The 71,315-nt window shown below is 51.1% G+C and overlaps 1 protein-coding gene across 2 annotated transcripts; it reads right to left on the bottom strand.

Annotated features, from left to right (window-relative positions):
* Nucleotides 1-28,810: 28,810 nt before the first annotated feature.
* On the bottom strand, nucleotides 28,811-70,507 carry TENT4A (terminal nucleotidyltransferase 4A). Of its 2 annotated transcripts, none has more exons than XM_012744233.3 (13): nucleotides 69,317-70,507; nucleotides 48,998-49,121; nucleotides 47,902-47,948; nucleotides 46,605-46,725; nucleotides 43,592-43,699; nucleotides 42,515-42,643; nucleotides 39,510-39,723; nucleotides 37,373-37,499; nucleotides 36,222-36,322; nucleotides 35,423-35,595; nucleotides 34,774-34,932; nucleotides 32,517-32,681; nucleotides 28,811-31,089 (listed from the first exon to the last, which is right to left on the bottom strand). In XM_012744233.3, exons 1-13 carry the CDS (start codon nucleotides 70,021-70,023, stop codon nucleotides 30,895-30,897), a joined length of 2,370 nt encoding a protein of 789 aa, XP_012599687.3. In that variant the 5' UTR covers nucleotides 70,024-70,507; the 3' UTR covers nucleotides 28,811-30,894. The 2 variants fall into 2 exon arrangements, with proteins under 2 accessions (XP_012599687.3, XP_075864042.1); XM_076007927.1 differs by having other exon boundaries at nucleotides 28,811-31,086.
* Between the last annotated feature and the right edge of the window lie 808 nt (nucleotides 70,508-71,315).

Here is a 71,315-nt window from a genome sequence, read left to right as displayed (position 1 = left end):
GCTTAATCCCAACACATCAAACTTGCAAGCCATTTGCTAACACTTCACCGTCTAGAGACCAAAGCTCAGCCCCACTGAGAAACGACACAGAAGGTGAGGGACAGCATCTGGGTTGGACTCAGATCTCTTGAATTATAGAGACCATGCGTTTTCTTGACGACTCTGCTGCTTTCTGTTTAGTCTTTCATTAGAACCTTAAGAGATTTAAGACTAAACAAAATACTGCTTTATCCAACACGTTCCCTCCTCCCTTTGTTCGACCAGCTTTCAAAGAGCACTCCACCACGCGTGGAGGACTAAGTTGCTGGGGGCTGTGAGACAGTAAAAATATCCCCTTGCACCCAGCCAGTTTGGGACGAGTGGAGAGAGGCGCTGGAGTCGGGCTGACAAGGATGAAGAACAGAACTGCAGCTCTGGGTCGGCCAGGTGACAGCGGTGGCCCGAGCAGGAGAGCCAGAGGAGCTTGCCGACCCTTCTCTTAAGCTGAGCTGGCCCTCAAATCTGCAAATCCGCAAGCCTGCCTCCTGGGGAAGCATCTACTTTACCTTGCGGAAGAGGGCGAGGACGAGCACATGCCTTCTCTGCGGAGCCCACGTGCCTGGAATATCTAGCAGGGGCTGAGAGTAGATCAGAGGCTCCCAGGGGTTGGGGGGGGGGGGGACAGGGAGTTGTTGCTTAATGAGTACAGGGCTTCTGTTTGGGATGATTAAAAGGTTTTGATAATAATGTTGATGAGTGCATTATATTGTGAATGTACTTAATGCCACTGAATTTGTACACCTAAAAATAGTTAAAATGGCAAATTTTATTTTATATGTATTTTCCCACAATAAAAAAAAAAAAAAATTCAGGCCCAGTGCAGTGGCTCACGCCTGTAATCCCAGCACTTTGAGAGGCCGAGGTGGGAGGACGGCTTGAGGTCAGGAGGTCCAGACCAGCCTGAGCAAGAATGAGACCCCATGTGTACAAAAAACAGAAAAATTAGCCAGGCATGGTGGTGCACATCTATAGTCCCAGCTACTCAGGAGGCTGAGGCAGGAGGATCCCTTGAGCCCAGGAGTTAGAGGTAACAGTGAACTATGATGAGGCCATTGCAGGTCCAGCCAGGGTGACAGAGTGAGACCTGGTCTCAAAAATAACAATAATTTCAAAGCAATCCTCTGTTGATAACCTCTTCTCTCCTTCAGAAATTATATAAAATCATCTTAAATATCTCCTTTTAAAAGTGTTGTCAACTTTTGCTGTGTGAAATTGGTTCCTCCCCTCCACATTTTTTTTTTTTTGGAACCAAATCCAAGCAGCCTTTTACCCCTGCAACTGCACCCACCTGGAGCAGGGCCGGGGCTCCAAAGAGACCAGGCAGGGCTGGGGGGTGGGCACGAGCTATCTACCTACCCTCTGCTGCCGGGGCGGCAGGAAGCACGAGCAGGAGCTAAGCGGGGGTGCAGGGTCCCAGAAAGCCCATGGGGTTCGCAATAAAAGGCATCACAGCAAGTGTCTGTGCCCCTGGGAACGTTCCAGAAGGCAGGGGCTGAATGATGCCGTGGGGACGTGAAGACCAGCTGCAGGTGAGGGCAGTGCTTCCCGTCCAGGCGGGGGGGGGGGGGCTGAGGCCCCACACAGGAGGCTGGTCACTTGACGAGTCACGGATTCTGACCATCCCGCAATCTGTGCAAGGAGGTCACCGCAGGGAGAGGGAGGGACGGGGCTGTGGAGTGCAGGGGAGACTGGGAACGGCCACGGCTGGGGACAAGGGAGCAAGAGGGCCACCCGAAGAAGAGGACATCAGGCACGCCGAAGGCCCGGCAGGAGACGGTCGCGGGTTGAGGATGCAGTGTCGGGATGCAGTCAGAACCTACGTAAGCAACTAACAAAGTATAACACGACAAGTGCCTATTCGAGGGATTATATCGGCTCCCTAGAGCTGCTGCAACAGATGGCCACAGACTGGGCGGCTTGAGCCACATTTATCCTCTCACCATTCTGGAGGCCATGAGTTCAGAACCAAGGCATCAGCAGGGTGGGTTCCTGTCATTCGAGCCCTGAGGGAGACTGTCCCCAGCCCCCTCCAGCGTCTGGGGCTGCCAACTCTCCTTGGCGTCCCCTGGCCTGGAGACGCATCACTCCCACCTGTGCACGGAGCTCTCCTCTGTGTCCCGGAGTCACCGTGCCACCGTCACATGCCTTCTCGGGGGGTCACCAGTCCCTGGAGGGGGGCCCAGCCTGATTCTAGCCCAGCGTCATCTCCACTTGGTGAGACGTGCCAAGACCCTGCTTTCAAGGTCAACCCACAGTTCTGGGGTGACGACTTCAACGTGTCTTTCTATAGAGCACAATCTAACGCATGGAGAGGACAAAGATGACATGTCGTGAGAGTTCGAAGGACACACGCAGAATTATTTCCAGCTAGGGCATCAAAGAAACCTAAGAGGAGCTCGGAAGAGGAGGTGAGTTTGGACGTGCCAGCACAGTTTATCACACACCGGCGAGTGTCACTCACGAGTGCCAGTTAAAGGGACAGATAAGCAAATAGGGTCTGGGAGGGACGAACTGTCCTGTGTGCTTCCATCCCTAGTTTCCCTCTTGCTGTCGATGTGACTCTGGCCGGCCACGTGACCTCCCAGAGCTCCGTGTCCTCGTGGGTAGAACAGGCGCGAGGCATTAGAGGAAGATCTCCCCGGGCGGACTCCATAATGAGCCTACTGTCAGCTCCGAGACCTGTGTCACGCAGCTCCGTGTTGGCCGGCAGATGGCTTGGCACGCGGTTCGTTGCCGACGCGCCGTCCTAATAGGACAGACTGCTCACAGCGTAAGAAATGCGGCGTCTTCCTGGGCAGGGGCCCCGGGATGACCTGGAAAACCAGCGCCCGTTTTCACCGCTGTGGACTCTACAAGCTGCCTCCGGTGTGTGCAGAGAGAACAGAGACACCCCTTGAATCACAAGTGTCACGTGTGCCCCGAGTCTGAGCCAGGAGCCTGGGAAAGTGAGGGTGGCGGTCACGCGTGGAAACAGTCCCCCCGGGAAGAGCGGCGTGTTGCCGGGGAAATCCTGCCCGTGTTCCACTGGGATGTCCTGTCACCAAGGGAGGGTGACACCCCTGCGTTAGACAGCCACGTCGATCACTACCTACCCCAAAAACATTCTATCTTGATCCGTTTGTGCTGCTGAGACAAAGCACATGAGCTGGGTGCTTACAGGGAATGGGAATTGTCACTCATGGTTCTACAGGCTGAGGGGCTGCTCCGCCCGGGTCTGTCCTCACCTGGCAGAGGCACGGAGCAGAGAGAACGACTCCCGAGACCCTTTTGTAAGGGCTCTAATCCCGCCCCTGAGGGCTCTGTCCTCCTGACTTGGTCACCTCCCAAGGGCCCCACCGCTTAATGCTATGACACTGGCAATCAAGTTCTAGCATACGGATTTTAGAGGGACACATTCAAACCGCAGCACGTGTGTCCACCTCCTTCTTCAGCACCTGCACCCTGGTTCGGCTCGTCCACCTGACGGGGGTCCCCTGAAGGCAGCGAAGGGTCGGGACATCCCTGGACGCGGCAGAAACAGGGGAGCGGTTCCAGCCAAGGAGCCCCGAGGGAAGTCTTTGGGGGAAAACGTCTCTGAAAGCATCTTTTCCTCGTGATACATGAGCCTGTCGAGAGAAACCCTTCCCTGACCAGGTGACTGTCATTCGCTCCTTTTTCTGTGGTCCGATTTCAGGGACACCGTTGACGTGATTGTCAGGTTGATTCAAGAATCGCAATATCAACCTGAAACACAGGAGTCTGTGAGACAGAGAGGGAAACGCCTGCTTATTCAAGAACCAGGGAAGCCGGAGAGAAAGCGGTGTGCTCTTGACCTGGACCCGAGGGTGGGATGAAGGAGAGATGAGGTTGGGGGGTGAGGGGACTCCAGACTTCTGCCCCCAGGGGTCTCCTCCCAGTTGACCTCCCAAACGCACCCCAGCCCTGACCCCAGGTCACTATCTCCTGCCCCTCCCCAGCCTCCCTCTAGACACCCTGTGGCCACTCTCAGCCTCACCTCCCCCTGGGACGCTCCTCCAAGGCTCGCCTGAGCCAGCATGGCCAGATGGGGCTGATTAGCGATTCGGTGTCTATCCCAGCCAGCCAGCGGGGGCTCCTGCCTCACCCACGCCGGGTCCCTGGGGATAGCCTTTGCCACAACACCATCAAGGTCCAGGGATCAGAACCCAGTCATGCAGGCTGGGACCACCCCAGGGGAGACCGGCACGGCCCAGACCCCCGTCTGCACCTCCCCACCCCACTGGAGCGATGAAGGACCCTTCACCTGTGATTCACCTGCAGCGCTCGTCTGCTCCATCTGCGAGGCCAGAAACATTTTAGGGACACCCTCCAGTGACTAAGTCTCACCCCACCGGAGACACTGCTCTCCAAGCAGCACTCAGGGCTCCCCACTCTCCATGGCGGGCAGAGGGCGGGAAGGGAGAGCTCTGCGGGTACCAGCAAAGCAGCCGGGCAGCGCAGAGGCTGTGCTGGAGGGGCGGGTGTTTACGTGCAGTTAAAACGTCCTCCGTTTCCTGTCGCCGCACTTGCCCCTTTCATCATTTCCGCTTAGGATGAAGTTAGCCGAAGCTGATACGCTCAGTTTGGTTCACAAAGTTTTTGGTCACTTCAGGTTTAAAAACAGCCTCATGTGAGATAAATACTCACTCAAATGCGAATGGTGCCTCTACCTTGCCCACGGTTCACAGCAGGGAGCAGAGACCTGGAAGAGCTGCCCGGTCCACTCCACGCTCACCCCAAACTGTGGGGTGGGGTGGGCAGGCACGTCTCTGCCATCTCTCTGAGGTCCCCAGGGAACCAAGGCTCGGGTGGTTCTCCCTGTCCTGGTCCAGCGAACCCCGTCGTGTGTGAGTCCATCAGAAACGTCCCGCCTGCTGGCTGAGGATGAATGTCAGAAAAGGGCTCTCCTTGGTGAAATCAAAGGTAATCACCACCTCAAGGATGTTCTGCAAAACCCCCTGCCACCCCCACCCCCACCCCCACCCCACTGTTTCCCCATCTCCCATCCCCCTGCAACCCTTTCCATCGGCAGGGACCTGTGACCCCCACATTCCTCTTCTCAACAAGAGACATCCCTGGGACCACTCTCCTTAGCTGGGATGGGGCTGGGAGTGATAAATAAAAAATGATTAAACTGATAAATAAAAAAATTTAGGCCGGGCGCTGTGGCTCACGCCTGTAATCCTAGCTCTTGGGAGGCCGAGGCGGGCGGATTGCTCAAGGTCAGGAGTTCAAAACCAGCCTGAGCAAGAGCGAGACCCCATCTCTACTATAAATAGAAAGAAATTAATTGGCCAACTGATATATATATAAAAAAAAAAAGATTAGCCGGGCATGGTGGCGCATGCCTGTAGTCCCAGCTACCCGGGAGGCTGAGGCAGAAGGATCACTCGAGCCCAGGAGTTTGAGGTTGCGGTGAGCTAGGCTGACGCCACGGCACTCACTCTAGCCTGGACAAAGCGAGACTCTGTCTCAAAAAAAAAAAAAAAATTTAAAATGCTATTCTTGCAACACTTGAGCTAAGAAAAAAATGATTACACTGTTAAAAATTACACAACTACCTGATACAGTGGCCCTAAATTACAAGTATCCAAAATACTGGCATCTATTCTAGTTAATTAAAAACAGAAGGACATTTTTCATTAAGTTCTAAACTAAGGTATTTGCTGTGCCTTTTTGAAAGTGAGCATTTACTACCTGAACTTTCAGCTACTTAGTACATGCAACTCTTTAAGCCAACCTGCATATGAAAACACAAATTCACACAAAATTGGGTTGTAGTTATTGACTTTGTAAAATAATTCATATTATGAGTTCTTTCCCTAGGGTTTGTGATTCCTTATGGCAATTAAAAATACAGATTTTATTTATATGCATATTGAGGCAACACAGCCTATCCATGAGTTGATGAGTAATACCACATTAAAATTTCTCACATATATTAAGCAATACATCTTTATTCAAAAAAAGCTCTATAAATCACGGATAAGACTATACTCAGGTTTATGTTTAAGTGATAGAAATAAAGACTTTCCTGCAACCAATGCTACCAAATTGGATACTTTTTATATTACAGGAGTGAATTTGGCAATTCGATGGAAGAGCTCTTTCAGGGGTGGATTCTTGTCCATTTGAGTGCAAAACTGTTACCTCATTTTCTTAATTCCATGCAACACCCATTACCTTTGGGCACGCGCCAGCTCTCCCTGCCCATCTCCCACCGTTTCTGTGCTTCTGTGCCCGGGGTGTGAGCACGGGAGTTGGCAGCTACCTGCCAACTTTCAAAGCCGGCGTCCCCTTCGCACCCTGGGCTCAGCTGTCTTCTCTGCAGCACTTGTCACTGCCGGGGGGCACCCACACACACACCAAGGGGTGCGGGACTCCTGTCCACCTCCTCTCTCACCCTCCTCCTCCTGCCCAAGCACGGCTCCCCACGCCGCACCCCCTGGGCCATCTGTGCTCTTCCTGCTTCCCTCTGAACATTCGGCCTCATCCTGCCGCGGCTCCCACCACTGCCAAGGAGGCTGCGGCCCCACCTCCACACCAGCCCAGACCACGCTCCGCACTCCCCCGATACCCACCCGGTCCTCCCACACTCAGCACGGCCAAACCAGCCAGGGCGGCCCCGGAAAACCTGAAACCTGTTCTTCCTAGAGACGCCTTACCGAATCTGTTAACTTGATGGTCTATCTCATGTGCAGCCACACACACACACACACACACACACAATTCACAACACGCAGCCCACATACACACACAACTCACCACCCTCGCTCAGCCCTGCACAGGGAGCCCACACCCTCCCTGGCCTGAGTTGGGGGTGGGCCGCAAAGGAAGAAAGAAGTCCCAGCTCATGGTGACACCTGGCCTCCTTACCCACTCCCGTCCGTCTCTCTGAGTATTTAAATCGCCCTATTTTGAGTCCATTCACTTTACGTGACTGCTACTTAAGCAAATGATACACCGATTGCATCCTGGCTTCATCTACGCCAAACGCCGCACACCCTGGCTGCTTTCTTTCATCATCACCCTGTCACTGTGACCACGGTTCAGAGTAGCCACGCAGCAATTCTTTGGGAGAGAAGAGTTTCCATGGATAATGGATAATGTGCCACACCTGTCCCGACTTTCAATTTTAACATGTTAATGTAAGAATCTGCTTCTAAATTGTCAACGATAATACAAATCAAACCAGCGTTTCTTAGAGTGTCCTCCTCAGCATTACTTGGGACGCGTGTTAAAAACAAACAGCTCTGAGCTTCACTCCCAGACCACAGAAGCAGAATCTCTGGGACCAACAGAACAAAACTGAATTTTCAGAAAACGCTCTGGGGGATTCCTAATACCCACAGAAGGATGAGAAGCACAGCCCTAACCCTTTGCACTCAGATGTCGAGTGTGACTCGACACAGTTAGCAAAAATTATAGAGATTAAAAATACTCTTTGAATGTGTCAATAATTTGAAATATTAAAAAAATCCAAATAAATTTGTATGAAAAGAAACTCCAGTTTTTTATTCTACTGCCGCACTTTGTAAAATCTGGGGTATTTAAAAAATTAAATCGCAAGTAGAATAAAGGAATCACTTCGACTTGGATGATACTGTCCGCGGCGTGTGCTGCGGGTAGAGGGCGTGGTGTGGGGACTCGGGACTCAGGTGTCCTGGAGCTCGTCCCCCGTCTCTTTTCGAAAGATCAGAATATGTTATGGCGTTTACTATATTCACAAATAAAAACATGCAGCACTGCAGGCTTCAATGAAACTAAGCAAGCGGAGCCTAAGAGTACTATGGAAGAGTAAATATGTAAAAATAGTCAGAATTTTTAAAGAAAACGATGAAGGAGGGTTGCTGTACCCTCCATCAAGCCCTCCTGTAAAGTTGCAGCTGCAGAGCGAGGTGCTCACTCGGGAAGAGGTGAGAGACCATCAGTGGAGCAGATAAAGCCCCAGAAACTCATTTATTCATTCAAGAATAAATAACAATTTGGAAACCTATCAGCTGCTATGGTTTTGGCATTGGAAATTTGGCACTGGAAAGTTAAATCCCAACACTGTAACATTCACCAAAAAATATCTTTCACATTGATTAAAGTCCTAAATATATATATATAAAAAAACTATGCAAAGAAGAGAAAACTGTAAAAGAGTATAGATAGGTTTCAGGTGTTGGGGTAGAAACTAAATTATATAAAGAAGTAGAAGACAGCCCAATCTGTCCACTTTAAAATTTAAATAACAAACAAAACTTAAAGACAAGTGATTAATCAGAGAGAATATGTGTGCAATTCACAGGCAAGTAGCTAATTTCCATAGTGAATAAAGAACAGCAACAAATCAACATGGCAGACACTCCTTCGCTGCGCCCCAGGACTCCTGTGTTGATTGTAAACAGCTGGTGTCCCTCCTACTGGGGCAGGTGTTGGAGCATTTGAAGATCCAATGCCTTGGTAGTCATCAACTATTTCAGATTTCTATCTGAACATTGATAAGAAAATGAATAGAAAAATAGACAAGCACCTGAACAAGCAACTCACAGTAAAAGAAATTCAAATGATCAATAAATATAGGAAGATGTTTAGGTAATAATAAAAAAAAATAAAATTAAAACAAAATAAGATTCCATGTTTCAGCCATCAGTATGGCCAATAACAAGTATGGTGAAGACATGGAAAATATCTATTCTCATACATTGCTTCTGAGAGTGCGAATGTGCCCAGCATCTATATTACAGTCACCAACATGCATTTGCTTAGTCTGTTTTCTGTTGCTTATAAGAGAATACCTGAAACTGGATAATGTATAAGAAAAGAAATTTATTAGTTATGGAGGCTGAGAAGTCCAAGGGGCCACATCTGGTGAGGGACTTCTTTTATTTTTTAGAGACAGAGTCTTTCTTTGTTGCCCAGACATGAGTGCAGTGGCATGATCATAGCTCACTGCAACTTCACACTCCTGGGCTCAAGTGTCTTGCTGCTTTAGCCTCCCAAGTAGCCAGGACTATAGGTGTGCACCACCACACCCAGCTAATTTTTCTATTTTTAGTAGGGATGGTGGCTCACTATGTTGCTCAGGCTGGTCTTGAACTCCTGGCCTCAAGTGATCCTCCTGCCTCAGCCTCCCAAAATGCTAGGATTGCAGGTGTGAGCCACCAGGCCTAGGTGGCACAAGGCATCATATGGTGAGTCAGCTGACTGTACTAGTTCAGGTCTCTCTTCTCCTTTTGTAAAGCCACCAGTACCACTCCCATGATAATCAATGGATTAATCCATCTCTTAAAGGCCCCACCTCTCAATACTGGCACATTGGGGATGAAATTTCAACTTGAGTTTTGGAGGGAACAAGTATTCAAACCACAGCACTCATTGACTCATAAACTGTACTCCCCTATCCCAGAGGTTCTCAATGGAGGGACAACAAATTTTCCCCCCAGAGGCTATTTGGCAATGTCTGGAGACATTTTTGGTTGTGATAACCAAATGCGTGATAATGAGTAGAAGCCAGGGCAGCTGCTAAACGTCCTACAATGCACAGGACAGCCCACACACAAAAGAATTATCTGGGCCAAAATATCAATAGTGCCAAAGCTGAAAGCCCAGATCTGGAAGAATCCTCCTATGTGCACAAGGAGCTGCAACTGCAGATGGTCACTGAGCATTGTTTGTGACAGTGAAAACTGGAAACAACCCAAATGGCCACTGGCAAAGGAAGAAGGAGCTACAGAAATGGAAACCTGCACACCGTGGAACTGCGGTCCCCAAACCCCAGGCTGCAGACCGGTGCCGGTCGTGGCCTGCTAGGAACTGGCCACACAGCAGGAGGTGAGCAGCGGGTGAGCAAGCCAAGCTTCATCCGTGTTTACAGCCGCCCCCATCTCTCCCATCACCGCCTGAGCTCGGCCTGGCGCAGTCAGATCAGTGACTGTAGTAGATTCTGCATTATGGTGAGTTGCATGATTATTTCATTATATATTACCATGTAGCAATAACAGAAATAAAGTGCACAATGAACATAATGTGCTTGGATCATCCTGAAACCTTCCACCTTCCCCCAAGTCTGTGGAAAATTCTCTTTTCCTCCTCTCTCTTGAAAAGTGTATTAATACTATTAACAATATACATCATTCAACTTTTCAGTCTTTATGACATTTTTGTTTTAAAGATTCAATTTATTTCAAAAGTCTTCATGTAAACCAATCAGACATGAATAAAGCTTTTTATAATGAATTTCTCAAATAAATTCTCTTAATGTCTTTTTTCTTGGGATGACAATAGTATGACTATGATAGTATTAAGTTTCCATATTTTTATTAAAATTAGCTCTTTTTAAGATTGTTACCAGCAAATCTTGATTTTTATTAGTGTCCTAAGGCCACATAGAAACATGATACTTTAAAATTATGTTTTAATTTCCTGTGAACTATTTTATAGTAAAAAACTATTCTGCATTAAGTGTTCATATGCTCAGATTCTAAAAGTGATCTTCAGTCTCCAACTGAACTCTGTACTCCAAGACTTTTTAAGCTTTAATTACATTTACATAATAAATATAATTTTAATCACTAAGTTCTTCCTCATCATTTAAATATGTGCTTTTCTTTATCCTGGGGCGTCCTGAATCACCTGACGCTGAGGCCCCTGAACTGGGTGTCCGTCTCTGGTCCGTCCTCAGCTGGGACGGCCGGGCTGGGCCGTCAAGAGTGGACCCTCCCCTCCATCTTTACTTGCTGCTGCTTCCTCAGTTTCTCCCTCCGGTTCAGGAATTTTCTTCTTTTTCTCTTTTTCTTTCTTCTTTGGAGGTTCACATTCTCCAAGCGTGCTTTTAGGACGGACATAACGGAAGTGACCACTCTCCTCCCTGGCCTCTGCCCCAGCGCCTGCGAACAGGGTCCTCAGCCAGATCCCTAACCCAGAGTTCCCAAAAGCAACCCTCTCTTGGGCCTTGGAGGGGGAGCCTCAGACCTGGTTATTAAAGGCTGTGTTCGTTTCCAAAGACTCCTCTTAAAAAAAAAAAAAAAAATACCATGCACCAAGTGGCCAGGCTCCCTGCACATAAGTATGGGAAGCTAATCATCTCGGATGAGGACAGAATCCCTGATGGAGTCTCTTAGGTTATCATGGGGGCAGGACCGGTCCCATAGTTGGGAATCTGACCTAACGTGATCTTGGGTAGTTACGAATCCAGGCAACCATGTGGCTCTTTCTGCAGGGAGCCCCCGTGACCAGCTGCTGGAACTCTCCCCGCCTACACCCGCGGGAGGCTTCACGCAGTGCATATTATGAGCGACACCCTTCAGCGTCTGGGGCAGGGATTTAGGGCAGCTTCACTGTATTGGGGCCACCACCATGAGGTCGAAGGCATCTTCCCGCTAGTTACAGTATTTGGTCTGAAATAGTGTTAAGTTGCACACCTTTTCCCAAATGGCAGGGTGGAGAAATTTAGTGAATAAAAGTCACGTTGAGATTCCTTCCCTCTGGCGTGTTTTCGCTCTGTCATGCTAGGAAAGGCCAGCACCATTCCTCGAGTGCCATTTAAGGTGGCAGTGCCCCTCGTGTGGACGAGCACGGGCTGGGGAAGGCACACGTGCACCCCATCCTCGCCGGGAAGCAGGCGGGTGGGGGGCTCAGGACGGATTTCATCCTTCCAACCCCAGATCAGACCAAGCCAGGAGTCTGTGTCACGTTTCAAATTGCTCCGGCTTGTCTGTGTGAGAATCACTTCGGCAAGTGGCACAGATTTTTATCTCCTGATTTTAAAAGCACCTAAAGAATGGTTTGGATGTATTCTTTCCCACAGAACCTCGAGCAACCCGAGGAGCAACTCTGTCCGCTGAACCCCCGCCCCTCACTCTGCGCACTGGGCCTTCTCCGCTTCCTGGGGAGGATGAGATTTTGCATCCAGAGCAGCGGAGAGCTCTGTCCACGTCCCACCTCGGAGAGCTAAGCACGGAAAGCACCTGGCTGTGCCACGGGAGAGAGAACAAACGTCCCTGTCACCCCGGCACTGCCGCCAGGTGCCTCGTGTGTACAGTGAGGCGCAGCCTCTCGGCACTGAGGATCAGCAGAGGCTGACGGCTCTGCCGGCTTCGTGGATGCTCTCCTGCCGCCTCTGTCTCCAGGGTTGGTGTTTCCTACCCACCCGTAGGCACCTCCCACCATCTCGGAAACACACGAGAGCATCAACGCTCGCCGCAGTGCCAACGGGCACTGTCACCACGGATGGGCGCTACCGTTCAACACCGGGACATGGTGCACCACCCAGGCCACCAACACTGCCCCGAATCCAAAGACATGTACTCAGGAGCCTCCAGCCTCCAGGGTCTGTTCTCAAAGGAAGAAGCTGGGGCAGAGGGTAAATAAAGGGTGCGGTGAGTGGTTAATCATCCCGTCCTCTGAACTGCCTGTGAGTGAGAACAGCAACAGCAGGAGCTGAGCTGAGGTGTAGGGGCCCCAAGCTCAGGGAGCCCCACCGTAAGGGGGGCCAGGCCCCTCTCCATAACCGTGGGAAGCCAGTTGTCTTGGGTGAGGACAAAGTCTTGCAACTCCTGATGGGAGGAGTTCCAGGTGGGGTTTCTGAGGTGCCACGGGGCCGGGATTACTCCAAAGTTGGGAATCTGACTTAACTCAGCCATGTGGATTGAGGAATCCCCTAAGAAACGACACAGTCAGAAACACAGGTGGCCATCTGGACTTCGAACAGGCCCTCTCGTGGGCGGTCAGCACTCCTGCCGTTTCTCCACCTCTGCCTCAAAGCCAGTACATGACCTCGTAAGACATCGGTTCTTGTGAGAGTTTCAGCTAGGGTTTAAAAGAAATGTTCTTGATGTTAATATCCACAATATATAATGAACCCAAACAACTCAATAACAAGAAATCAGCTCCATTAAAAACTGGGCGCAGGATCTGTGCAGACATTTCTCAGAAGAAGACATCAAATGACCAACAGGTTTGTGCAAAATGTTCAATGTCCTTAGTCATCAGGGAAATGCAAAATAAAACCACAAGGAGATATCACCTCACACCGTTAAAAAGGCTATTATCAAAAAGACAAAAAATAAGTGTTGGTGAGGATGTGGAGGGAAGAAAGCCCTGATACACTGTGGGTGGGAGTGTTCCTCAAAAAACTAAAAATAGAGCCACCATATGATCCAGCAATCCCACTTTTGAACATATATGTACAAAAGAAATGAAATAAATATATCAGAGATATCACACCTGAAATCCATCGATGGATGAATGGAAAAAGAAGATGGGATGTATACACAAAGGAATACTAGTCAGCTTTAAAAAAAGAAGGCAGTCCTGCCATTTGTGACAACATGGATAAAACTAGAGGACATTATGTTAAGTCAGCGAGGCACAGAAAGATAAATACCGCATTATCTCACTTACATATGGAATCTAAAATAGATGAATTCTTAGAAACAGAGAGTGGCATGGTGGCTACGAAGGGCTGGGGTAGAGTGGGAAATGTTGGTCAAAGGATACAAAATTTCAGTGAGTCTTGAGGAGTAAGTCTAAGAGATCTATTGTACAACACGGTGACTATAGTTAGCAACAATGTATCGTGTTCTTGAACACTGCTACAACAGATTTAAAGTGTTCTCACCACAAAAAGTGATAAATATGCGAGGTAACACATATGTTAATTAGTCTTATTTAGCCATTTGACAATGTATACATATGCCAAAATGTGTGTACAGTAAACATGTTGTATACTATAAATATATGTGATAAAAAAATAAAATAAGTGCTCTCCAGGGACTACCTGTATAAAAAATAAAATCTCTCATCGCCTTTTACAAGCATAAAAAAAATAATAAATACCATTACAAAAGCAGGCCGGGCGCGGTGGCTTACGCCTGTAATCCTAGCACTCTGGGAGGCCGAGGTGGGAGAATTGCTCAAGATCGGGAGTTTGCAACCAGCCTGAGCAAGAGCAAGACCTTGTCTCTACTAAAAACAGAAAGAAAGTAATTGGCCAACTAAAAATACATAGAAAAAATTAGCCGGGCATGGTGGCGCGTGCCTGTAGTCTCAGCTACTAGGGAGGCTGAGGCAGCAGGATCCCTTGAGCCCAGGAGTTTGAGGTTGCTGTGAGCTAGGCTGACGCCACAGCACTCTAGCACAGGCAACAGAGTGAGACTCTGTCTCAAAAAAAAAAAGCAAAGAGGCCACTCAGGAGGGGACCCCTCAATGCACTGCGCCCCACGCCCCCCGGCCATGAGCCCCATCTGTGAGCAGGCCCCTCCTCCGTCATTGCAAAGAGGCCACTGCAGGGGAGCTGCACGACCACTGCTCGCTGAGCTCCTGACGCTGTGCGCCGAGCAGCCCGGGAGGGGTCGGTGGGTGTCCTGCTCATTCACGCCCACCGGGGACCTCAGATACGCGTCATGGGAAACAGGGTCTGAGCAGACGTAGTTCCTTAAATCAAGATGAGGTCACCCTGGGGCGGAGTGGGCCCCAATCCGCTGAGTGGTGTCCTAACAAGACAGGGGACTTGGGGAGCACCCACACAGAGCAGCGAAGGCTGCGCAAAGACAAAGGCCGCGACTGAAGCGATGTGTCCGCTGGTTACGGAAAGACAAGGATCGCCGGCGACCACCAGAAGCCACGAGAGGCAGGGAGGGTCCTCCCCTAGAATCTTGGGAGAGCAAGGCCCTGCTGACGCCGTGATTTCGGGCTTCTGGCATCCAGAAACGTGAGAGTACAAATGTCTGTTGTTCTAGCACTCCCAGTTTGTGGCACTTTGTCGCCGCAGCCCTGGGACGCTAGTACTGTTGGTGTCTGCAGTTTATTTACGGATGTCCCGTGTCTCCAAGCAGCTGCGAATCATCGGGGTGCAGGCCGTCTCCAGCCCCGGCCCTGAGGGGCACCCCGCCCCACGCACAGCCGAGGGCCCAACACCGGTTGCAATGGTGAAACCACGAGAGGCGCATTCCAGGAGGCCGAGGGGCGCCAGGCTGCTGAGCTGCAGCCCTGGCCCTGCCCGCTGCCCGCTGGGGGACCGGGAAGCTCCCTCACATCTCCACGCGGGCGGCGCACCCTCAGTGGTACCAGCGCCCGCCCGCTAGCACCGTGGTTAGGATTCGGCAAGTCAGTGCGCGCCAAGTGCTCAGAGCAGAGCCCGGCACAGGCGAGCCCTGCATACGGCCCGTCAGTAAGTTCTCAGCTGGGCCACGATCAAGGCTATGCTTTTCTCGGAATAAACTCTTCTCAGAGGTCCCGGGCCCCGAACAGGGAGCACCCTCTTTCAGCCGCCGAGCGAGAGGGGCTAAACCCTCACGCTCCTGCCCCGAGAGGTGCTTCTGTAATCTCCTTAAATCAACAACAGTCAAGAGCCCTGATTTCTCCATTTACGTCAAAGACGGAAAGGTTAAGTTCAGGATGGAAAGATTAGAAGTGCACCTGTCATTTTCCAGGTCAGGTGGGTCTCACTTGGTACCTTGCCACACAGAAATCTGGCTGAAAATTGTTTCAGGTAAAAATATAATTAGAGGCTAAATAAACAGGCCCCATCACAAGCCCCTGGGTGGTCGTTTGACAGGTTCTGGATTACAAAGTGTAAGCACGCACCTTGCCATGTGTGCTGGTACGACACGCATGCACACGCGCTCTCATACACACATGCTCTCGTGCACATGCACTCTCATGCACACGCCCCCCCTTGGGGGGCTCCATCAGCCACCCCAGCCAATCCCGCCTCCACGTCCTTCCCAGTGAGTCACCAGAGCAAGATGCCCACCTGGGAAGGTAGGAATGAGCGAGCGTTTCTTCTAAAAGTGATTCCTTCTGCCTGCAGAGTCAGGCTGGAGGCGGGCGACTTCACAGAGGAGGTAACTTAGGGCTGGGCCTTGGAGCTTGGGAAGTTTCCAGATGCACAAGTAGGACAAGAGGCATGAGAGGCCACTGTGGGCCACACGGTGCAGCCAACATGACTCTCCCCCAGCCCCGCCCCCACCTGGGCAGGCGCCAGCAGGTCACATGACCAACCCAGGGCCTGGAGGACAGCCTGGCCACAGTCAAGACGCGAAGGCCTGCTCGACCTTGCCCTCTCTTGGCGTGCCCTTCCGCCTCCACCCCCAGCCGCGCCAGGAACTGCGGCAGGCTCCCCGAAACACCCCCACCCCCAACCTCCCCCACTGGCAAGTGCTGAGGACAGAGCCCTGGCCTCACCCCAGCTTTTGACACCTGATGTCTGGTTGCCCCAGAGCCTGCAGGAGCAACTCAGGGCCCCGAGCACGCTTGAGCAGCCCGGGCTGGGCCATCGTCAGGGGCTGGGAGCTACACGGAGAAGGGCCTGCCTGCACCCACTCGTCCACACGGGCCCTTCGTGAGATCGAGGGAGAGGAGCCCCTCCCTCCGGCAGACACTGCCCAGCCCAGGGTGCACGGCATGGATTCCAGCATCGGGCGGGTCCCCGGTTGGGAGAACAACCTGCTCAGCCAAGAGGCAGCCCCCAGGCGCCCAGAAAGTGCCTCCGACAGTAGCCCCTGGGACAGCCAGCACTGCGGCAGGAGGGACGGCATGTGCCGCTCTGACTGCAGAGGACCCCCCAGCTGGGGGTGGACCCAGGCTGTGTGCGGCGGCCCTCGCCATGCTGCTGACACCGTCCTCCCCGTCTGGTGCCAGAAGAGGGCGGGGCCACCCAGGAGCCGCGCCCTCCCCTTGCTGCGTGCTAAGGGGAGGCTCCCTTCACCCCCAGTGCCAAGGACAGCAGGGGACAAGCCAAGCCACCGGCACACCCTGTCCCCAGGCAGTGGCTTGTTCAGGGACTGGCCCTTCTGAACAAGCAAATATTTACTGCATGTCCATGGGTGCCAGGCAGACTTCAGGACTCCAGGGACACAGCAAAGTGAATGAATCTAAAAGCGCGGCCCTCTCGGCTCGCACATGGATCGAAGGGCGGGTGAGCCAGTGTGGCCTGAAGCCGCCACCCAGCACAGGCCAGCCCGAGCAGGGCCTATGGGGCTGTGGGGTTCTCGCCATGCTGCCCTTGGTGGAGGAGCGGGCCCCAGGGAAGGCTCTGGAAGCCCCATCCCTTCCTTCCTTCCTTCCTCCCCTCCTGCAGGAATGCCCGCTGAGCACCCGCCTGGTGCTAGTGCAAGGCCAGGGGTCGGATTCCGTGCGACCGGCTGCCTGCACACTGGGAGCACCAGGGGGGCACGGCCTGCGCCTGCTTCTCCCTGCGTCCTGGGCTCCAGGGTTCCCAACGTCCCCAGACGGGAAGAGGGCCACTCGGCCTGAGCTGCCTGCACACAGGGCAGCTTACACCTAACACCTGCTCTCCCTCGGGGAGCCTGGGATTTGGGTACATGCCAGGGAGAGGGTGCCCATGTGTCAGCCCCCACTAAGCACCTGGTGCTGAGTCCCTGCTGAGCTTCCCTGGCCGCTCGAGTTGTTCTCGCTCGCTGCTGGAGGAATTCACTGCAGCCCTCACAGCCCCAACGGGCGAGGCCCTCCCTGGCTGGCCCAGGCGCCCCTCCCTTTCCTAGTTTTGCTCTGTGCCACCAACCCCGGAGATAAACCACGCCCGTGAGCATATGGCCATATGCCAAGTCCCGTGGGTGGGGCTGCCTTGGGGACCCCAACACAGGCCTCAAGGCCAACTACTTCAAAAAACCCCAAAGCAAACGTCAAGTTTTGGGGCCCACCTGGCCGAGAACCCAGGTCTCAGACCCGATTCTGACCCATGAAGTCGAAGCCAGTACACTCACAGCTGCCCCCAACGCAGCACGCCTGGCTCGGCCCTCCACGTCCGCCGGAGTCCAGCCCGGCCACAGTCCCGCACGGCGAGTCTCTCAAGACGAGAGCAAACCTTAAACCGGCTGTGCTGAAGCACAGGGACATGGCTCAAGAGTGACAGAGAAAAGCAAGTCACCGTTTCCCAGTGATGAGAAGGGTTGGCAGGGCATCCGGCAGGCGGCAAAGTGCTTGCATTGGGGCCCCAAAGTGCTTGCATTGGGGCTGCAGGTAAAGGGGCCGCCGCAGAATGCCACGGCTAAGCTCACACGGTGGATCGGGACCTGGGCCCCTGCCCCACAGGCTGCTGCCAGCTTTGTTTCCTGTCCCCTGGAGAACAGAGCAGCATCCTCTGGGGGCCTGGCCCCTCCACTCCTCAAGCTCAAGTCCCCTCCTGGCATGCCTGGGACCCTGGTGACAAACAGGCCACAAATCCCCGTCCATGCCAGAACACGGCCCCGGAGCACAGGTGGGTGCAGATTCTGCAGGGTGGGTGCTCAGGTGGCCCCCACGGGAGGAGGAGTGGCCCCAGACCCCAGAGGTCCAGCCTCACCTCATCAGCACTGTTAAATTTTACAGCTTTCTTTTTCCAATAGAGGAAAAATTGCAGTCTCATGTTCCTAGTACTTTTTTAAAAACTAAGGACGTGAGGTTTCAGAAACAATACTAACTTAATTCACAGCCTACCTTAGGGGGCCCCCTCCTGCCTGGAGGTGACCTGCTGGCTGCTGCCAGCCCGAGGTTGGAGGGTGCTTTGGCCGCAGAGAAAGCCGCAAGGCTGAGGCAAGAGCGCCCCCTTCTTCTCAACGGTGGGACTGCTCTGTGCAGCCTGGACTGGCAGGTGGGAGGTCGCTCACGGCCAGACCCCCGGAGGGGGTCGGGGACACAGCAAAGCCCACCCCAGACCCTGGGTCATCGGTCAGAGTTCCAGGAGCTCTGCAGGAGCGGAGGGAGGCCTGGCCACCTGCAGGTGAGGCAGAGTCTCCAGTAAACACGCCCCACCCAGCAACTTAAAAACCAAGAAAAAAGAAACAAAGCACTGGCGACTGTCTCACGGTGGCCCCAAGCTGCGCTGACTAGCAGGCACGCTGTCGTGCGTGAGACGTGCACCGTCTGGGGGACGCTCACGCTTGAAGCCCAGACTTGTGGGGGGAGGAGGGACAAGGGCATTATTTGAAACCTTAAAATTTGTACCCCCATAATATGCTGAGAAAGAAAGAATGAAAGAAAGAGGGAAGGAAGGAAGGAAGGAAGGAAGGAAGGAAGGAAGGAAGGAAGGAAGGAAGGAAGGAAGGAAGGAAGGAAGGAAGGAAGGAAGGAAGGAAGGAAGGAAGGAAGGAAGGAAGGAAGGAAGGAAGGAAGGAAGGAAGGAAGGAAGGAAGGAAGGAAGGAAGGAAGGAAGGAAGGAAGGAAGGAAGGAAGGAAGGAAGGAAGGAAGGAAGGAAGGAAGGAAGGAAGGAAGGAAGGAAGGAAGGAAGGAAGGAAGGAAGGAAGGAAGGAAGGAAGGAAGGAAGGAAGGAAGGAAGGAAGGAAGGAAGGAAGGAAGGAAGGAAGGAAGGAAGGAAGGAAGGAAGGAAGGAAGGCCGGCCAACATCCAGATAACATTGTCTGGGACGGGCAATGCCCAGTGGCCTATCCACAGCCAAATGAGGACTCAGCGCTCTGGAAAGTCCTAGCCCCAGCAGTGGCTGGCTCACGGAGGTTAGCAGTTCTCCCACCTGACGGAGGTGAGAGTGGCGCGTGCGCAGTAGAGGCCGCGCTTGGGAGCCCACACAGCCGCCTGCTGTCCGCGAGTGCAGTAAATCACGGGAGATGCCCAGCACGTCATTGCACAGGAGGCGCCGTGTCTTACTGCTTCTGTCGAGCTGTGTATCTGTACCCATTACTCAACCTCTCTTCGTGGCTGCCCCCTGCCCAGCCGCTGCTAACCACCAGGCTTCCCTCCCTCCGGCGTCAAGACGTCCGCGTCAGCTCCCGCGTGAGAGTGAGAACACGCGGCATTTGTCCTTCTGTGCCCGGCTTATCTCCCTCAGCGCGATGCCCTCCAGTCCCTCCTGGGCCGCCGCAAGCAGCAGGATGTCAGCCTTTTTTGTGGCCGAACGATACTATTGTGCACATACGCCACGTTTTCTTTATCCCTTCACCCACCGACGGACACTTAGGCTGATTCCAAATCTTGGCTGCTGTGAATCGTGCTGCAGTAAACATGGGAATGTCGGCATCTCTTCAATACACTGACCTCCTTTTCTTTGGATATAGATTCAGTGGTGGAACTGCCGGATCATATGGTATTTCTAGATCAGTAGAGTGATTAGAGTTTACGATAATCTACTGTATATTTCAAAATAGCCAGACGAGAATAATTCAGGTCTATCTCTCGTAAAGAAAAGACAAATATATAAGATGATGGATTTCCCAATCACACTGATTTGGTTATATGAATTATACAAGTGTACAAATTATATGAATGCATTACATTATCATGTTTGCCTAAAAAATATGTATATCTATTATGCATCAAGAAAAAATTTTAATAAAATAAAATATGCTTTGCATTAGTTGATTTTGCCCAACTGTAGGCTGATGAAAGTTTTCTGAGCACATGGAAGGTAGATGTTCAGTAAATTGGGTGATTAAATGCATTTTCCTCTTATGGAGAGAAATAACCCCATCATAAGTCAAGGAGCACCTGTCGGCCGGGCGTGGAGGCTCACACCTGTAATCCCAGCACTCTGGGAGGCCAGGGCAGGAGGATAGTTTAAGTTCAGGAGTTTGAGACCAGCCTAACCAAGAGTGAGACCCTGTCTCTACTAAAAGTAGAAAGACATTGACTGGACAACTAAAAATATATAGAAAAAATTAGCTGGGCATGGTGGCGCATTCCTGTAGTCCCAGCTACTCGGGAGGTTGAGGAAGAAGGATTGCCTGAGCCCAGGAGTTGGAGGTTGCTGTGAATGAGGCTGATGCCACGGCACTCTAGCCCGGGCAACACAGTGAGACTCTATCTCAATAAAAAGGAAAAAAGAACTTGAGTTTTAACTTTCTTTTCTGCTACTTTTCTCAACGTAAAACATTTTTTTTTTTTACTCACCACAGCTTTGCTATTTACTTGCTCATGACTTTCTTTGCAATAACAGAATCATAACGATGCAGGATCACCCATCCATAAACTAGTGAAATTTCACCCAGCAACGTCCAGGTGTCCGGCAGTGTTGAGCCCACGAGGAACAGACACCCACGCTCACCATTTATTCAGTAAGGATAAACTTGAAAAAGCTAAACAACAGTACAAAAGAAATACTTTCCTATAACAAGTAGATGACTGGCTGACAAGTGTGGAACCCAACACCAGAGAGGAGCAAAGGAGCCCACTGGGGCCTCAAGGGGAGGAGGAGCCACTGCCCAGGGAAGGGCAGGCCCCAGGTAGGGGCACAGAGGTGGGGGTGCATGGGGTTCTCCAAGGACAGCCCGCCTTTACCCACCAAAGGCAGTGTGGACAAGGGGAAGGGGTCTGTCCACGCCAAGTGTCAGCACCTTCTGACGCTCAGGCATGACCCCTTCTGTAGCAGACGAGCCTCAGGCCTGTCACCACTTGGAAATGAACTGGAAATTTAGGACGCGAAGAGAGAGAGGCAGGAATTCCAACTGCACTTTGTTCTGCACCTGAAACAGCACCAAGCAGCACTGAGACCTGGCCCACGTGCTGTCACCCCTGGCCAGAGAGACAGCTTCACACCGATGGCTACGGGGACGCCATCCTGCCACTGCTTTTGAAAAGGAGTCGGGGCCCTGCTTTGGCGCAGGGCACCCCGTGGAAGGAGGGGCACCACAGCCAGTTCTTGCTTCCCTCCTTTGAGGCAGGGTCACGGCCGTCCCCTCTCCATGGTCCTGACCGCTGGTGAACGAAATATAGTGAGGGAGCCACTAACATTTTCAAACAAGAAACAGAACTGGAGAGAAGAGAAGAGACACTACAATACGGGTCGTGACGCGCTGAACCCGCACGTCTGTACTCCACCCAGGCGGCCAGGGCGCGTGAGCACGGGCGCGCGGAGCAGCGGCTCTCGCCCGCCACACGCGGGACTCGCCTGGGGGCCCGGAGTCTCAGAGGTGCAGGCTCCTGCCCAGCAGGTGATTCGGGGGCTCTGGAGGTGGGCCCAGGCGTCCCTGGCTCCTCGGCGAGGCTGCACCCAGGTCTCTCTCCGCATTTCTTCCTCAGCAGCATTTCTTCCTGCTGTGCCCCGTGTGCCGCCCACGAGAAGGAGCAGGCACAGGTCATGCGGCGAGAATCAGAGGCCGTCGCAGGGGGCTGACTGGCCGCTACAGGGGCTGAAGGACAGAAGGCCCCCGGAGGGGCAGGCGGTGGGAGACCTGCCCCAGCGGTTGATGGCCCGGGTGAGAGCCACCATCCCGGGTGTGGGGAGGGAGGCTCCCTGGAACCGCTGCCAGCGTGGCCACCAAGGGTGGACGTGAGCGCGGGCACCAAGCGTGGACGTGAGCGCGGCCACCAAGCGTGGACGTGAGCGCAGCCACCAAGGGTGGACGTGAGCGCGGCCACCAAGCGTGGACGTGAGCGCGGGCACCAAGCGTGGACGTGAGCGCGGGCACCAAGGGTGGACGTGAGCGCGGGCACCGACAGAGTCCCGGGGCAGTTTGACAGGATGATTTCACAGCTGTTGAGCCCAGGAACAAAACAACATGGGCTTCTATTCTGCATATTTTCTGGTTTTTTTTCTTTTCCCATTTCATTTTTCTATTAATAGCAATCCATTTTTACTATATTTTACACAGCTACTAGTGCATGACTGATTGGATGTTTTACACGCATAATAAGTCACCCGGTGCGATCGGCTGGGCGGGGAGTGCTCAGAGCAGGTGTCTCTCGGAGGCCTTGAGTGCCGGGCCGGGGGTGGCAGCCCCTGCTGTCCCGCTGTGAGCTCACCTGACGCGTGTCTGCAACAGCGACTCTCTGAGCCAAGTGGTGACACCGGCACCCAGGCTGGGCCAGCGGCAGGAAGGGGCAGAGAGAGAACCCCCCACCTGAGGTCGCGAGTCCCAGCCTGTGGCTTGGTGGGGGGGGGACAGGCGATCAGAGCGGACGGGGCCTCGCTCTCATGCCCCTCCCCGACCGGCAGGTCCCCCTGGTGCACAGTGACAGTGCTGGGAGTCGCAGTGTCGTGCCCTGGGGTTATCCCACAGGCAGCTGTGCCACTTGCAATGCACCCCCCTCATCCCCAGAGCAAAAGGGCTGGGGAAATAAAAATGAAAGTGGGGTGGGAAGCAAGTGGGGGTCTGCTGGTTGAAAGCTGCATTCCGTGGAAAGCTAGGGGTTCCACAGGGGACCCCCACACCCAGGAGAAGGGCGGGGAGAGGAGGGGAGCAGGAATTCAAGCACATGACATTATGCCTCCTAACCCCCACCGCCAGATTGCTTTAACCGGGGCACCCAGATGGGGCTCTGTATTTCCCGTACGCACCAGCTAGAACTGCATTCAGTTGACAGCCCCGAACATCAGTGGCATAAGCAGACAGCGGGGTCTTCCTCAGGTAAATGTTATACATGAACACACAACCAAGGATGCCACCAGAACCTCAGGACTCCAGGCCCTGTCTAGCTGCTGCTTGGTCCGCCTCATCAGGCAGCTGTCTACCTCGTGACTGCAAGATGACTGCTGTGCCTCCACGCATTGCATTCCGATTCCAGCCAGAACACAAAGGGAGAAGGCAAAGTATCTTCTGCTTGAAAAGTCTTATTCTAAAAGGAAGCATTGACTGGAACCATCTGTCGCGGCCACCCCACAGCTGCAAGGAAGTTAGGGACGTGATTTTGCCAGCTGTGCACGCTGCTGCCCAAACAAAAGTGAGCCAAACAAAACACAGGACACCCAGTTACGCTGACCACGCAACACTGGGACATACTTATGCCAAAAACATTATTCGGTCTTTTTAAATTCAAATTTAACTTGGAGTTTTTGCATTTTTGTTTTCTAAATCTGGCAATGCCAGGGAAAGTAATAAAAGAAACTAGATACATGTGGGTAACTTAGCGGTACCTGCCACCCTGTCCTAAAATAGCTTAAAACCACTGTGCCGGAATATCAAATGACAGCATTTATTAAACCCCACTAAATACTTTCCTTTCCAAGTGCTCCAAGCTCGGGACCAAGAATCTTAAGTATGAAATACAACCAACATTATAAACTCGAATGCAAGAACAAAAGGGAAAGAAAAACATGAAGCCATGTATTACAACATTTTCCCTCTTGCCTGTCATTAAAAATGAGTTCTTCCTGGCCCGCTGGGAGGTCTGACAACATCCGCCCTGCAAGCGCTTGTCTCTGTGTCCTGCATTTACTCATCCAGTCTGTACCAGGGAGGGATGAGGAAAAAGGCACAGAGGGGTTAAGTGGTTTGCCCAAGGACACACAGCCAGATGAAGCAGAATGGAGACTTGAACCCAGGGGGTTACAGACATCCATCCTCCCTTTTGCCCCCTCAGCCCCTTCCAGCGAGAGCAGCCTCTCTCCGAGACCCGAGACTCGACTGCGATGACAATTTGCTTTCACATTTGAGAGCCCTGAGGGGGACACATCGGTTTTCTAACAGAAATGTTCCAAGTGGCCAGGGGGGAAAGGGAGGCAAAGGAGAGATTCCGGAAAGCTTTTTCAATCAAATTAAGGATCTGAGGTTAGATTTCCCCAAACAAGGGGATCTGTGCGGATATGGCGGCTGGTCTCAGTGGATACTCAACCAACAGTCAAAGTCCTGAAGCGCAAAGTGAGCATGTTTTTCCCTTTTCGCCGCCTCCCAGCCGCCCCTCTGGGCTCTGTGCCCCGGGGCTCTGCGGCAGCATCCTCCCCCGACTCCGATCAGCTTGCTGAGCCCAGGTTGCTTATTTGTTACCTGACATTACCGCCAGTGGTGCCGTTCCCATTTAAGAAACGGACGCATTTTCCTTTCCCACTAAGGGCACGTGGGTAGAACAAAGCCAGGAAAACAATCACCCCGGCAGTGCACGCAGGAGTGAAAGCCGTGGAGGTGACAAGGTAGAGGCTGAAGGTCGGGAAACGCTGTCCGGGGACCCCAGAAGGACACCCAGGATGGGAGAGCAGAGAGGCGGCCCCCGGCTGCACCGCCAGGACTGCTGGTGGCCCCGGGAGAGACCGGGGAGCAGACCGAAGGCTGGTTAGGGGCATCCTGGTGTCCCGGAGAGAGGCGAGGGCAGGAAGGACGGCCGGGGCAGGGGGGTGAAGGGGCATGGAGGAGTCGAGTGTAGCTACTGAAGACACAAGGCCAGCAGACTCAGGGGACGACAGGAGGCGGCACAGGCGCCGAGCTGCAGAGCCGGGTATGCTCACAGGCGGGCGGCGCAGGGCAGACGGGGGGACGGAGGGCATCTGATTGGGGCCCCCTGCGCTCAGGGCCTGGGAGACTCCTCCACGGAGACACGCCCAGCGTGGGGGGCTCAGAAGACAGGCCCAGCCCAGAGGTGCCCGTGGGGCTCCAGCTGGCACAGCAAGAACAGGGGAGAAGACGTGGAGAAAACGGTGTCCAGGGAGCCAGAGGAGGAGGGGCTGCCGGCACCAAGCCCACGGGGCTTCGCGGACAGAGGACAGCGGGCACTGACTTGAGGGGTCAGGGCAGACAGCAAGGACCGGGCACGGTGGGGAGGAGGGAAGGTGGAGAAAGCTGGTGTAGACAATCGGCTCAGGAGGGATGGAGAGAGGAAAGGAGGCCTCCAGAGGGAAGGAGAGGGGCTTTGCAGGACAGGAGGGCACTGGGCGGGTTCAGGGCTGGTGAGGAAAAGGAGGAGCATTTCTGGACAAAGAACAAGGAAGAGCCAGGTCCCCAGCGAAGGGGAGCCTCTGTCCCTAGGCAGCAAGAAGCCCTTTCTGTGTGACTGTGCACGATTTGCTGGCAGGAGGGGAGGACAGCATGGCCCAGGCCAGAAGGTGGGCCAGGGCCAGGCAGGCGTTTTCTCTCCGACAGAGGACAGCGGAGCAGGAGTTTGGGCTGAGCGGCGGTTTCCAGCGCCCAGGAAGGAGCAGGGGTGCAGAGGGACGGGGAAGGGCTGCCTGGAGCACGGAGGGCCTGGGAAGATGGGCTCCCACCTCCCTCTGCACCTATCCAGTGACCGTGGCTGAGTAACTCAGCCACTCTTTGCCTCAGTTTACCCACTCACACCACCCCGCCTGGACCTTGGAGCAATTCCAGCCCAGGGGGACCGCGGTGGCCCTCGGTGGCCTGCGGTGGCATGAAGCCACAGGTGGGTTCGAGAGGAGGATGCAACTGAAAGACGGTGAGGTTGGGATGTTACCGGGTGGGCCCACGTGTCCTGGAAGCAGGGGGCGGGTTGGGGGAGGGACGGGGAAGACAGGACAGTGAGGGCTCGGCCCGGCCGGAGAGCTGGCCCAGTGAGAGAGAGCTAGGAACTGGCTACAGTGACCATTTTGTGACCCAAGTCACTTTATCACAACCGGCTCAACACCGCGCCCGGGCTGGACCCCAGATCTCTCTTGATGAGAATTTCGGGCAGGCTCCACGGACAGGGAGCCTCGGGCACAAGCCGTGCCTGCAGACGCCCGCGGGCTCGACAGTAACCCTCAGGGAATGAGAAGGGCTCCAGGCTGTGGGCAAGGAGAGCGAGGTGGCTGGTTCTCACTCTCGCTGGGCTCCTGGCAGACTTGCTGCCTGCCCTGGGAACCACTCCCCGCCCAGGGCTTCAGTCTCTCGTCCTCGGCACTGTGCTGTTCTAGCTGCTCCCTAAGACTCAAAGATTCTCTGACGGTGGGGGTGGGGGAGGTTTCACATCTGTGGAGGAGGCTTGGATTCATCCACAGCCATCAGTGTCGTCACCATGGAAACGCAGAACGTGATGAAACGCGACAGGAATGAGGGAAACCTGTCCGGGTAGCACACTTCTTACTGGAGTGGCCCCAGTCTCGCCTTACTCTGGTCTCGGGCATCGCCAGTGCTCCCCTGTCTGGGCGGGACGGAGGGCTGCACCCCCACATTGCTGGGAGGAACCCCTGGTGGCCTTCCACCAAGGCCAGGCGGCTCCACTGAGGACAGAATTCAGTCTCCCAGGGCGACCGCGCTCAACACCCTTCACTAACAACCCCGTCAGCATTCCTTGCCCTTGCCTGGGATTCACCCCCAGGCCTGGAAGTCATGAACTGGTCCCTCTCTGGACCCGAGTCACCTGGGAACATGAATGCCATCGCCAGGTTTGACGGAGCTGCCCTAAGCGCGGGCTGGCAGGAACCTGTCCCTCTCAAGGTGCCCCTCCCCCACAGGGCCTGGAGACACAACAGAAGAGACATTTAAACAGTGAGAATTAGCCCCAGCTGGGCGTCTGGGCACGTGCGTGTCTCTGTGTGTTTCATGATAGCCACTGTCCATTCTGCATCAGTGTCCTTTTGGCCCCCTAAGTCACCTAAGGATGGGCAGGAACCTCGCGGGTGGGCAGCATGCTGCTCTCAGCGCAGATGTAGGTAGGCCACCACAGGGTCATCTGATTAAGATGAAACCCTGTGTCCACAGAGGCAGGTGCGTCTGGATCACAAACATCACCACCCCCTTTGTCCATGCCCCGGTGCCTGGGCCGAGGCACACATGGCACGGGGTTCAGAGGTACCATTAGGTACCTCCCACGGGGATGAAGGGGTGGCTCTTGAGGCCCTGCGGTGACTCGAAAGGAAAATTCTGGAACCTGGTCGTGAGTTTACCTGTTAGCTCAGGACTGGAGCTGATGGGGTCCCGAGACCACACGGAGATCCGGCCAATGACCAAGCCAAGGCCGTCACGGCCGGAGGGTGTGGACAACACCTCCAGCGGCGTCCAGGGAGGCGCATGGCCCTGCCTGACGGGACAGGCCACCTCCCTCTGAGCCCTCGCTGTCCCCAACCAGGCCCCGGCACATCCCTGTCCCCGCCTGCTGAGACAGCAGGACCCACTGTCTGTCTCAGGGCCCCTGCAGTCTCCACCTCGCCCTGTGGCCTCGGGCTCCTTCTGCAACTCAGCTGCCTCCCGCTGCCGATGGGCTCCCGGATGCCTCTGGGCCAGGCTCCTGCAGAGGGGTCAGGAGTGACGCCCCTCACGCCCACTCATCCACCCAGTCCTGCCAGCCCAGCCTCCAACACGGATCCTGATTTGGCGGTGCCTCTCCTCCAGTGCCGCCCACGCCTCAGCACCTCCTTCAGCCAGGCCCACCCTCCAGCGGCCGCAGTGGCTTGAACACGCTCCGCGGCTATACATCCTCCCAGCAGCCTCTGCTCCTCCCCCTGGCCTGGTAGCGGGCGGGGGCTGCACCGCCCTGGAGAAGCCTCCACACCCTCACTCGGCCCCGTGGTGCTCTAGCTCAAAACGAGGTGCCACGGCCACCGGGCTGCCACGTCCTCCCGGCGGAGGTTAGGAGGCTCTAACCGCGATGCCCACCTCTACAACATGCAGGGCTGCAGAGCTGATGGTTCTAGAACACACACAGAGGGCTGTGCAGCCTGGGGCGTGGGGGTTCTGTCACCTTGCTGGTTTGTAAGAATTCTTATAGATTTCCTTAGAAATTCCAACCTTAAGTTACATTTTAAGCTACATTATGATTGGTGGTTTGTTGTGTTTTTAAGTGATGTCGTGTTGACCTTAAGAGACGTAAAACAAACAAATGTGTCCACGAGGTGGTCTAAGTACATAGTATCACGTACCAGCTTATCAGACAGAAATCCCACATAAATAGCATCACTCTCATGGCTCTACTGATTCCTGGGAGCATCAGAATGTGCGAACAGAGAGTAAGTCTCAGGTACTTTTCTCCTATACAGGTATGTGCAAAGCCTGGGCCTCAGCCCAGCGTGATGAACCAATGACAGATGACAGAGCGGCCTCCCCCACTCACTGCACAGGACTGGCGTCTCCCTTTTTTTGAACCCAGCTAACAGCTGGCTAAAGAATTACCCTAATGTAGAAATCCAAAACTGAAAAGACAGAAGTCACCCTTCCCCCTCGAAAGGAAAGCATATATTTGAAAACAAACACAAAACTGGTTTCCAAAGTTTATTAAAAATCAAAGAATAGAAAAACTTTACATAAAAATATGTCAATTTTAGCTTCCACATTGTCGTCCACACACAAAAAAAAGTCGAAACATGATATCGTTTAGTTAAATCTGTAGCACGAGACCACAGTGGTAGCCAGGCCAATTCATTTGGTTCCCCATGACGGAAATGGAACATGGCACCTGTGCCTGTAAATCGAGCTTTAAAATGCACACCACGGGCCGCTCGCCGCCGCCCCGCAGTGGTTCCTTAATGTGGGTTCACAGTCAATATTGCTAACGCGTAGAGATTAGTACAGGCCTACAGATCAGTTTTTATAAATATTCTTTATCAATAGGTTCACAATTTAAATATTTTTAAATATTTTTGATAACTTTCGATCATCAAGAACTGCAGACACAATGTGCTACTCTATCCTGGAGTGCCTCCCGGAGAGCCCGCAGCCGCCGTCGGCAGCTCCCAATGACAGCGTGGGCCGGCCCTGCTTCCAAAGGCAGACCGCAGACATTTTAAAGCTTGTCCGTGCTGGGTGTCCGTCACATTCAGACATCGATCTAGAACTCTCCACTGCTGCACATCCCTCAGGTGTCATGGTAACAAGTTCCTCGTCTCAGCATTCTCCACTAGTGGACTTCAAAGACCAACCTACCTGCAGTGTTTAGCAGGGCTAGAACCCCCGATTTTAAAAACGGGAAGTCAGATGGCCTACAAGATGCAACCAACTCCCAGGACAACTGTGGTGCTCCGAAAACTCAGGGTTAGGCAGGATGGATATTCTTGTTCAAAAAAAGGTAACAAAGACAGTGGTTGTTGTGGCAGAATACACTTGCATAGTATACCTGTATGCTTCCGACGCCGGCGCCAGCCGCCCCCGGCCCCAACGCTGGGCTGTGCTCTCCTGCAATACGTTAAAAATACTCCCCACGGTGCGCTGAGCAGCTGAAGAACTTCTCCTATGTTTGCTCTTAACAGAACGAATGCATACTGCTATGCAGATTCCCAACGGAATCAACAGAATTCCTTTCTCCACATTCCTAAAACTGGGTACCACGGTCCGTGACGACGCTCGCCAGACCCACCATCACAGGCTATGTTGCTAAAACTGACTGAAGCATTTCCGAGTTCACATTTGCTTTTAAGATTTTATAATGTGACCACCTTTTCTCCCCTTAGAAAGTTATACTTCTGGCACTTTAAATGCTGGATTTGTTGTCTAATTTAAAAGAACCAAAAACCAAACCATTAAAACTCAGTGGTCAGAGCAGGACAACAGCATGGGCCCAGAGGCAGGGCCGCCGGCAGACCGCCCCGCGGGTTCAGAGCGAGCCCCTCGGACCCCGCAGGGCAGCGCGGCTCCTTTCCTCACATCTGACCAAAAGAAAAGACGTAAAAATAAAACCCCAAGGCCCCTCCTCATGGTGTTCGTAACGATGCTCCTCAGACAATCAGCCGACACAATGAACCCAACTTAGAAAATGCAACTCGGGAAAGGATCTAAGCTCGTTTAAAAAAATTCCCTCCTCCCTTAAATATAACTTATGTGAAAATATGAAATTAAATAAAAAATATCTGAGTTATTGCACAAATCATAAGTTTTCAATATTTACATAGAAAAACAGTTCTGAAATTTCAAACAAAACGTGAGGGCAGTAAAACGATGACCTCCCAAGCTTATCCGTGGAGGAAAGACACACGTACGGGGTTTGATCTCCGCCGCCGCTCTGACAGACGTGAAACGAAAATACCAAACCGCAAAGGAACAGACCCCGGCTGCCGCGAAACCGCACGCCCCGCCCTGCAGTTCCTGAGCCCGACCCGCTGGGCACTGGATGGAGAATCGTGGGAAGGCAGGAGACAACGTCCACGTTGAATAAGGCTTCACAGATGAGCACGACGAGCTGTTCTTTGAGATGGACGTGACCACCACACAGAGAAACATGCAGAGTGATCCGCGGCAGGGCCGCGTGCCCGGGCCGCCGTGCTGGACGCTGGTCTCGGCTCCCCGCCGGCCCGAGGCGGCCGGGCAGTCTGCGGGAGGCGTCGGGGAGGCCGGCGCAGCCAGGAGCCATTATCTGCTGAGACTCACGGGCAGGCTGTCCCGCGTGTGTGTGTGTTTTTTCCTCCTCCAGCCGGTGCGGTTATACTGGTGGTGTCCACGGTTGCCCACGGGGGGCCGCACACCCCCACTGCCCACAGAGCCATAGCTGCCGCCCTGCGTGTGGCCGTGAGAGCCCTTCATGGACAGCTTCGTGCCGTTGTGCTGCTGGAGAGAAAAGAGCAGCATTGGAGCCAGCACTCGGACACCGGGCATGACGCTCACGCGCCACGCGCCGCACCCAGCTTACATCGAGACAAACAGCACCCTTCCTGCTCAGGGACCCTCTCAAGGTAATAACTGTGGGCCGGGATCAAACCACACAAGCTCACGAGAGTCACACCCCTAACTCATTCCGCTTGTATACAGGACTAAGAGGGTCCCCTCTTGTTTCCTACTCCTGACTGCAAGCTCTGGCACCACGGCCATGAGCACAGGTGCCAGGGCCTGGGTGAGTGCACGCTGCAGGGTATGTGGGTCACCCTGAGCACACGCCCTGCACAGCAAAGTCCCCATGCAAAGCGGGCTGAGAGGAAACACAAGCAGGTCTCAGGGAGATCTCAAGAGCAAAATGAACAAGGAGGCAGCTGACCAAGGAAAGCCAAAACACAATAATGAGGACTGCCTTCTGCCAAGGTGCAGCTCATCTGGAGCGTTTCTACCGGCTCCGCAGGTAACTGGAGGAGGGCTCTGCTGCCACAGGACAGAAAAATCCGAGAGGGGAAGTTCTGCTACCTAACTCTCGAGTACAAATGATCACCAGGAAGCAGTGACACAGGGCCAAAGAGCCATAACTCAATAAAAAATTAACAGGCAAACAGGATTAGACTGCGAGAGGGCCTGAGTGGAGTAAGAAGTATGGACACTCATGAACCCACCAAGCGCCCCAGAGGACAGGGAGTGCCAGGCCCCGCATGGGAGGCCTGCGGAAGACCGTGGCCACAGTTTCCCCAAACGTTCAGGTAGTTCAGGAGCACAGGGGCTTAACAGTGACCTGCTTTCTCAGTACACACCGTTTCTCATGCACCGGGTGCACTCGTAAGCAACCACTGAGCGGACTTACAAGCAGCCACAGAGCAGGGATGAAACACTCCAGGCCCTGCGCAGCCCAGCAGGCGCAGTGACAGGGCCCTGCCCACCCACCCGTCAACCCCACCACCCAGGTGAGGGTAAAGCCACGTGGCGACCACAGTGGTGCACCCAGGACATCGTGGCAAGACTTGCTGGTTTTATCGGCTGCTTCTTAAAAACCACAGTATTTTGCATATAAATGAATTTAACAAATAAATGGGGAAATAAAATGTTCTTCATCTTGAACCCTGCTTATTTCAACCTTCAGTTTTATGCTAACCAGTTCAGGTGAATTAAAAGAGATACTTATGGCAACCAATTAAACCATACTGCATTTAAAAATAATTTAACATTTTTAAAATTTTGCTAAGAAAGAAAAGCAAATACGAAGCTGAAATGACCAGAAAATAAACTGCCTTTCAGATGATCTCTCTGGAATTCTCTTTGGAGGAGAGGAGAAAACGTACAACACTGCCTCTCACGCAGTGGCTCCCGTGGATGCGTGGGCCACAGGTGCCGCGTACCTTATGATACAGGTGAGGGCTCGACAGCGGGTTGGAGGGCGCCGAGGGAATGGCCGGGGAAGACATGTGGTGGACGGCTTTCAAGGATGCGGTTCCTTCAACGCCAGCTTGTCTGCAAGGAACAGGGGCAACCCCTAGGGTCGGTGGAGGTATAGTAAACCTGGTCTAGGAACAAAACAGAGACATCCATAGGTACCAAAGCAATAGAAAAACACCATCCAACCTCTAAAGCAAGCCCCGCAAAGGGTAGAGCTGCTCAAGAAGGGCAATTTGCGCATGGGCTTGACAAAGCAGTTGGTGTCTTACTATAACCTCACAGTATTTTGTTGAATTGAAAACATACTCGGAAATAGCAATTACAATATAAAGTGTGCCTAGAAGCCAAGTCATAAAGTTTAAAATTCACTGACCCAATAACCATTCAAAAAAATTAGTCATCAGAATACCAACTGCCACTCGGATGTCTGAGAAGAGCCCTGGGTGAGTCCCCTGCTGCAATGCTGCAAGGAACACTGTGATCCAAGCCTGAGGGCCCAGGGACGGGATGGCAGTTCTTCCCAGGCCTCCTCTCCAGTTCTGGGCATGTTTCTGCCTCTGGACCACCCACTGCTGTTGGCAGCAGAGGGGCGACACTCTTTCTCAGACTTGTGACAACTGTACTGGTCCCATCTTGGCATCAGATATATTTACCAGATATAAGACCCTCGAGGGGAGTGGACAGAGCAGGAGCTGCAGTTCTCACACGTGGCTCCAGGGGACTGCAGAGCACACACAGTGCCTCTTGGTGACAATCCTACAAGTGGGTCGGGGGATCCTGTCCCAGGAGCCCAGGCCCCAGGTGTGCCTCCCTGGACAGGGCCAGGGCCCCACGCCACACCCACATTCTCTCCTCAGAGGAATGGGCCTCCAGGAAAGCAAGCTCCACCCGCAGGGTCTCTGACAGCTGAATGCCCACCAACTCTGACGCTCACCAACTTCATCCCCACCAGACCTAGCAGCCCGCCCACCTGCCGGGAGTGGGCGACTTCAGCATGCTGTGAGCTGCACAGGATAGACAATGCATGTCATGTTTAAACATGAGATTTTACTTATTTATTCCACTGGAAACAACATGTGAAAGTGGTTTCTGAGCTTTGTCTTAACAGTTTAATGACTTTAGCCTGGTAGCATATAATGAAGACATAAACATAAGTGCAAACTGGCCTGACATTTCCTCAGACACTCTAGATCTCCGAGCCCCCCCACCCAGTCCCCCGCCAGAGCCACACAAACAGCCACAGAGTGTGACCCTGCAGCTCAGTGGGGGCTCTCAGCTCTCGGAACTGATCCCTGAGGAGGTTAAAATAAACACCTCTGTGACAGTCAGGGACGTCATGGCCAATTTTACGACTATAAAAAGGCAACCACGTTTCTGGGTCAGAATTCACTTTAATAACGTAAGCAACTGCCTCAGGCCTTTATGTTTCTGCAGCAGGCAGAGGCCTGTAGGGTATGACAGACAGCTCTGGCCGTCCAGCACCGTGCCAGGCACTCAAGCAGCTCCTCCAGGGCTCGAGGGCATCCTCCCCAGGGCAGAGAGCAAAACTCCAAGAAATGAGTCAGTGTACATTTGCACGTAACTCAGCATTTTACACTCACACGATAACCCACTTTCAGAAACTTTGAAGTAATGTGTTGAGTTTTATGCCTGCACATATTCAATTGATGTACAATCGGGAAGTAGATACAAAATGTAATATTTATAAAATTCTCCTTTAGCCTTCTCACTTCACCTATATTTAAAAAGCAGAGCACATGTTCTAACAGAAAAAAAAACTAAAAATAATGCCTAATTAATAACATGGTAAAGTCTAAATTCACATAAAATCTTCTCAAAAGTCTAAACACTGAGATTACGAGAGGAAAGCAGGGACAAGTGTCCACTCTCCCAGGCACAGGCTGAACGGACAGCATCAGCGTCCCCAAGACGACCCAGGTCAGCGCCTCACGCTGGGCACCGAGGTAACGTGCAGAGAGACGGTCAAGTTGGCCCCTTGGGAAGTCAGTTCAGTACTCAACACCCACAGCGCTGGTTTCCTCACTGCTAAAACTGCGCCGTGGACCTCTGTGTGGGCAGTGTCAAAGACTGTCCTTTACAGAATGACAGGAACTACATGCTGTCAATCCACAGAAGAGACCTTGCTATAACACGACAGAAATGACGAACCCAGTCTCCTCTACTGCATTTCACAGCCGTAAGCTATTCTCAGGCCCATACCTGATTGTTCGTTGTCATGATCAGCGTTCTGGACGCGGCGGCCTGGGGCTTGCCGCTGGGCATGGGCAAGGCAGTGGGCAGGCCGGCCATCAGCGGAGTCGGCGCTTGCAGGCTGAACTGGTAAACGCTGGGCGTCGTGCAGGGCGGCGTGTCCGAGTCCTTGAATCCAGGACAAGAAACAAGCACGGCTGAACCACAGGTGGCCTGCTCCGCGCCCGAGTGAGCCTAGCTACGGGAGGCTAGCAGGTAAGAGTAACCTCGCAACAACTGGCAGTCTGACTCCACCCAGACTCCCTTCAAGTCACCTCAAAACTGGAAAAGAATGTTAAAGGAAATACAGAAGAGACACCCGGACTTAAACTTTATCTCCAAATAGATCTTTAAAAAACTATTCAAGACAGCCCACTGTGGTTCAGCTGTGGACAGCATCACTGCTCTGACGGGTCACGTGGGCAACAAAGGTCCTCAAGGTGCACAAGGGGACCAGCCGGCGCAGACTTCAGGGCGCCCCCCACCCCCCAACAGAAACAAGACATGATCAAAACTGAGGGGTGACAGTTTACACTCGCTGCTACGGACATTTACCAGGAACACAAACCAGCCCAGGGACACGCAGAGGCGGCGGGGAGGGGGCCGAGGGCTCACTCACAACGTCACTTCCGGAAAGTGAAGACACCGAGGAAGCAGAGGAGCCCGAGGAGAGGAGCTGGGGGCTGGAGAGGGACAGGGTCAGACGCTGGCCGTAGGGCGACTCGGACTCTCGGCTCGGGGTCTGCTCCCCGTTGCACGTGGCTATCCGCTCCTTGATCTTGATTCTGTTGTCTGTGGAGGGAAGCAAGCCCGGGCTAGCGACCCGCTGCGCCCCGCGTCGTGCGCAGTCTGCGGCACGGCCGCCTCCAACGCTGCTCCCGTGACCGACAGCTGACACTGCATTTTATTACATTTTAAGTTTTAAAATTATATTCAGTTATTTATTGAAAAACATTTAAACATGTAAAACATGGGTATGTAAATCATCTTCAACTGTCAATTGGATGAAATCTCAATACAGACCAAGTATTTCTGATGAAAACTCAGCATCCTTGTAGGATGTGCTGTCAGTATAAATACATACTGGATTTCAAAGACTTAGTACCAAAAGAGCCGTAAGATATATCTCAATAATGTTTATGTCGATTACATAATAAAGTGTTAATATTTTGAATTAGGTTGAATAAAATACGTTAAGATTAACTTCACCTGTTCCTTTTCATATTTTAGAATTCCACGTGTGGCATGCGTTACATTTCTACTGTACAAGGCTGGTTAGATCTTACAGTTTTTAGTTCAATGCTTATCAGAAAACTCACTATTTTCTTAGTTTGGACAATTTACCATTAAGGGACAAAGATACTTCTGCATTAGCACATCAGATGATGGAGATGAAAATGAATAAATTAATCTCTCACCGAGACCCGGCGACGGGTGGATCTTGCTGCCCCACTTCTCCTTGATCCACTGCCGGTAGTCGATCACTTCCTGAGTCACCTTGACGATCCTGCCCAAAGTACTGCCAAGGGACATCACAGACATTAACATAGGATAGCAGGTACCAGGGAGCTGACAACCCCTCTCGAGTAGCTACTTCATACTTACAAGTCTTCTCTGAAGTGAAAGATAGTAGGAAAAGAGCTGAAATACGTTTACAACATATCTGTGACTTCTCATGGGTAAGCACACGTGCACCCTGAGAGCATAGTACATGGAGAAGTCCTTGAACCTACAGCTATCTACAGAAGATTGTTTCAAGCTAGTTCTTGAGTAAGGGAACGTAGCCTTCCCACCCATGACGGTCATGAAGTTCTGACATTCCCACTTCCCTCTGCTCAGGCAAGAATCCAGAGATGGTGCTAAGAGACACAGAGTCACAGGGCTCGCAGCGCCCACTGACGACACTGGATGGACAGAGCCTGCGAAACCCATGCAAAGTTCCACTGCACTACCACGAGCGCGTGGAGAGGCTGCCGAGCCAGGCCTCGAAGATCCATCCATTCCATCATCCACCCGAGGAGCAGCAGGGATGCACGTTTCCATCACCACTCCCAGGACATCCTCCTCCCTTTCCACTCCCCTCCACCCCCACCCCCATCACAGGAGCACAGAGCAGAAATAAACATCTCTGGCTACCAATGACGTATACACTGCAAAAATGTCCCAAAGTGTAGAATGAGAAGGGGAGAGAGAGAAGCGTAGGGCCTGGGTACACATGAGCCTGTTCACTCAGAAGCTGAAAGTTCATGTTTTGGAAACTATGGGGAGAAAAAGCATCACGTGCCAGAGTTGTAAAAGACAGAAATCACTTCCCCCAAAACAAAATACCCCGAAGAAAATATCAACTGCCCAAATAAGAAATTTTCAACTCTCAACCATGGATGAATCAAATACAGCCATCCTCAATACCTGAAAGGTCTTCTTCCTTCACCAACGCATTCAAGTTCTTCTAAAATATGACAGTGTAACCCCTAATAAACTGCATGGCAGTAAGTGACACAACACAGGAGAGGTGTAACTACCACCCACAGGTGCTAAGGGCCCAGAACAGACACATGGCTTGCGTTACCTCTCAGAATCTCTGTTTGGATAGGACCTGGCGAGCGGCGACACGGCGTGGCTGAGGACAATGTAGGCGTAGTCGAAAACCTGCTTCACTTGCATTGCCCCGTAGGAGCTCCGGCCGACGTCGTTTCCTGCAACAGAAGGCAGCTGGCTGTCAAGCACCACCAGAGAGCCTGAGCCATCACCAGATGTTTCTGATCTCTTGATGCCAGTCACTTTGAAGCAGCTCTCACCACTGAAACACGCCCAGGCCCCAACAGCAGGGCTGAACGAGGCTAATAACAGACACATGTGGCAACTGGTGCCCGCAAATACACCGTCCATCACAATGCATGGCTCATGCATGCAAGTGCCAAGAGGTCCAGTCTGCATTACCACATTCCATGTGGTCAGGGTACACCTCCATGGACAGAGACACGCCACTCAGCAGGAGTGCTAGTTATGAAACAGTCTGCTAACTCTCCAGGTGGCAAAAAGCCACAAGGAAGCCAAAGAACTGTCACGAAGACCACCAGCACTGACCTATCGTGACTGATGATCTGACAATTGTGAGTCGTTATAGCGACCCAACAGCTGCAGATACAGAAGCTGGTTGACCCTGAGGACACTGCAATTCAGTGACCACTAATGGCACCTGCAGGAAACCCTTCAGAACACAGTATCTCAGGTCTGGACTCTCAGGTGTTGAAACTGGATGGGTAGCAAATCGGATGAAGCCATCACTGAAGTCACCAAGTAAGCCAGTCAAAGGGAGCTTAATTTTTATAAGACAATCACTGTTTTGAATTTTAATTCACATATATCTTATTATTCACAATTCAAGTTAAGTATGGATGTTTTTATGGAGGTGTATTCTAAGCATCAGAATTCTATCTTTTCTAGACTTAACAATATAACTCAGTGATAATATGGGTCTTTTGTTTTTCAAGGACATTTAAGCAGACATTTGAAGAAAACGTAAATGTCTCCTATTTGATCCAACAGAGACAAAAAGACGGATGATACACTGCCACATGTGCTACCAGGGAAACCACAGCATAAATGATGTCATTTAAAAACAAAAGCAACAAAACAGAACAGTTTGTTTTCTCTCAAATGATTTTTAGGAAATAAAAATCTTAGAAGCCACAAAACAAAAATAATCATTAAATATGAGGATATTTTTTTAAACGTATAGGAGCAAACCACCAAATACAGATGCAAATGACAAACTGGAAAAGTAGAGCATGGCATGTATGACAAGAAAGGCTTCCCTGGCACACACAGGACTGTCCACCAGGAGGCGGCCAGCAGGCAGCGGACAGCACGTGGAGTTGCACGGGAGGGAAGGCCCTGGCAGGGCGAGGTACCTGGGGCTGGCATCCTCCACCACGTGCTCTGTCCTCTGCCCCCAGCAGACTAACTCCAACAGGAAGAACAGGGTCTCACCTAGCACATGCTCACTCAACATTTGTGGACTTGACAAATAACAATTTGTTTAACCACACAAGTCATTAAGAAATGTATATTAAAGGAAAACTGATACCACATGGTTTTATCAGATTCGCAAAGATTAAGAAAAACTGTCACCAAAGGTATAGGGATATGAGCATCCTTAAAGACACCAACGGGAATAAAATTGGGAAAACTAGATCCCAGCCTCGGGCTCTTCATGTGGCAATCCTTATAAAAGAACGTGACTGACATACATAGGAAAGGGTCTAGGATACATTAGTATGCAAAAAGCCAAGCTGCAAATCCGTTTGTGCTGTGGGATGTCATTTAATTAATGAGATGGCAATAATAAATATTAATGTCCACATAGCAAAAAACTGGATAAATACACACCCGATGGGAAGAGATCACTCTTTGCTTTTCCATGTTACACATTTCTGCTAAGTGAATGGTTCACGGTGAATACTTTCGTAATCAGAATAAGAATTTTTTCTTAATTCTGGCTGATTACAGAATGTAAACAGCTTAGAAGACAGTAAGTCCATCAGAAGCATTGAACCAGGAATTCTGAAAGCGGCACCACTAACCCTGCTAGTGAGGGAGTACCCTGCATCAGGGGCAAGCAAATCCATCCTGGGCTCTCGGGCCCAACACGCCCCTGGCCGCCAGCGCCCCCCCGAGACCAGTGCAGAGCCACGCGCCCTTACCAGGCAGCAGGGGGTCCTCGATGCACAGCATCGACGGTCGGTACCCGCTGGTCATGGCTTTCATGATCTCCTCTTTGGCGATATAGGCACCTCCTTCTTTTATTCTAATACCAGTTTTCAAGTAGTTAAAATTTCTTCCATAGAGTTCAAAAAATTCTACGAGAAGCATTCCAAGGTTTTCATCAGCTCTCCGGGCATCAATTCTCGGATGCAACTGTAAAAGTGACGGGCGACAGTTTGCACAGATTCGAAGCACGCACTAAAGCAGACAGCACGCAGCGAGCCCTGCCAGCAGCTCGTCAAGGGCGCGGCGCTGAGCGGCACTCGCTCGCCGACCAGCAGGAAGCAGGGTGGCAGCAAGGAGGCACTAACAGAGCCTGGACGGCTTCTGTCCACAGGGGTGTTCAAAAGAAATAAATGTACTAATCTGAATTTTACTGTGCTTTTTTGAACTTGGTAACCCATACAGCAACTTCCCACAAGCCATCTGATTAACCATAGTTGCTAAATACTGGTGAATAAATGGACATATTCTGCACAGCTGAGTCAACTGGACAGAGGATGTAATTCTAACAATTCTAGTCATAATTTCATTATTCTAAAATATAACCAATAGGGGGCAGCATTAGATTGAATAGTGGAACAGTATCTCGTAAAACCAAAATGTGAAATGATTAATTTAACTGTGTAATTAGTATTGTATCATAATATTTAGAGCAAATTTACATCCTGCTTGTCATACAGATTAGTGTCAGCCTCCGTTCAGAGCCACATTTACTTTTAGCAGGCAATAGACTTATTCTGAACCTAAGCCACAGTCCACTGCACCCTCTAAAATGTCACTGATCCAAAAGACTCATAATTCTCAGTCTTCCAGACCTGTGCTGCCCACATGTGGCTATTTCTAGTTAAATGCATTAAAACAAATTAATTAGAAATCCAGTGTGTCGATCTTGACAGCCACACTGCAAGTACTCGGTAGCCGTGTGTGGTTACCTTGCTGGGCTGTGCAGACTGGGACACTGCCGTCCGCACAGAACATTCTACTGGACATGGCCATCTAGAACACGATGGCTAAGTCCACATGGAAGTAAATGTCTTGATAGAAGTACAATGATCACAAATATTTGTAACAGAGCTCCACAGGAAATACATTTCCTCGAGCCTACAAGTATTTTCAGGGTTGGGAAATTTAGGCTTCTGAGGATTTAGCTGCATATTTCCACGATACAAGTCTGCCCAGTGCCAGGTTGGCCTCCCTGCTCAGCCAGTCATGAAACAAACTCAGATGCTCAACAGTCACAGTGGAGGCAGGATGGGATCTGGGCACTGGGATGTGGAGATGGACACAGCAATGTCCTACGCTAGAGTGGCCTCCTGTGGGGTCCCAGGATCGCTGCAAGGACCCCAGAGGGAGAGCAGCAGGAGGTACTCGGCATAGCCGAAGTACGAGCTGCCGTGGCTGCCATGTCCAGCTGTGGACAGAACTCAAATCTGGAGCAAATGGAGAAATCAGTGAACAACAGAAGGCTGTGTTTAGTTCAAAATAATGTCCAAAAACTATATGGGCCGCATCACAGAGGAGAAAGTGGAAAATAAGACAATGTGACTAGAACTGTAAAATAGACATGAAATTCCATTGTCACTATTCTTAAAGCATTTCTGCAAAGACATACTGAAAAAGTCGCAATAATTAAAGGTGGTATAACCAGTAGCTCTATATTCAGTAGTACTGATGAGAAAATTATCAAATTCTGGACTTACAACCCTAAGCACAATCACAAATAATAAAATGAATGACAAGCATGGAGGAACATAGTTGTGCAGCACTCATTCTCATGTTCGCCACAGCTTGCTATGCTGGCGGGCAGAGTGAGGGCAGCAGGGAAGGGCAGCGTGCTGGGGGTGGGGAGGGGGCTTCTGGCTGCTGTTGACCTCATGCTGGGGCTAGACAAGCGCCTTTGGACCAGGTGATGATGCAGAGGGAAGGGAACGGGGAAACTGCAGGCGCAAGGTCCTGAGGGTGCAGGGGCCCTGCTGAGGGCCCAGCGCCCCTGCAGCAGCAGGAGGCCAAGAGTCCAAAATACTTCAGCTCAACAGGTCTGTCATCCCATCCTCAGAGTTTGTAAAGAACAGCAAATTCTTCATGCAAGGATATGTAAATGAAATAATTAATGTTTCAATTAACTTAGAGACTATATATTTAAAAAGTATAAGTATAGTTTATCAATACATCATAGTATTTACCACTTATACTTTTTAAACACTTTTAAGAAGGTTTTTTTCTACTGATAGGTTTTCCATCATGTTACTCAACAAAATAAGGACATATAATCTAAGACAAAATATTACTGTTTCATCCATCTGAGAAGAAAAGTTCTCTTTTAAACTTTTCCCCCATAAATGGTACCCAACTTTATTCTAAGACAAGTTTTTTTTTTCAGTATAAATAACAGACAAGCATCAAGAAAAATAGCTGTTTATTGCCTACTGAGGAATGGACGTTTTCTAAAAGAGCACTTCCTTGAGCTTAGACCAGGTGTCCTCAAACTACGGCCTGTGGACCACATGTGGGCCACCTAGCACATTTATCCCACCCTCTGGGTGTTTTGCTGCTGCCTGTCCTGCTTAGCAGCCAACTCATCCCAGGCCCATAGTGTGCACTCTCCAACAGTCTGAGGAACAGTGAACTGGCCCCCTGTTCAAAAAGTGTGAAGACCCCTGGCTTAGACTGACATACACCTAACTTATAGAACCAAGTACCCCTACGCCCTGATAGTTAAATCAGCTACAAAAATAAGCTATAAAGGAGTAATAGGAAAGAAGCACTGATCAAAAGAAGGTTCTATTAAAAAAATTAGAAGTCAACCTCCACCAAATCAGAACAGAACAGGGAAGGGAGAGCAAGGACTGCTGCAATTCAGGAGGCAATCAAACAGAACATGCGGAACCTACTCTTACACGTGTCTTAATGCAAACGTTCTCACGGGAGGAAGCATACATACCTGTAGAAAGCTAATGGCCATTAAAATTAGGCTGTATGAGCTAATTCCACCTGTAAAAACTTCATTCAAGTCCCTCTGCAGAAGGAACTGTTTCAATACTAAAATCAAGTAAGGCAGCAATGAATATTTCTGTAAATTGCAAAGAAAAAGATTTACTGATTAGTTCATACACTTCTAAAGAAATTTCAAAGGATAGAAATGAAAGTTTAATCACCGATCTTCTTGCCCATCTGAAGGCTCTAGGCCAATCAGTCTTAAACTTTAGGGGGGAGGCTAAGAATTTCCTGAGGGGCCTGTGAAAAATACAGATTGTGCTGCCCCCCAGCTCCAACCGAGCAGGATGAGGTGGGGAGCCCGCCAGAAAGAGTCGCCAGGCACACAGGAGCTCCGGAGAATAAAGGAGGTGCTCGTTCTCGTGTTCACCACAGCGTGCTACGCAGGGCGGGCGGACAGTCCTCCCAGCTGGCGGGCAGAGTGAGGGCAGCAGGAAGGGCAGCGTGCTGGGGATGGGGAGGGGGCTTCTGGCTGCTGTTGACCTCATGCTGGGGCTAGACAAGTGCCTTTGGACCTAGTGGTGACGCAGAGGGAAGGGAACCGGGAAACTGTGGAGCAAGGCCCTGAGGGTGCAGGAGCCCTGCTGCAGGTCCCAGCACCCCTGCTGCAGCAGGAGGCCAAGAGTCCAACGTACATCGGCTCAAGCGACAGGTCTGCCATCCCATCCTCAGGCACAGAGGCCATCCAGAGTGTGGACCCCTGGGCTAAACTTGTGAATGGGGCACATGAGCTAGACACAAAGTCTCTTCCTAATAACTAGAAAGAACATTTTAACAAAGCTCTCTAATCCTCAACTTTACAAAATGGTTACTCAAGAAAAGCAAATCTGAAAAAAAAAAAAAAAAGCTACATAATTTCCAAGTATCTCTAGAAATAACATTAGAGGATAATTTGAGTATACAGTCTGTCTTACTAAAGATTCCAGCCTTTGGTAGGAGGGAAGTCTTTAATGTCTATGAGAGAAGAGACACCCAGCGAGAGAGCTCAAGCCCCGCACATCAGCTAACCTCCCAGTGACAGTACCTTCATGTAATTCTTGATGAACTCCGCTGCCCGGACACCAGTCTCCATGTTAAAGCTGATGTCGACTTTAACTTCAGTCTCCTGATCTGTGAGTTTTATTATTGGTACCTATAAAGATTTAATTTTAAAAATTGTCCTTTAATATGTAACATTCTTCATAGGCATTAAAATGTCTCCCAAGTTGTACAGGTGTTGGGCTTTTATTCTTATTCACAAAAGGTGCTTAGAGATCATGAATGCCAGATTTTAAAATGAGAAGAAAGAGAACTTTGCCAGGCATAGACCTCGGTAATATCAGGAACCCAGGACGACCCACTATCCCGTCCCCAGCCCCAACAGCTAGCACCTGCTCCGCTGCCCCCTAGCTGGGGACTGAGCATCAGAGAAAGGAGGGGAGGGACCCAGGGGACAGCTGTTCCAGGGAAGGAGGAGGCAGGAAGGCCCACTCGAGGAGCAGCCAGCCCAGGCCCTGCCACATGTGTATCTGGGGAGGCCAAGGGGCACGTGGGCCCCCTAAGTATGTCTGGTATCCTGTTTGAAAACATTCAAAGTAGCTGCACAGCCATTTCTGAAGTTACATTTTGTAGTGATATTGTTTCTCTAAACAATTCTATTTTAGATTTTCACTCTTTAAGACCATTTTACTAAGAAAAATTTTGCCTAAAAATCAGAGAACAGAAGTCTATTTTGGAAATACTCTCATTAACAGGAATTATCACCAAAAGGCACCCAAAATGAGCCTCATAAAAACTGCCCCAAAAATATTCAGACCACACTCCACCCCCTCCCCACCCACCAAAACTGTGTTCTCCCTGAAGAAAGGCAATGTTCTGTTCCTTTCAGCCTCGAAGGAATAAAAAAGGAGTTCCTTTCGCAGAAACAATCTGTGTCTAAGGAGAGGCTTAAATGCCAACAAAGTCGACGCAGCCACAACTCGCTCAGCACACACCTCCTCTGGCTGCAAACCCACACCTGGTGGCAAACTGCCCAGGGGGGAGGATGGGCCAGCAGGGACAGAGACACCTGGACCTCATCTTGACCACCAGGCAGGGTAAGCTGTGACTGGCATGTCCCCATAGAACTCATCGAAACCGCTGCAGAGGCAGCCGCACACTCAGACACCTGCGCCTCTGACTCCCCAAGCCCCCGAACCCGGCTTGGGAAGCACCTTCTTTTCCACCCTCGTGGGCGTCCTCCCCAGAATCCCTTCTGGAGCTCCCCTGCCTTCCGCTTATGCACACACACTCCTACACTCACAGCGTGAGCCCCCAAACTCTGGAAATTAGTAGTAACACTACGATATTTATTTCTGAATGCTGTTCCCAACAGGCGAGCTTCCACCGTAAACACAGCCTCACCACTGGGCTCCTGAGCGAGCCTGCAACGACACGTTGACCATGCCCGGCAGCAGTGCCGCCAGGCAGTGGGCTGGAACAGGCCGCAGGGAGCACAGGTGGACATGCACGCCTGGCTCTCCCTACAGTCCACACGGGCCCTCGAGTGACAGAGGAAAGGGGACTCAGTGGCCAATGCACACAGTAAAGGGCACTGGGGCTAAGCACTGCAACAGGGGCCCAAGTGTTGCCTGTCGTCCAGAATGCTCTGGAACTCAGGCCCTTTCAGCTCCTCCACATCTAAACCATGATACTTGGTCAGAAATCTCCACCCACCTGTGGCACACAGAGGCCTAGTCTCCATCGACAGGGCACACACGGAGGGCAGAGCCGGAACGGGAGGGCTGGAGGGCCCTGGACGGCACAGCTGCCCACCTCCCCCTCAGCCCCCGGGTGAGGGGCAAGGGCCACAGCACAGAGGAGCAGAAGGGCACACATGTGGCTCAGCACTCACACCCACAGTGGAGGCCAGGGCTAATCGAGGCACTGCCTCACACTGGCTGTTTAACCCACCTCATACTAATCGGCACACCTTTCTGCGCCTCAGCTTCCTCACCTATAAAATGTGAACAAAAGTGTCTGCCAATGGGAGTAGCTGGGAGGACTAGTGCAGTAAGGCCAGGGAGTGTTTTAGAAGGTGGCCAGAGCTCCCTTCTGGTGCTGGCCTTCAGGAAAGCAAACGGCCGCATCAGGGAGACAGGCTTAAGGAAGGAAGTGGCGTTGGCCCCTTGCTCTCCAGCCACGTGCCAATGAAACAGGTGCATGCACTTCATTGAAATTCAACAAAATGTCCACCTGATATCTGTACATTTTTCAATGCATACATGATATTTAAAAACTATCCCCCACCCCAATCAAAAACACCTAAGAGTTAACACTCAAGAAACACACAGAACACCTCCTCACTGTACCACCGCATGAGCAAAATGAAGCTCCCATCTTAACTTGTGACAATCCACTCAAACACGACAAGGGTGTTAATCACACTTAAGTTGAAACACCAATTTCAAAATGCAAGGCTAGCCTATAGCACAGGTGAGCTAATAACTGCCATACACCAGGCAGGTAACTTACAGTTCCTGAGCTATTTCTAATCCTGGACTGACAACCTGTACTAACTGTAACTTGGACTAACAAGTACACACCAAAGCAGTCTTATCTTCAAACTTCTCACCAAGGTAAGAGGTTTTCACACATGGACATTTTTTGAACAAAAGGAACTGGCATGTTTTTCTCTCTTGAATACAACGTAGCTAATGGTAAACATAAATGCCACAGTTTAGTCACCGAGCTGCGTGACGGAGAACAGGCAGCAACTGAATGTTACAGTATCTCGTTTCGCACATTAACGTCCTCTCCTTGTTCATCCTGACACAAGTAGACACGCCATATTTCTAATGCCAAGAGCAATTTGACAAGCTCACGAATTCCAGTAGTTCAGACTGCCAGTAAACATGTTCTTAGCTGGTAATCATGACCATAAAACAAAAATGGAATAAGCATGTTTATACCAAAAGTAGAGAAGTCTTCAAAAATGTAGCCAGTAACTGCCGTCAAACACGAGCTAGTCACGTAGTGCGGAGGCCCTTGCTGGGGCGGACCGGAAGCCCCGCGCTTACCGTAGCTTTGTCCAAGACTTTGATGGAACACGGCTCAGCCACGTTGTGCTTCCGCAGGGCCTGCTCCAACAGCTGCAAAGGAGGACGCTCCCATTTTCCAAAGACCACCAGATCTATGTCACTGGACAGAAGAAAAACTGCACATCAACCACTGCTCCCCTCTCCAAAAAGATGACACGGGGACAGCATGTGCCACGGTGTCCTGCCTGCATGTCCCTCAAAGGCTGAGACATTAAGAACATTGCCCTTAGGGAGATGAAGTGCAGTTTACAAATGACAGAACTTCCTCAAGTTCCTATCAGTTCTTTAAGTTCCTTAAGGAAGTTCCTTAAGTTCCTATCAGAACTTAACACTGATAGGTTCTTGGAAACTGTGACTCTAAGGTAAATGGTTGATAAGGAAACCGGTTTTTTTCCTCTTCAGTACATTAACAAAATGATGTTGAAGGAAACAACATTATTCATTATTTGAGGACCTTCTATACATCATTTCACATACAGTCAGTTTCCAAGATCCTACCGACAACACTGAGGACTGAAGGTATCTATGACATAAGCTAGAAAGTAAGAAGGATAAAAGATCCTCCCAACAGCACAAGTAACTGAGGAGCTGAGATGAAAAGCTTGACTCTCCAAGCCAAGCCGAAGCCCCGAGCTTCCTGACCCCAACTCCCATGCTATCCACACCAGATCACTGTTGCTGACCCAGGGACACCTTGAATCTGTCCTATTCCCACCATCCCTGACAACACCAATCCCCAAATCCTGACACTAAAGCCTCTTCAGTCTCCAAACACTATCAGTGGATTATCAGAAGATAAACCTTTAATGAAATAATACATATAAAATTTATTTGGATATCAAGGAGTACTTAATGAGAAAACACTAGAAAACAATATTAGAATGCAAAATTGTCTAACATTCTTCTTAGATAAAAATCCTGACTTTTTAAGAATTTTCCTTGAATCTTCATTAAAACATAAGAAGAGTTTTTCAAAAACATGCCCTAAAATATCTACTGTATTTACTTCCCATGGTCCTCTCACTCATCTTCTGTTTCCAGCACCAGCATTTTTTTATCCCAACAAGTGCGAGAAGAAAAATGCAAAGCCGTCAATTCGTTACAAATTTGAATTTTACTTCTGCCAATTTTCCCTCTGTGCCCCCTAGTCTCTTCCTTTAGCTGGCATTCCTAGCCTTAGATTCGGTCACGAAGAATCTCCTTTTGGTCCTTCCTATGCACACAGACACCACCCCACCCCCAAATATGAATAAACAAACACAAATCTGGTACTCACCTAGTTGGAAGATAGAGACCTGTACTAAAGCTGCCAAATATCTGCACCTGAAAGAGATAGTGATTGTTTTAAGGTGTGCACTACAATTCAAGTAGTCCTACTTCCATTATTTCTTACTAAACAAAAGGGCTCACTATATCTTTGGGTAAAAAGTAAAACTACTTTGGAAGTGAGTGGGAGGGGAAGGCAAAAAACAATCCTATGGTAAACTAGAAAATTCCCTTTTTCTTCAAGTTAAAGACCTGCCCCAGGAAGAAATTTTTAAAATCTCAATATTAAGAGACAACTACTGACCTTACTCCCTGCCCACACAAAGCTGAGGACTTTTCAGAGCCAGTGTCAAACCCTCCAACACTCACTCAAGCCCACAGCCAAGGCCCCAGGCAGGGCTCTGTCCCAGGTACTGAATATTAAAGCCACAAATGTACAATGTATCATTTTAAAAGAGGAGGAAACCAAGTCCCTGCCCCTGCACTGAGAGCACACATGTCCATCCCTCCCTCCCACCGCGCACTCAGAGGGGCAGGGCTGCCGGGTCTCCAGTGGGGAGGTGCACTGAGCACAGGGCGGGGCTGCCGGGCAGCTGCCCAGGGTGAGCTCACGCTGCCTGCGCAAGCGCGCCCAGGTGCCCAGGCACCTCCTCTCAGTACACACCTGCCGACTCCCCGTGAGTGCTGTGTGAAGATACTTCCCAGTGTCATGAAACGAACTCCAGTCACATACTACTATGTGTGGTGGGGGGGAGTGAGCGTGGGGATTGGGGGCGAAATGTCTAACCTTAAGATGAATTTAAGTAATCACTTCATTGCAAAAAAACCCCCAAAATCCCTTACGCCAAGGGTCCTCACACTTGGGTGTTGCACACGGATGCTGGCCCCATCGCAGGGTGGCGGGTGTGGCGGGTGCAGGGTGGGCTGGGGGACGTGCATTCTAACCGGCTCCCAGGTGAAGCCACCCATCCCAAAACCACACAGAGAACTGCTGCCTTGGGCCCGTGAGAAACAGGTGTGGATCCAGCTGCTACCACAATCACAGGGCACTCAGACACACTCGGACGTGAGGTGACTTGTGGCACAGAAGGACAGAGTGTACTCACATCAGCCGTCGGCCAAAGATCTTTAACTACAGTTTCAATCCGTTTCACCACCTCTCTTCTCATAGCTGCTTCTTCAGGACAAGGGGACATGAAGTTGTAAAAGTCAATTATTTCCTCATGAAGTCTAGTGGGAAAGAGAGAAAACATACTAGAGTTACAATTAAACTTAACCAGACTTTGCATTCTGTTATGAGATCAGTATGACACTAAAACATGTATCTGGCCATTTAAATCCAGTTTCTTTTCTCCTCTGAAAGCATATGATGAAATGAAGATCATGGTGGACAAAATCACACCCTGTGGCTTAGCACCAGAGTCACGTGAGTTTTGTCACTACCAAGCCATAAACTTACAAGTAGCTTATCCAAAGGAATCAAATCAGCGACTTAGTATTAAGAAAATGAGGGAATGCCATTCATGAAAGATTTCCAACGGACAGCTTTCCAAAGGTGGGCCCAGCTCTGGCTGCTCCAGGGCCCTTGGCACGACCACGGGTGCCTCACGCTAAGAGGCGCCAGCAGGCCTGAGACAGGCTGACGTGCGGGGTGAGATGTGGGAAGCAAGAAAAAGACACGAGTGTCCTCAGGAGCCCCGAGGCCGAGCTTAGCAGTCCAGGTCTGCCCTGGCTACCTGCTGACTCTCCACTAAATCTGTATTCAATGTGTTCTAGTCTCCACACAGAGGAAGAGTCCCTGGAGGTAGAACAGCTCGACCTGACCCAAGTTTTCTCTCCTTCATATGCCAACAAGGAGACCAACAACCAGATGCCTGTGGCAGGAGTCGGTGCAGGCCTCTCCCTCCTCCACAAGGCTCAGGTGTGAGGACTGAGAGCTAGGAGATGCCTCACATCCCACCTTGGGGTGCCCTCTGGTCACCCCTGGGCCCTGAGGCTGGGCACCAGCCTGCGCAGTGAGGTCGGGCCAAGCATCTGTGTGGAGACTGCAGGAAGAAAGCAATGCCATCCACTTTCACTTTAAGGGATTAATTAAAGACGGGGACAAATTAGCCAACCTTAGGAATTACAACAAATCAAATTCACCTGCTTCCATTCTCAGTTTGATTAATAAAACAAATAGTAAAAGATAAAAATAAAATGTGGTCAGCCCAACAGCTATCAAAATAGTATGCATAACAAAAGGCAATGAAGCTAATCAAGATAAAAGTGAGTGACATCATATCATTTCATAGTTTGGCTCCTGTTTGAAGTTAACTTCACCTGAAGTATTACACCGCCATTCCCCTCCACCCAAAATCATTTGGCATAACCATTCCAAACACTCCACAGTAGATTTAAAGGCTAGTTTAAAAGCACACATAAGACTCTAGTAGGACTCTGAGTGGCCAAGGTGGGAGGATCACTTGAGCTCAGGAGTTTAAGACCAGCCTGAGCAAGAGCGAGAACTTGCTCTACTAAAAATTTAAAAATTAGCCGAGCATGGTGGTACACACCTACAGTCCCAGCTACTTGGGACGCCGAGGCAGGATTGCTTGAGCCCAGGAGTTTGAGGTTGTTGTAAGCAAGGCTGACGCCATGCACTCTACTCAGGGCAACAAAGCAAGATTCTTATCTCAAAAAAAAAAAAAAAAAACAAAAAAAAAACCTGACTCTAGTAGGAGGAAATAAATACTGAATACCCTTGTTCACAACACACCTGCAATATAAGGCCATCACTGGAGCCTTATTTATCATATTTTAAAAAGTAAAGGTAAGTCTCATCCCAAGAATGGTCCTAATTCAGACAGCCACAAGTCCAGTTTTTAATAGATCTGAAAAAGTAATAGGTCATGCAACATTAAGCTAAAATAATTTTTCCAAAATACCTATCAGCATTGTGTCCAATCAGTAAGATACGCTAATAACTATAGCCACCTGAAATCTAGACCCATAAGTTAGCCCATGCTGTAACAAACATGAGATACATAGTAAGAGTCAGGAATAGTCCTGTTTTGCCTTCTCAGAACAGAAGGCACTGCTAGTGGACCAGCCCACTGGTGGCTCCTGGAAGAGGGAGCTGGACAAGAAGGCTCTGGCTGAACCACCCCCCACGACCTCCAGTCCCCCAAGCAGGGACCAGCCAGCCCCTGCATGACTCCCAGAAGGGCCCAAGAGGAGTGCGATGATGGCTGACAGCCACTGTCTCAGCACATGGACTTGGCAAAGTCTAACCACCACCATTATGATGAAGTCCAGGCAGACCTGAAAAGGCCCGGGGCTACCCGCTACACCAGCTCTCTGCAGAACCCTCCAAAGGGCGAGGGTGGGGCCAGGCAGGAAGGTGGGACCAGGAACTAAGCAGAGAAGTGTGAAACAACCCGCACAGCCGAGCCCCTCTGCCCACGCCTCCAGCTGAGCCCAGCAGCCTCCCCAGACCCCGGCCTCCTTGCGGCCACGTGCTGACCAGTCCCGGGTCCATCTCTGCCAGGGAAGGCAATCTCCAGACGGAAAGGACTCACCCACGTTCTACCTGACCTCATGGCAGGCAGCCACTGGGTGTGGAAGCAATCAAGCAAGTTTTGCTAAAATACTTTGCGCTATGACCTTGTCACTACTGGTCTACAATCCCTACAACATGACATCAAACATTATCATTCTGGAAATACTTTATCCTTGCACTGGATAACCTGATTTGTTAACAGAAACCACTTAAATGGTCAGCTATCCTTTTAAGTGTAAACAGTTGCTTATTTTGTGCTACTTTATTCAATACTAACATTACCAGTTTTCCCAGTGGCAAGCAACTGCGTGCATGGTTGTGACAACATACTTTCCCAGCTAAGCGCTGTCAACCGCAGGCCTCAGCGTCAGCTACAACCCACCTCCTTTTTCAGTCTATGACTTCAAACACAGAATATACCCACAGCTTCACTTCTCCAAAAGTTTTCCACAGATTTATGCGAATGCAAAGTTTTAATAATTTTTACTAAATAAAAAAGACAAAATAAGTTTATTAGTCTCACATATCGAAACCTCTAGGGAATTTCACAGCTGACAAGATGCCCACATAAAAACCACACTAAAGTCCCTATCCACAGACAATTTAGTCATCAATATCTTTTAGAGCTCAATTTTAGTTAAGCTCGCTGGCAGTCCCCAAATCAAGAAAATTTCTATATAGTGATCAACACAGAAAAAAACTCCTCCATGACGTTCACAGAGTTAGTGTCCCAAAGCCATAAGGACACAGCGATGATCCGAGGCAGCCCTAGACATGCTATCGAGCTCCTTCTCCGTGACAGGCCGGCTGCATGCGGGCAGGAGTGCAGGTTCTCTGTGACAGGCCGGCTGCACTCAGGCAGCAGTGCAGGCCTGACCATCCCCCCTGCAGCTCCAGGCAGCAGGTGACACCAGGACAGCACTAGGAAGGCTTTCTCACATGCAAGGCAACCTGTACAGAGCCCGTGGGCTTCGTCCTTTCCTCTTCACTGAGTCCTGGGGCCCTGACCTGGTGGCTGGGGCTCCAGAAACTCTGGTAGCCAGCTGGCCTTGAGAAGGCAGCCAGGTGCAGAGAAAGGAAGGAGGGGTGAGAAGGTGCGCTAGCCCCCAACGTGTTCTGACCACCAGTACTTCTGCCATTGTTGCCAAACCTAATCTTGATGCATTAGCCTGCCGCTCCCCAGCTGGGGGAAGTTCTGTATGATTGCAAACCTCATTCTCAGCTGACGAGCCCAGCGTCTAGGCCACTGTGGGACCCAAGGCGTGTCCAGACGTGTGCCCAGAGCACCACTCCCAGAACCCAGAGCACAAGCTGAGTGGCGTCCAGCCTTGTCTTAGGTTTTGTCATTAACCTGGGTTTGCTGTGGTGCATGGCAAGCAACGAGATCTGTAGACGCAGTGAGCCTCTGCCAGCATGTCTGAGTGGCGCGATCCTGAGCCACCAGAGATGGCTACTTGGCTCACACAGGTCAGGTGTGGCTCTAGGTGCAATCTGGGGGCATCTCACCTGATGCAACCCAATGGAGCAAGCACTGAATAATTCACTTTCCAGTTATCTTAAGAAAGATGGAAATGTGAGACCCAAGTTTTCAGTGAATTTGCATTTTAATCATGAAACTACTGGAGAACAGAATTCTGAAGCATTACTTTTCTAGTAGACTTTACTACAAATTAGAGAATAAAGTTCATTGAAAAATAAGAAACCATAGCTCTCATTTACAATCATTACCTGATAAGAGTCCAAACCCATTCAAATGGTAGTGCCCGACTTCTCAATTTTTTAGTAAATTTTCCAAGTTTCTGCTTTTGGTGCCAAAAATCAACATCAGCAATGTTTTAGAATCTGGTACATTCTTGCTGTAATTATTTATGAAACCCAACTCACGGAGCTAGCTTAAGAGCAAAAGAAGGATCATACAGTTAGAGAACCAAATATTATTTCATAGCTAATAAAGCTATTAATGAAAAAAGATGACCCATTTCAGGAGGATGATTTTCAGCTTTAGAAGCTAAGGGGAGGCCGGGTGCGGTGGCTCATGCCTGTAATCCTAGCTCTCTGGGAGGCCGAGGCGGGCAGATCGTTTGAGCTCAGGAGTTCGAGACCAACCTGAGCAAGAGCAAGACCCCGTCTCTACTATAAATAGAAAGAAATTAATTGGCCAACTAATATATATGGAAAAAATTAGCCGGGCATGGTGGTGCATGCCTGTAGTCCCAGCTACCTGGGAGGCTGAGGCAGGAGGATTGCTTGAGCCCAGGAGTTTGAGGTTGCTGTGAGCAAGGCTGACGCCACGGCACTTACTCTAGTCTGGGCAACAAAGCGAGACTCTGTCTCAAAAAAAAAAAAAAAGAAGCTAAGGGGATTAAGTGCTTTCCAACTTGGTCTAAATTTGAGCCAAAGCCAGGGAAGGATGGTTGGTTCTAAAGGTGGGTGGCAATGGCGTGCGGCAGCCCCCAGTGGTCCCTGGGTTCTCGAGCCCGCCTCCCCAACCCTGGACAAAGCTGGCCTTCCCCCCTCTCCACCCAAAGGCTCTGCCCACTTCTCCACCAAGCATGATTTTTAAGTTGTTCAAAAATGACTCTTTGGCCGGGCGCGGTGGCTCAAGCCTGTAATCCTAGCACTCTGGGAGGCCGAGGCGGGTGGATTGCTCGAGGTCAGGAGTTCGAAATCAGCCTGAGCAAGAGCAAGACCCCGTCTCTACTATAAATAGAAAGAAATTAATTGGCCAACTAATATATATATATAAAAAAAAATATTAGCCGGGCATGGTGGTGCATGCCTGTAGTCCCAGCTACTCGGGAGGCTGAGGCAGGAGGATTGCTTGAGTCCAGGAGTTTGAGGTTGCTGTGAGCTAGGCTGACGCCACGGCACTCACTCTAGCCTGGGCAACAAGCGAGACTGTCTCAAAAAAAAAAAAAAAAAAAAAAAAAGACTCTTTATATTCAACCCCAAAAGGACAGGCAGGCAGCTTCGCTGCAGCAGGTGAAGGACACAAAGCAGCAAGGGTAACAGAGGCAGAGGCCACAGCCTGCAGCAAAGACACTTATTCAAAATAAAACACTTCAGAAAGAACAGGGACAGAAGAAATATGCCAAACACAAAATAACTCCAGCCTTCCAGTGGGGAACATACAATGAATGGTCTGCTTATTTAGGACATTCCCCTGGATTTAAGATCCAGAGGCTTCTTCTTCTAAGCAAAGCAATAGTCAAAGATCAGATTTCATTCAGTATTTCTCCTAAGGGAAAAGAAACACCAGAGAGATGAACGCAACCCTCCTCCCGTGCGGTTATGAGCAGTGTCGGCACCGGAAACCCACAGCTCACGAGGAGCTGCGTGCCAAGTGCTAGTGCTTCTGCTTGTCCCCACTCGCGGAATTTTCAGAACTCTCAACACCCAGGTCCACAGTTCTCTCCCTATTGTTAGTCACGCGCCTTGGTTTACCTTTAACACCTCACTCATGAACCACATCAATCCCAAATGCTAGGGAAAAAGTGGCTTTATGAACTGTATGTGACTTCAGTTCCCAATCTTTTCCATTACAATGTAAAATGCAGTAGAAGATACCAGAAACTTGTTAACTGTTATTTCATTCTCTCCCCCTCGCTCCAACTCTTCCTATAGCCTCAAAACCAGTGGTTTCTCAGGAATCGGAGCTCCCTCCCCTCAGTTCCACAATGCTCACTATCTGCATTTTACCATTCACTATTCCTTAGTGAAAATATTTGGAGTTAACGACTGTAATTGTACAGATTTTATAACATGCTTTGATGAAACTACAGCAAAACAAGTGTCTCACAGACTCCACTATGCTGCACAAATAGGGCCTAGATTAGCATTTACATCTTGCTTAGCAGAAAGAACGGGCTGTTAAGCAGAGGACAAGGATAGTGAAGGAATGGCTAGACGGCTCCTACGACTTTGAGGACTGGATGATCCTCTTTAAAGCATCTGTTTACTGATGTAGTTAATGAGCTAATTATAAATCATTTTGTTTAATTTTAGTTGCATTACAACTACTATCTGCACAAATTAGAAAACCTTGAATCAGGCCTTCAAAGGTGAATTTTTTTTTAAATCTAGGCTCAGAAGAAGTGGAAGGAAATGGACTGAAACTGTAAATGAGAACCTCGTGTTCCCAGGGCTCTCAGTCAGCTGCTTCAAGAGCCCGCTGCAGCCTGCCCCACTCCAGCAGGGACCTGTCTGCGCTCTGTCTCTGCACACAGAGGCTCTGAATGGAGCTGCCAGCCCAAGTGTGAATGGCCAGGCAGGCAAGGCCCCAAGTAGAATCTGATGTGGAGGGAGGGCCTGCCAGCTCAGCTACAGACAAGAGGAGGAGGATGCCACCACCTCCTCCTCCCGCCCAGGAAGAGCAGAAGCTGGGCCAGGAGGGGACTATGAGCCCCGTGGGGAAGCCAAGACCAGCTAGAATTGCCAGGACAGAGGGCTCTGCAGTTCTGGAATCAATGTGGGAAGTACGATCCGAGCAAATCTGGCTGCCAGCAAAGGTGAGCCTTCTCTCCCCTTCTTTCACAGATCTCCCCCAGGGTCAGGCACACAGGACCCTGGAGCAGGTGGCTGTCCAAGGGCCTTTCAGAAGCTAACAGGAAGGTGAGCAGAGGTGCCTTTCTGTGTGCTGGGAGCCACACGCTCCTCCACACTGGTGGGGCAAACCCAAGCACACTGCAAATGCCAAGCAAAGGCCATGGGGCCACTCAGAAGAGAGAGAACCAACCACACAATCTTCTATTCCCTCAGAACAGAAAGTGAGAGCTTAGGTACCAGCAGCTTATAATAATTAAACCATGGGAAAGAATTTAACGGAATTTGGGGTTTGTTAACTGCATTTGTTCTAATGCTCACTGCTAGAAAAGAAAATGAGGCACCGGACCAGGTACCAGGATGAAGGCAACCTCAGTATTTCACAAAGTGAGTGCACAGATACTCTGGCAGTGGGGTTAAAACTGCTCAGAACCACCCATGCTGCAGGTATCAGGCAGAGCAAACCCAGGGGGAGGTACCCCACCTGCACAGCATGACCTGAACACATCTCAGGGCAAAAAATACCAAGGAGCTTAGTCTTCTAACACTGGAGTCTGAAGGAACCCACAACACAACCAAGGACCCACACGCTCTCTGGAGTGAGAAGAGGCCAAGAAGGCACTTCCCTGAGCCACACCTGCTGGCTCCAGGCCACCTGCCACTCAGCCTCGCAGCACAGCCACGGCACAAGTACTGCCTGCTGTAGGCCACCTCTGGGTGCTCTGAAGGGACCACATCCACCGAGAGACTGCACAGCTGCACCTGGGCGCCAGTGTGAGCTTTGCTCGCTAGCACTAGCTCAAGTAGCTGAAGCATTTTTGAAATGAAAACTGCTACATTTTCTTATCATCTTTCTAGATATCCTTATACCACATCAAAGATAAGCTGGGGGGCAACAATATGGAATAGGAACCAAAAGTCTGAAAATGTTAATATTCTGGGATACTATACAATATCCACATAACCAGCATTTTCATTAGATCCTCCTAAATAATCTTTGAAGCAAATATCATCATCTCCATTTTATAGATGAGAAAACTAAGTATGCATTAGATGGTAACTGGCACAAGACCGCCTGACCGGGACCAAGTCAAGAACTGTGCAGCTCTTCAGCGGGAGCTCTAGCAACCGAGCTGGGAAGCCGCACTCAGGACCCAACACAGAAATAAGCCACCACTGCAGCCCTTTTAAAGAGTGTGGCAAAGTTGTAAACATAACTCTCCAATCATTCAGGAAATAATGCACATCTATACAATATTTAAAAATTATTAAAAGAGCTTTTCAAGGACAGGAGTAAATGCTTATCTAGAATCAGATTTAAACAAATAAATACAAAATGATACATTGGCTACATGTTCAAAGCATCATTAAAAGTATTGCAAAGAAATATATTCAAATGTTAAGAATGGTAAAAATTAGTTTCTGTATTTTCCAAGTTTTCCTAAGTACATAATTGTTTTTATAAGCACAACAAAAGAAATGTTATCACGTCAGCTTTACTAATTCACTACTAATCTCACCCCAAAGGTCAAACAGCAGACATCACGTGCCTGACGTAGTCTTCTTTAAGAATCTGGCCTCCCTCAGCCTTTATGTTAAAGCCAACCAGATGGGCCCCTCCTGGCTCTGCCGCCCAGCATCCCACAGGTCACTCCGCTCACTGCTCACCCAGCGAGGCTAAAAGGCCCCCTTAGCACGAAAGTTCTGGGTCTAGTGCCATGTCAATTCTCTGGGTTAGAAAGTTACCCCGGGCTGCAGCAGCACCTGCCCAGCAAGACAGGGCCCCTAAAAGCCTGCCCCACAACCCTAAGAAACTTCTGTGAGTACAGAAGACTGAACCCCAGAATAGAGCTGTGTGGAAGGAGGTGTTCTCTCAAGCACCCCAATCACACCAGGTAGAGCCACCAGGCTTTCTCAACCATGCCAACTCTCAGCAATCGCGCTGCTGCCAGAGGGCTGTGCTGGGCAGGATTCTGAGGCTGCATTCAGACTTAGAAGAACTTAAAATTCATTAATGATGATATCAGACCAATTCTTACTATTAGCTGACATTTACTGTCTGCTGCTGTGTCCAAGAACTCACTGCATGACACACTTCACCGAGTATGATCCTGAAACCACCACTGCCATCCCATTTGACAGACAGCTCAGAGGTTAAACATCTGCCTAAGCCACTCATCTGACACGAGAGCCGGACAGGGGCAGCATCTGCCCTCTCTGCACACTCAGCCTCCTGAGGTCCTAGCAAGATGACAGGAAAACAATTACAAAAAACAAAAGACAGCCAGGTGAAGTGCCTATAATCCTAGCACTTTGGGAGGATTGCTTGAGGCCAGGAGTTTGACACCAGCCTGGGCAATATTAAGACCCCAACTCCACAAAAAATTAAAAAAAAAAATTTAGTCAGGCACAGTGACATGTACCTGTAGTCCCAACTAATCAGGGACTGAGGCAGGAGGACCACTGGACCCCAGAAGTTTGAGTTGCAGTGAGCTATTATAAGGTCACCACACTCTAGCCCAGGGGACAGAGCAAGACCCCATCACAAAAAAAAAAACAAACAAAAACACCACAACACAATAGGCTGGGAAATCACCAAAAATCAAAGAGGGAGAGTGTGAGAAAGAAGAACTTGATGAACCCAAAGGTGCAAGTCGACACTGAAGTGTAGAAGGCAGATGTGATTCTCTCATCCTACTGCAAACCTACCATGTAACAGGCGCTGCTCTGATACTGACGGCACGGCAGGGAGCGAGACAGAATTAAACAAGTCTTTGCTCTCACTGAGTTCATTATATTGGGGGTGAGGGTACCCCATAGACAGAGGAGATAATAACCAAAGTACACCAAAAGAGTGCTATGCCCTTTTTAAAATGGCAGCTCTGCACAGCCACTTTGGGTGGGCGCTCAGGGACAAAGAGCGTTGAAGCTGACACAGGAAGGATGAGCAGCAGCCCCACACGCAAAGGTGAGGGGCAGCTCCTGACAGCAGGAACAGCGGGACAAGGCCCCCAAGGTGGGGATGGACCAAGAGGGTGCTGGAACCTGAGCCTGTGGCCTGGGATCCAATGTCCCGGTGCGCCGTGGGCCGCCCACAGAGCAGATGAGACCATGAAGTACTTGAGGAAACTCAGTGGTGTCACAGGACGGAAAGGACTGAGCCCTCAAAACCAGAACAGTTCAAGGGAGTAGTCCGGGCTCCACATAAGTGACCACAACTCACCTGAAGCCTCTGGTCTCTACTAGCCGTCACCGCGAGACCCTGGAAAGGTCAGCGGGAACACGGCCAGATATTCAAACCTGCAGCCTGGGCTGAAAGAGAAAAGTTCTCAGGCAAGGTGGAAGGGGCTTCAGTAGGAACATACTGGTGGCACGTCAGCATGAGGACAGGGCCTGGGAGGCCTGTCCTAAACACAGGATACCTGGAAAAAAAGGGCAGAAAGAAGGGAACCCAGTACACAGTGAAAACAATATGGAAGAACACTTAAGTCAAGGATCAGAGGAAAAAACACTATGGTGCCTTGTTCTACAGAAAAACTTAGGACACGTCAGGAAAGCAAAGCTTAAGGGGAGACGAGTGCAGAATGAGAGGCCATGAGGAAGCCACTAAGCTAAGGAGGCAGCTGAGAACCAGGCAGGCAGAGGCAACTTAAGCAGCAGCTAAAAGCCATCCCTGGGAGCCTGGAGGGACAGACACTCCCACCCACAGGAAGAGAAAACCAGTAACAAAGTATCAAAGACTCAAGAGAGGAAAGGCTAGAAACCCAGTAACAAAGTATCAAAGCCTCCACAGAGGAACAGCTCCCTGCGCTAAAGGCGGCCACAGGCGCCTGGTGTCCAGGAGAAACTGAGGCGGCAACTTGCAGGGCAGGGGGCCAGGTATGGAGCAGAGGGGTCCTCCAGGCAGGAGGCAATCAGAACTAGCCACCTCCAGGAGGGGACTCAACCTTGCCTCAGATTTCTCACAACACTCAAGCCAGAGACCACAGGCAACACACTGAGGAGAGGCCAGAGGTCACAGCTGCTATCCAGGCGAGCAGGGGCTCTGAGGAATGCGGCCCTGGTTGGCCCTTCTTTAAAACATTTGACCACTGAACACACACAACAAAAAGGAACTGACAGCAGCTCCTGTTTGCACACAGAGCAAACAAGAGGGAGGGCTAGGTCAAGGTGGAGCAGGGCAGGTCACAGCCCAGGACACTGTGTGACACCCCGTGGGGGACAGGGCTGACCCCACAAGGCCAATCAGAGCACACGAAGGCAACACAAAGGCAGGGGCACTGCCTCGATGAACCCCACCAAAAATGTGAACCACATAAAGAACTTAGAAATCTCAAGGAGTCCGGGGCGAGTCTGTGGAAATACAGGGCACCGAGACACATCAACTGCAGTTTCCTACAGAGGCAGGACCGCAGGAGCAGGAATCTGGCCTGTGGTGCCGGGCCACGCCCTGCTGCTTCCCAGCTTTCCTCATGGGAACGTGGGGAGGCTGGTACCCCCACATGGCATTACGAGGACTGGATGAATCAGTATAGATGAAGTAGTTAAGAGAGGGCCTGGCACTCAGTAGGGGCCCAGTACTGTAATGATGATTAAGGGACAAAGGTGACACAGAAGAACAGGATGCAAGTCAGGCGGTGGGAAGATAGATAAAAGAGCTGTGATCTCTCCACCTACAAGCAGCAAACTAATATTTCATGATAACTTCTACTCCAACTTTTTGCGCTTAGCCACGTAAGGTTTTCACCATGGTTAGGCTTAGTCTCAGCAATCTCTCTCAGAAACTAGTATTTCCAACTGAAGTTGAACATCATTCACTTTCAAGCAAAATTAATTTAGCAAATTTTATGCAAAGATAACAAATATTAATTCAAGTATTTCTGTTGACCAATCCATGTGTCCATCTACACATGAGCTTAGAAAGAAAGGTCCCACAGTGGCAGTCACCTCATCCTGCTTTGGTTATTTCTGGGTGGTGGGATTGAGTGACTTTAAAAGCTTTCTACTTAAAAAAAAAAGGCCAAAAATTAGCTTTCTAAGAACAATGTCATTATTTTTAAATAAAGATATTGGTTTTTTGGTCTACAAAACAGGAGTGATATTACTCATTTCATATGCCTGCTCTGGGAACTCAAGGAGGAAGTTCATGCAGAAAGTTGAGCCCCAAAGAGCCCCCCACACGAGAGCCACCGTGGTGCTGGTGACTTGGGACACTGTCCAGACAGGGAGGAGACCATCTGCACTCCTCCCATTAACCTGTGTACAAAGTGCAGAGACCTGTCACCTGCAGGCTGGACTAGAGACACTCTGCACCTTAACAGTTTTTCCATAATGCACTCGGCAGGGAACCTTCTGTTTTATGCTTCATGTGTTATAAAAACGGCAGCCTTCTGAAAAGGATTTGCACTGGAAACTCACGAACACAATTTCTAGAGCTTTCCCAATGGTAATCCGCTAAATAACACAGTTTTTACTGTTGTTTGAGTTTCAACTTATTTCAATAGTAGTCACTGAATCAAATACTGTGTTTCAAATAAAGAGTCTAGAGTTACTTTAGTTTGGCACTATCCAAATATATGGCCATTTAAATTATAATTAAAAGTAAATAAAATTAGAATTCACTTCCTCAGTAGCATTAGTCACATTGTAAGTGCTCAAAACCCGCTAGTGGCTACTGTACTGGACAGCACAAAAACAGAATCTGTCCATCCACAGGAAGTGCTACTGGACAGTGCTGTTCTAGTAACCTGATAATGCGCCCCGTCCCTTAGTTTTGTTTTCTTACACTGTACGCAGAACACTACATTAGAACACTTCATTCGCTCCTGCTACTATGTGCACGGAATAAAAAACCTTAACCACCTTTAAACAAGTTTCCAGCACACACACACCTGGTTAAAGTACAGCAGGAGGACCCTTAGGACTCTGGGAAGAAAAAATGCTTAGTTACAAACCGCAGAACAGACATTACTAAGGCACTGTTAAAATGTTTTAAAAACAGAAAGATCTCTCTCCATTCTCAGCCTGCCCCCCACCGTCCCCAGCACTTGGAACTTTAGTCTTTAGCAGTTTCTCCAAGAGAAAAGTTTCAGCCTGAGAAAAAAAGTTGTCTGTATTTTCAAAAACCAAGAGAGGCTTTTCCTGTCCAGTTGGCAGTGAGAACTACTTAAGTTTTAGTTTCAATTTCCTTAGAGAGAAGAGGAAAAAAGGGAAGGAAGCAGCCTTTTTAATCCCTCACATGACGATTCACAAAGTGTTCCCCATCTTCATTATTTAATAATGAGGTGGATGTCCCAGGCCCTGCTTCCCAAGTGGGGAAACTGAGGCCCAGACATTAGAACTTGTGGTGAAACCAGCCAACACCAGACCTGTGAGTCCATGCACGGACTAGGTGAGCAAGCCCTCAAGGCCAATAGCGTGCCTCAATGCTGGGGAAAGGATGCCAGCCACAGGGTTTAAAGCAAAAATACAGAAAAAATTTGACTTTTCATTTCCTTTAAACTAACTACTGCACTCTAGCCATTCCCTCAGAGTGTCAGTATTCCAGAGATATTACAATGATCTAAAATCTCTTTCAAACATGGAAAAGTTGGGGCTACCTACACTGAAGTGCTATCACTTAGAAAATTAACTCCACTCTTAAGCCACAGGAGAGCCTAACTAATCTCGCACAGCAGCGGATTTAGGAGAGAAGACAGCATACGCCCTCAACAAAAAGGTGACTGCTGACAATCAAAGACATTCCCTGCCAACAGGGCCCTCAGTGCTGCTGCCATCCACTATACCCCGTCAGCTGGGGGAGGCAGAGACCCACAGGCCAGCCCCTGCATATAGCCAAAGCCACACAGGTGACAGGTGCACAGGGACAGTTACCTAGTGGCCCAAAGATGAGTGATTCTCCTTCATACTTTTCCAAGTTTTTCTAGTTTTTCATAGGCATTAATTTTATAATAAGAAAAAACAGCTAAAACTAAATGAGGATGCCTTTCAAATATAGCATAGAATTTTGTTGAATGTTTTCTGGTTTTGCATTTTATGTTACAAAACATAAAACTGGTTTATCCATTCTTCAGGAAGGAAAACAAACTGCAACAGACTTTATTTTTAAAATCCTAAGACAATGACAAAAGTTTTCCTTAGCATTTCATTTACGATACTATGAAGACCTGCCATCCCAACTCTTTCCTGAGCTGGCAGATCCCCTTTCTTCCTTTCCACAGACACTTATTCAGGCACTAAAGTGTGCTTCACTCTGGGAACGCAGGTGAAGATACGGCTGCCCCTGCCCTGGGCATGCAGCTGAGCAGTGGTCAGTAAGGCCCCTAGTGTGAACACTCAGATGGCACTCAGGAAGGGACAGAGGGAGGGGTCTTCTTCCCCTCCTGAAAGAGGCACAGTGCCCTGAAGCTGAGGTCCTGGGCAAGCCACTGTCCCATGTCCCATAAACCTGGGCTTGCAGGACAAGTGTTGCCCACATCTTCTACAAAGCAAAGATGGACTGCTACATGCTTAGAACTGGATCCCACAGGAGACTGAGTGAATCACCAACCCCCACCTGCATAGGAATAACACCTTTCCTAAGTGGGCCGATATAGGCCCCCATGAGCAGGACTTTTCAACTGCTGTGTTTTTATGTATTCACACGCCTTTCCTGCAAATTCTTCTTAACTGACAGACACACTTTAAATAATAGTCTATCTGAGAGAGGCACAGAAAGGCTCTCATGGTTACTCCAGTTGCCCGAGTTCAGCAGTGGCAATCAAGCCAGAGGACAGGGCCTGCAAGAGTCATCCTGAAGGGCTGGAGTCCAGTGCAGGGAGGAGTGCTGGCCAAGACAACCAACTGCTCCCACGGTGGGGAGCCTGCTCCTGGGAGAACACCTGCAGGTGTGGCAGGCAGCACCCCTGACACAAGATTCCACACCCTTACCCCCTAACCTGTGGCTCTGGTGAGGCCATCATGCCATGATCACATTGTTATTACTTGACCTTACGGCAGGCAGGCTATCTGGGTGGGCCGAACCATTGGGAGCTCTTAGCAGCAGAGGGCTTCCGCCAGCTGACAGATGTCATCAAAAGGATTTCAAACACCTTGCTGGCTTGCAGAGGGGGCCATTAGCCAAGGAACACAGGTGGTATGAATAAGCTGAGAGAGCCCTCTGCTCTCCCCTGCTGCAGCTAGCAAGGAATCAGGGACCAGAGTCCTGCAAGAAGCTGAATTCTGCCAATAACAGGAATATGCCTGTGAGAGGACCCTGAGAGCCGCCTGAGAACACAGCCAGGCAGCACCTTGGCTTCAGCCTTGAGAGCCTGAGCAGAGGATGCTGATCCATGCTTGATCTGACCACAGAAACTGCGAGACAGTGAATCTCCTTGTGAGCCACTGAGTCTGTGGTAATTTGCTATACAGCAACAGAAAACTAGTACAGCACAGAAATCTCAAGAATAAGATGCTGTATTACTCAGTGCACATGCCCAACGTCAGGGGACAAGGCATCTGGGCCATCTCACTCAGACACACGTTCTGAGTGCCTCAGACACCTTCGGCGCCTGCCGAGATCACCTGCCCACCCTTACTCAGGTGCCTGTCTCACAGGGCAGCCTTCCGAGACGGTGCAGCTCGCCACCCTACCCAGCTTCTGAGAAACCACAAGCTGGCCAGAACTCCTAGACAGGGTCTCTCCACAGCCACACTGGCCAAGGGCACGTTCTAGGTGATACTGTGGCTTTCACAATCTCCCAAGAGTCTGGGTGGTCCCATTAAGTCCCCCTTTAGCCTGAATTCTGGCTGCATCATCAAAATCAAGTTTCTAAAACTGAATTTCACGGGTTTTTTTTTTCTTTTTAACTACAACCCTTTTTCACTCCACAACTACAAAATCAGATTCTAAACCGTATAACCTTCCCAAAGCATAAAAGGTCTTTATTTTCCAAGGATAGCTGCTATCCCTTCTCCTGCAGGCCACTTACATGAATCTATTTAAAGTAAGGACCAAAATCTCATATTAAATACTGACAAAAAAAAAAAGTCCAAGACTTTATCTTAAGATACAAATCTTACAATTTTGAAAAACTTACTTTGTTTTACTTTAAAATATTTAAAAATTAAGTCACAACCATGTGTTATTTCTGAGAAAAAGCTCACAAAGACAGACAGGACCCACTGTACACCACTCTGACCTGCACTACATGAGTGTTAAGAAGGCCATTTTTTCCCAAAAAACATTTGAGGCCTCTTATTTCCCCCACCCCCCCCCCCCACACACACACACAAATCCTCTTTTTCCAAAGGGCCTGTCTGTCGTGCCCTCCTGGGCAGCCCTTCTCCAGTGCCAGCCCGTGGCTGGGCACGTGGCTCACGCAGCGCTCCAGCAGGGCTCTCCTCAGCCAGCATGTTGCGCTAGAGTCTCAATTTCACTTTGCGGAGATTGGCCAGGGCACCGTGGGCAGTAACAAGCAATGTAATTATTAGGCGGCAGGGGTGTCTGAGTGACAGCTAATTTCATAAACCCAGCAGAGGCCCAGTGTGATCCTTTATGCTCCCTCTACAACCTTATACCCTTGGGGTCTCAGAGAATGAAACCAAGAAAACAAGGCCCATAGGCCAAACAAGGCCGGAGACCTTTTGAGGCAGATCTCATAATAACCTCTCCTGTGCATCCCTTGCTGTTTACGGGAGAAAGGCACCTAGAGTGATGGCTCCCATGCTCTGCGGGGCCCTTCACCTGTGCCCTCGGGCTTGCGCCTCCTGAGGACGCTCTGGAGGTCACATCACTCTGCCTGTGCGAAGTCAGGCTGGGGGGAGAAGAGGGATCCTGGCTGCTCCTCTAAGCTCTGACTCCCTTGCAAAAAAGGAGCGTAGAGAACATGCATGAGTTGGAAATGACTCACACTAGGGGCCCTGTGGTCAGGCTATGAATGCTGACACTGGTCAGTTTCTCAGACTTCAAACTGAGAACAGAATTTTCTTTGAGGAAATAGAAGACATTAAAAGATTTAATTAAATATCATCAAGGGTCCTGCAGAGGGGAGCTGCATCTGACTTCTACATGATACAGGCACACCTGAGACGGCACGGCTTTCGAAAGGCCAAACTTGGAGCTGAGGCTGGTCAGGGAACAAGGCAGCACGTGTCTGCAAGGCTCTCCCTGGGGCTCTGCAACACACCCGTAAGGACCTGGCCAAACACCTGAGGGCCACACTCCCACCCTCTTAGGCAGAACTTTTCTTTTAACCTGAGGACGTTTCTATTGGGAGCTATTGGGACTGGCCAAGGCAAAGTAACAACAGCCCAAAGCACTGCCTGGCCAGAAGGTGAAAGCAGCCAGGGGCTGGGATGCACAAGGCTGGAGCTGCCCACGTCTATTCGTCAGAAGTCCAGGTAGACAGCACTTCTCACACTATGCAATTTCCAAAACAAAGGTTTGAGAGCCCAGCCAAAAATTGTAATGAGAACCAGAGCCAATGGCAGCTCCAAAACAAGCATTTCACCTTCTCTCTTCTGAAGGTTCTTGCACTAGTTCCCATCTTCTTCCACCTGCTTTTTCCACATCCTACTCAATGCTGAAGGCAAACTGGCAGTCTCACAAGGCCAGGCTACAAGGCAAAATTTTCAAGGGCAGGAAACCACTCCCCAGAAAAGGACAAATAGGGCAGGTTGCCACACAGGCCACCAGGCAAAGACCCAACTGGACTCAATCAATGCTACACGCCAGGCAACTGCTCGCTCGAGGACTGCAGATGCTTGTCTTTTCAGAAACGCATGTCCTGGGACTATGTAAGAGCTCTGAGCAGCTTCTCATCAACAAGGTCCTCTTCTATTGGCCACGAATGCCCTTAGCTCAGTTATTTCCCTTTCTAAGCCACAACTGAAAAACTCCAGTGGTCTCTCCCAACACTCTGGGTAAGCTGGTGGCCAGAAGCAAGTTCCTGACATAGACATTTGTTGACACCAAAAGATTAGCTCCATGTGGAAACGCTCACCAGGCAGCTTTCCCTCCTCTAAGCATGGATACCGAGGCTCGGGATTACTACTTCTTCCCCTGTCCCTTCTGAAACAGCAGCCAGAGTGGCTGGACCAAGCAGAGGTTGCCCCGCCCTTCCTCGAAAAATTTAAGAAAGGCACACAGCAGGCAACCCTAGCAGGCTCCTCCTCTAGGCAGAGATGGTAGGAAGTGGACGTGCTGAGAGCAATATAGCAGTCGTGGTACATGCCACCCAGAGACAGGCAAGGAGGGTTCAAAGAGCATTACTGCAGCATCTCCCATTTAGGTGGGGATCCATCCAGAGCTCCTGGCTGGCTTCAGAGCTCACTCTCCAGCCCTATTCCTTTGGCCTTTGAGATGAGTTCTAAAATGTGGGCGCCAGTCCAGGGGCAGAGCTCTGGAGGCGTCACTGAGTTTGGGGCTTTAGTCTTTAAGCTGAGGTGTCATCAGAGGGCTAGGGGAACCTGACCAAGCCTGCTGGCAGAGGCGATCACCCCACTGGCTGCGCTGAGGAAAGACCCAAGCGGGACCCAAGTGCATGAAAGACACCCACAGTGGGCTGCTAAGCAATCTCCACCGGAGGGAGGACACTCGCTTGAAGAGGGGATACTGAGAGATGAACGGGGCCAAAGGACAGCATTTGAGGGACAACTAGAAGTGGCACAAAAGAGAAGACCTGCACACTGGGCAGACGGCCCTCCTGTGCACTAGGGAAGGGAGCACTAAAAAAAGTCAGGTTTTAGGGGCAAGATCATGAGAATGTGCTTCTCCCACCCAAGCCCTGCTCCACAGCCCCAGATCCTAGCACAGCACTCGGCCCCTGCGGGCTCATTTACTAACAAAAGCAACAACACCCCTATGTACTGAGGCTGACTAGGACTAGGACAAGGTAACAGCCCAAGTGATGTGCACAGGGCATGGTGCGCCACTGCTCACCAAGAGCAGAGCTGCGACTCCAGATTGTCAGGGGCCAAAACTGGTACTACAGAGAAGACCACGTGTCTTCCTATTTTTTCTAGGGCTAAGAGACACGGAGTCCATTCCAGTTACATAACAGGCTGGAAACCTGAAGCTCCTCCCAAGTGCACCCGTGGACATATAGTGCCATACATCAAGAAGAACTGCCCCCCACCACCTCACCTCAGAAAGTTCTACAAGTAAGGACTGCAGGGAGAGAGAGCAGAGGAAACTGAGCTCCTCCCTGGGTCTGCAGGGCATGATCCCGCTTCAAGCAATTTAAGAAAGGAACACTTCTAACCCAAACCAGGTGAAACAAGTTACAAAACAAGCAACTATTACACTGTATCTCACACACTTTAAAGTACTATCAACTTAAATGTTTTACAACATTCTCCCAATGAGAAATAAAAAGAGCAGTAACAAAAAACGTTTACTGTAAGAAGGAATCCCAATATCTAGCAATTGTGGGTATTTGTAGGACTCCACTGTATGTAACGACCCTAATACCCTGAAAGATCCATAAGTGTTGCTCTATAAATCAACAAGAAAATTGTGCAAGGGGTACGATTTAAGTCTCCAAATATCGACATATAACCTACATGCAAATTCTTTCTAGACACTCGGAAAATCACCAGAAGGCAAAGGAGCTGCATAAACAGCATCACCCCTCACAGCCTCACCTGGGACAATTTTAACTCCTCCCCCTGCCACACACACACCACGTTTTGTTTCCATTCATTTCTTGCCCTCTGAAGGTGCACTCAACTTAAAACTTCTAATCCCCTCTAGGTGGATGGAGAAATAGTTAAAATAAAAATAGCAGCTTTCAAAGAATAAGTATATACACAAAAAAAAGTTTATTTTCTTTGAATGCTATCAGCGAGTTTTAAAAACCTGCACCTGATGCTTTTTATGTTAATTTCAACACAAACTTAAAACATAACATACGCCACCCCCCAAAACACCTCTAAATTCACCATTGTTAAACTGTATCACTACCAAAAACCTAGTATCTTTTAAAAGGACTTTCTGGAAAAGAAAAAAAAAGTTGATATTTTCCTTCAACCTAATTTGAGTCCCCGGCAACACTTACCCATTCTGCAATTTAACTTAAACTCCACACTTCTCTGCGCCCCACTTTGACAAGGGGTCTCTAACTTGTCTGGTGGGGGGAGAGGAAAAAAGAGAAAGCGTGTTGCCCTCCCTTTCCAGACTCAGGAGGAGGAAAGGCAAACATCCACAAGTCGGATTGGCAGCCGTTTTCTGCACTGGTTAGCTCTAGCATCTGGGCAAATCATCCGTTTGCAAAGGACTTGAAAACCAAAAGAAAACACAAACTTTCCGTGTAGAATCGGGCCCTGGCCCCGCACAGCGCCCCGGCCGGCCGGCCGCACTCACCCCTGGATGCCCGGGCTGTACGCGCGGCTCTTCCACGGCGTGCCGGGCCGCGGCGCCTGGGCCCCGGGGCCGCCCCCTCCGCTCAGCGCGGCCGCGCGGCTGCCGGACAGCAGGTAGTTGAGGCCGTACGTGCTGGCCTTGTTCTCGCGTTTCCGGCGGCCGGGGTGGAACTGGTGCTGCGGCGGGGAGCCGGCGGGCGCGGGGCCGCGCGGCCCGGGGTGCCCGTTGGCCGCGCCGGGGCCGCTGGGCGCGCCGTCGGCGAAGCTGAAGAAGGCGCCGGCGCGGCCGCCGCCCGGCCGGCCCAGCGAGGCGCTGCTGGAGGACGACGACGAGCAGCCGGGGCTCTCGGTGCCCGACTCGGCGTTGGACGAGGACGACGACGACGACGACAGCGACGGCGACTTGTGCAGGCGCCGCGCGCCCTCGGCCGCGGGCCCGAGCGCCGTCAGCAGCGCGGGGGGCGCGGCGGGGCCCGGCGCGGGCGGCGGGGGCGACGCGGCGGGCGGCGCGGGGCCCAGGCCGCCGCCGCCCCGCCCGGCCGCCCCCGCCGCGGCCGCCGTGTCCAGCGCCGGCGAGTTGAGGCAGAAGTAGGACGCGAAGCCCGAGCCGCCGCGGCCCACGCCCTGCGAGGTCTCCCAGATCTGCATCCACAGGGCATTGGCCGGCCCCTTCTGCTCGGGCTGGATCCAGGCCACGCGCGGATCCATCCACGCGCCGCCCCCGCGGGGCCCCGCCGCCCGGCCCCGCCCCCGCCGCGCCCCGAGGCCGGCCGCGCGCGGACGGACGGACGGACGGGCCCGGGCCGGCGGGCGCCCGGCCTCCGGCTCGCGCCCCGCTCTCGTCGGGGCTCCGGCGCGGGCGGCGGCGGCGGGCCCGGGCAGGCCGCGGCTGGCGGCGGCGGCGGCGGCGCTCGGCACGTCCCCGGGCGGCTCCGGCCTGCGGGCTCCCGCTTCACGCGGCGCGGGGCGGACGCGGGGGCCGCGGCGGCAGCGGCGTTCGGCTCGGGCCGGGGGGAGAGGCCATCGGAGAGGGCGGGCGGCGGGGCCGAGGGGGCGGGCCCAGGCGCCGCGCGGCCGGGGACCCGCGGGAGGCGCCGCCGCCCGTGCGCCGGGCCCTCAGTCACGCTCGCGCCGCTCGCTCCGTGCTCCGGCGGCGGCGAAAAGACACGCTCGGCGGCGGCAGGGCGCGGGGTAGGAGGGGGCCGCCGCTGCCTCCGCTCCAATGAGGGGCGGGGGAGGGGGCGGCGGGGAGGAAGCGCGGCCTCCCTCGCCGGGGCCGCGACGCCAGTGCGCACGCGCGGCCGATTTCAAATCCTCACTAGACACCGCCGCCTTGGTTACCGCGCCTGCGCACTGGGCACCGGGGCTGCGGGTCGGGAGGGGACCGTGTCGGAAGGCTGCGCGACTGGGCGGGGCTGAGGTGGCGGCGGCATTGAGCCCTTGCAGACTACACCAGGGCTGGGGCGGGCGCGGGAGCCGCTCAGAGCTACGCGCAGGCCGGGCGTGCAGACATGCGCGCTGCGGCCTGGTCCCCGAAGGCCGCGCTGCGCGTGCGCGGGAGCAGGTTCCTCCGGGCCGCCCCGTTTTCTGGGCCCCGCAGGCCTGTGGCAGGGCCGGGCCGGCCCGCGTCCCGGCTCTCCTTCACCAGTGGGGCGGCCAGGCGGCCCCTGCGCCTTCGCCCCGCACCCTCCCCAGCGGGCCCGCACGCGTGGCCTGTCCGCTCGCCGGGCCTGGGCGGCGGCGGAACCCGCTTCCCAGCGGGTCCGCGTCCGGGCGCGGGTTTCCTCAGGGAATGAAAACTTCCGAGTCAGTCAGCGCCCGGTGTGGCTGCCCGGGTCACCTCAGGGAATGAAAACTTCCGAGTCAGTCAGCGCCCGGTGTGGCTGCCCGGGTCACCTCAGGGAATGAAAACTTCCGAGTCAGTCAGCGCCCGGTGTGGCTGCCCGGGTTTCCTCAGGGAATGAAAACTTCCGAGTCAGTCAGCGCCCGGTGTGGCTGCC

The sequence above is a fragment of the Microcebus murinus genome, chromosome 11 (genome assembly GCF_040939455.1).
Source record: "Microcebus murinus isolate Inina chromosome 11, M.murinus_Inina_mat1.0, whole genome shotgun sequence".
NCBI lineage: Eukaryota > Metazoa > Chordata > Mammalia > Primates > Cheirogaleidae > Microcebus > Microcebus murinus.
This window is presented reverse-complemented; position numbering and strand designations above follow the sequence as displayed.

Coding starts and splice junctions, on each gene's coding strand:
- TENT4A (XM_012744233.3), bottom strand. CDS start 70,023: ATGGATCCGCGCGTGGCCTGGATCCAGCCCGAGCAGAAGGGGCCGGCC. Junction 49,122..69,316: donor TACAGCCCGGGCATCCAGGG/GTGAGTGCGGCC, acceptor CTTTCCCACTAG/ACTTCATGAGGAAATAATTG. Junction 47,949..48,997: donor ATCTTTGGCCGACGGCTGAT/GTGAGTACACTC, acceptor TATCTCTTTCAG/GTGCAGATATTTGGCAGCTT.